Consider the following 51,561-nt stretch of genomic DNA (forward strand, 5'->3'; position numbering starts at 1 on the left):
AGAAGCGGAACATGGGGGCAAGGTTGATCCACCACTGAGACTCCTCCGAGCCAGTAAGAGAGGTAGTAACTGAGGCTAAATGATCCCACCAAGAGTGTGCTTGCATCAAGCCAACATTACAGGAATTGACACTCTAATCAACGGGGCTGTCATCACTCAGCTTATTCTGCATGTATGTAAGAACACAGAGATGCAGGGCTGATCCGCCTCTGTTTGGTATGTGTGAATTACGAGGATAAACAACAGCAGGTTAACGAGGATGCCTTCTGGCCTGAGAAGTTTCACAGTGGTCTGGTTATTGAGAGTGGTTTAAAATGATAAGATAAACTACTCTTTGTCAAACAAAGAAAGAAAGGGGGGAATAAATCAAGTAAGCTTGCTACATTTTACCACAGTATTTATTGAGGTCTACAGAACATTTCTGCAAATGATTTGAAGAGAAAACCTGAAAACAAAATGTCAAAATCATTTTATTAATGAACATCTGTGTGTGCTGTTTATCTATCCATTATCACTGACTTAATTTACATCTAAATATAGAATCTATTATGATTTTATAAATGTTCTGCATATGTTATCTTATTATCTGTATGTAAATGAACTTGTAGGTAAGATACAGCACAGAACAAACTATACTGTTTTAAAGTTGAATATTTCCACCTCAGATGTTCTCAGGAGTGAAAAGGTTGTGCACTCATTATCTTCTACTCAGAGCCGACTTGGTTTATCTCACATTGTAAATAATCTATTTTTGAGACAGCTCCTGGCAAGTCAAATTAGGTGTGCCATTGACACCTCATATGCTATCTTTTTATATCTTGGAAAAAAAGTCAAACTGGTCTCTGATCTGAAGCCCCAAAATGGGACTTTTTACAGCAGGTAGCATGGAGAGAAGATTTGCTCTTTTCCTGTCAGACATATCTTTGCCCTGTGCTGCCCTGCAGGTCGCTGCACACACTCCTTTGACTATTTATGGCAGCAGTTAACTCCCAGTGCTCTGGTAAAGAGCTTCAGCAGCAGGTGAACTCAGAGATATAGCAGAGAGTCATACCCAAGACCTGACACAACATTACAACACTTAAACGTACAGAGATGAAAAATTGCTCAGACTCTGTCTCACCAGGGTTAGAGATCAAAATATGTGTGTTTGTCAATGTTTTAGAGCCAGTACTGTGATACCAGATTGATTCCAGACTGGTGTTTCCGTGGTTTTCAGAAAGGGAATACGTTCTGCCCTCTTTTTGCTGCAGCGCTGCCTCTATCCATTCACCTGATGAGTGTCACCCAAGAGACCCTCAAACACACAGCAACCTGCAACATCAGGTGGGAAGAGGGGACAAAAAAAGAGGGGAAGGGGAAAAAAGAAGACAATGGAAAAACAGAAAAGAGATTTCAACTCAACATAACAGAAAGTCGCTGAGACTGTACAGCCACCCACTTCTGTACTGCTTTATTCTCTTTGTGACATGCAACTTAGTGTCCTTTTTACCTTCCTCATTCCAATAGAAGGATCCATCCCTCAGGCCATAGACGTTTCCCAACAGACTTTATTGTTGCAACCTGTTTCTTTTGATTACAGGAAGTCCTCACTTTACCCCAACTTTCCAAGCTGTGCTTCTCCTATTGTCTACTGTTTTGTGCCTGAGTTTATCCATATACAAATATGCATTTTTCGATGTGTATGCAGGTACGTAACTACAAATACTATATGTATTTCAGATTAAGATCTCATCTTACGTGCATCCAGCTGCAGGAGTCTTTATCGTGCACTGTTGCAACTGTTTGTCTGTCTTGAGTGAAACATTGCTACTTTCATAGAAATTAGTTCCAGAAAAGTTTTAATTTATTTTTTTAAGATACAACAAAAACATCTACAATCGGCAGATGAATTGGTGAAGGATAAGGGTGTCTGGATTGGGTATAAAAGAAACATGCAGAAATGATTCATTTCCTTGCAAGGATGGATTGTGGCCCATCATTTCATGCCAAACTCATCATCAATCATCACTATGTTGACAGAAAATATTTCTCAATGCAAGGTTGCAAAGAACTTTTCAACACCTACAGTGCATAATGTTGTGAAAAAGATTCGGGGAGTCTGTGGAAGTCTGAGTGTGTAAAGGCCAACAAATGACCTTCAGGCTCTGCACACTGCACGAGTAACTGTCATACCACCATGATCAATATAACCATGTGGGCTCAGGAATACCTTGGAAAACCATTTTCACTACACACAGCTGCTTCCAGAAATGTAACCTGAAACTATATTATTCATGGAAGAAGCCATTTATTAACTCTGTGCAGAAATTATGCAGAGTTCTCTGGAAACAAGCTCATCTTAAATGGACAGAAAGACAGTGGAGACATGCCAAAGAAGAGAAACAAAGCCTAAACTGTGACAAACAAAGCCAGTGTCTGTGATGGAATGGGGATGCATCGGTGGGTGACTTGCATATGTGTGAGGGTAAAATCTGATGCAAAGGCATGTAAAGGAAATTTCATGACAACATTTTTTCCTGGGAGGTCCAAGATTGTTTTAGCAGAACAATGCCAGATCACATTGTGCACAACTTACAGCAGTGTGCCGTTATAGACACAGAGTATGTGTGCTTGACCGACCTGCCAGCAGTTCAGCTCTATCTACTATTGAAAATGAATAGTGAATTATGATGAGGAGAATCAGACAACAACCACAGACTGTTGAGCAGCTGAAACCTTGTATTCAACCAGAATGGTAACAGATTCCTCTTGCAAAACTCCAACAACTTGTGTTCTCAGTTCCCAAACTATTAAAAGGTATAATTGAATGGAAGGTTAATGCAACACACCGGTAAACATGCCTCTATCCCAACTTTTTAAAATAGTGTTGTTGGTATTAAATTTTGAATTTGATTGACTTTTTAAAATTCATGAATACAATGAAGTTGGTTAGTGAACACACTGAGGATAATTTATTTGGACTTGTATCTATAAAAGGTTCAAACAACATAAGTTCACACAGGTTTATTATTATTGTAGTTATTTTTGTTACTATAGAAAATTGGAAGATGTGTACATATAAATCGTTCAGGATAATTATTACTTTCCTGCCGCATACAAGCTTTATTATAGGCTTAAAAGATTGCAGATACTTTTTTCTTTTTTACATAACCATCTATGTTATACATTATCAAACTACCATCTAATAATGTTAAGAATTAAACAGCATGTATCCAAAGTAAGAGACCATCAGTGGTCACAGAAAAGGCTGACATACCTTTCATAACCATTTCCAAATGCAACTCCCAACCACATTTGGAAAGACTAAGTAGAAAGCTACGAATAAAGTTGCATAGTGTTCAATAAATTGAATCTGACTGGCCAATGAAAACCTGCCGTCTGCTCCGGTGGGGTCATTCAAGGGTCATGAGCCTTGCTCCTGGTCCATACGTACATCCTTGATTCGGTGTTTTCTGCAAAAGTATGAACGGGTGAAATTCATACTTCAGCAATGTCAACTTCCCTCTGCAGCGCTGTCACTTACAAACAGGCCTCAGAGAGTACAGCGAGGGAGAGAAGGAGAGGATATATCCTGTATCATTTCCTGTTCTGCCAAGCGATGTCTTTCTGACCTTGTTCATGATATGCCTCCATGCTTCTCACTATCCTCCTCCCTGGCGCTTTTATACATGATTCTGTCTCTCTGTCTGCCTGTCTTTCCTTCTCAGTCCTATCTGTTTTCCTCTATCTTTGTCTCTCTCTTCTTCTATTATACACCCACAGCCTGCAGCTGGCAGTAGATGGGGCAAACTGTGGGCTGAGGTGGGTATATTTTTTTCCCCCTTCATACAAGGCATCATGCCAGATACGGCCTCTCCTTCCATACCCATTTTTGACCACATGGTCAATGGGGAGCGTTTTCTGTTGCTCTTGGACTGCAGTTTCAAAAAGCCTTTCCTTCACCCCGTCTGTCTGACGAAAACTCAGACTTCTTTATTCCAACCAGAAGTGCTAGTTCTGGCATCTGGAACAACCCTCTGCAACACCATCCCCAAAAGCGCACACACAAACTAACCACACCTTAAGCCTTCACTAAAACACCAAATATTCATTTTCCAAGCCGGGACAAGAAGATGAGAGTAGAAAAAGAAACAAAATACAGAGATACAACTTATTTATGAAAACAGAGTGGGCCGATGCTTTAACAAATGCAGTTTAGATTGTGGGTATATACCAACAGGAAAGGTGAGAGGCAGGTAAATGTAAATGTTCATTACATTACCATCGACTGCTGTGCCTCTGATGTACGTTCCCTGGTTTCTTAAAAGCTCTCCTCTGACCAAAGTCTAGCTTCTTCTAATTCCACACTGAGCCTTGGGAATTTATTAAATTACCTAAAATGATCACATAAGAAAAAGAGCTTTAGAATTTGCTGATGTGCACAGGATAAGCTTTCAGAGCTATCTACAGAATCTCTTTAATTCACCAAAAGTGTGTGTGTTTTAAAATGTCAAAAGTGCCTCAGAGCAGCTTTTTTGCTGAGTCTTGTGAAATCTCCCACATCCTTTTTGTAAACAGGAAAATTATCTGATGCGCAGAGTGAACTAGTGCACAAACACAGAAGGAATTCTTAAATTATATTTTGATGTGTTTAGTCTCTCTTCTTGTTAGAACAGTTAGCATCGGTTTTATTCTATCTATATATCAATTAGATAACATGGATCAATTATATACGGTAGTTATTTCTTTTAAATTCTGATAAGTCAAATGAAATTCTTGTTGTCAATACATTCTAAATTGCTACAAATGATTGCTACAGACAGTTCTGCTTGAGTTCAATTAGTCCAACACTGTGAAATAAATCTATTTTTCATTTTCAAAAGTTGTTTTGTATAACAAGAACTCGAAAATCGAATGACAATTTTTGGCCTGGGGAATATCTGACATTTTAGCTTGAAAGCTGACTTGTTTTCAGCAACTTATAAGTGAATTAGTCATGTCATGCAAGTTAAGTATTTTTACTACATAATTATTTCCCATTTCGACTTTTTTTGCACATTTGTTTTTAAACAATTCTTCATTGTCCTAGTAAAACAAAGAAGGCATCATCTGTAAGTTAATATGCAGTATAAAACACATTGTCTCTCCTTTTTTCATGTATACTGATGAGTGTCTGTCTCTTTTCGCCATTACAAGGCTTAGCTAGAGCACGGAAACACCACCCAGACAGTTACACACACACGTTAAACTCCGGGTGTACACATGAACACACAAACACACATCACTGTGTTAATGAGAGTGTACTCTCCCTCTGTTTTGCTCTTTCTCGCCCCATCAGGGAATATAAAGTTTAACAAGCGTTTTGCTGTCAGTGACCCTGAAGAGGAAGCATATTCACCATTGAGAAATACTACTAATTACCCCAAACTCTGTGGGTGTCTGCGCTGTCGTCTGTGTTTGTATGTGGTGCATGAAGGGATGCACGTATTTACTTGTAGGCAGATTTTTTGCATGTGTGTGTAAGTAGATAGCATGACTTTCACTGCCATAAAGTTGCAGCAGTGTTGTGGGGGCAGGTTTGGGTGCAGCAGCTGTGTATAGGTCCATGTGTGTATGTTTAAGAAAAAGGTTGAAGAGGTAGTTTGGTTTTAGATGGGTAGATGGATTGGGTGAGCAGGCTAATTTATGTCAGCACTATAGTGAGTTCCTAGATTTATTGAAGGTAAAGCAATACGGAGCAATCTGTTTCTGCAAAAATGTCTCACAACCCCCTTCTCCTGCTCCACACTCACAACCTAATGCCCTCCACCTTCTACCTCCCACCCTCTATTATACAACATGTCTGTCTTTCACACTGAACTGACTGTAACTGTAGAGGCCATACTGCTGCTGTGCTGACGCAAAGGACATATGGTCCCTAAAGAAACCATTAGAAGTATTGGAGTGGTTGGATTCTGTCTCATTCAGTCACTCACACTTGCAGTGTGCAATACCCAGTCGATTCCACTGTTAAGCCATCCCTATAAAGTGACTGAATTTTTTAGATTTGTAGGGGGATTATAGCTGAATTTTTCCTTTAGATGGAAAGAGGATTTATCAGCCAAGACAGGACAATGATTTGCAAATTGGTGTAGTGGGAGTATTAAGACAAGGAAGGAAATGCCCTGTAAATTTTTGGGAGTGATGTCTGTGTCTCAACATCAAAAGCCTGTAACTGTACTTTGAATTACTTCTGTTTAATAATTATACATCTGTCTGTCTTCAAAGATCTTGAGAACTTCAGTGGTTTGTTGGGATTATCACTGACAGTTTTGATTCAGTGGTGATTTCTTTACAGGTTTCAATCTTTTTCATGTATAGAAATGGAACTTAGTTAAGAGTATGTTCTTAAATACTGTCTCATATGTATGAACAAATGACCCTTACTGTCCCTTCAGTTGAAAATGGCACTTCAAGCAGAAAAACTTCAAAGTCTTGCTCCAGAATGCTCAGTATTTTTATATGCAGGCCTGGGTTTTCTCCCAGCCGATGCCGTTTCAAAAGAACTGAAGGCTTATAAAAGCCATGTTAGGCTTATTATGTACATCCTATCTGCTTCAGCCTTCATTGACCCCCAGACTCTGTGTGTGTGTGTGTGTGTGTGTGTGTGGTCATTAGTTAGAGCTACAGTGGAATCCGTTTACTCTCAATAATTTTGCTGTTCAGTTTTTGTGAGCCTGAGAGGAGGAATGAACATCCTGAGTTTATTGGCCATTAGAGAGCTCAAGACTTGTGAGTGTAGTGTGTGTGTATGTACGTCAGGAGAGCCAGTTTGTTTGGCTAAGTGAGGCAATTTTGGTCTTTAAGTATCTCATGTCACTTCCCCTCAAATGGGGGCAAGTGATACTAGTGCTCCATTCTTAGCACACACACTCATACAAGAACACATACACACCTCAGGCTCACTATTTATCTTTACTGAAACATTTCTTCAGAAACTCGTTTCAAATTGAAGATTTTTAGAAATATTTGCTATACAAAATAATTAAAAGATGAAAATAAAAAGTGCGGATAATCTGTGACGTTGCACAGTTAAGCACTTTACGTATTAGCCTTATATCGTCTAACAGCTGTCTCCCTCGTCATAGTTTTGCTTGCATCCCCATGTCTTTTAAAGCCCTAGTTAAGAAAATTTAAATAACCAGTGACTGATGTAATTTGAACTTGGGCACTGGCTTTCCTTAAATATGTACACCACCACAGGAAGCGCACATAGTTGCTTGTCAAAAGCAGCATAATTCCTTTAAGTATAATTAGATGTTACCTGATTGGTTCTTCAGGGTGGTCCTCTGATTAACCTGACCGACCAGAAACCAGAGGACTTTGATCTGTGATTGGTGAGGTCAGCCTGCATCTTCAGTGAAACTTAGAAGGCCAATGATGAAGTATTTGGAGAGCATCGTTCCAAAATGAGACGTGACACCTAATTTCAAAAACAGGGAGACAAAAAAAAATTTGATGTTGGAATGTATGAGAGTGAGCTCATATTGATTCATACTGGCTTCATCAGCTCACTACTTGTTTCCAGGGGTTTGTTGACAAGCAATTCAATTGAATGAAAAGTTAATTAATCCTTATCATAGGATGTTGCTTTCTGAACAATATAATCAGTATGTCACATAATGCAAAATAGGTCAAATTTGATTTAACAGATGTAGAGTTATTTGATCTAAGCTCAATTTTCTTTTGTGTGACAGTTGTAGTCAACTTCAATTTTTTTGGGGAAACAGAATTTTATATAGACTAGTTCACAAAAAGCTGAATTATGAAGATAGAAACTGACAAAAATAACTACTCGAGTAGCAGAGAAGCTGATTAACAGAACGTAAAGTGAGTGATTTATTAAGCAAAAATCCCTCTCTAGATTGTTTCTCTATTACAACCACAATTTGAATTAAAATGTACTTGTAGTTATGTTTTGACAAAGCAAACATGCAGAATTTCCTTTTAACTTTCTTTATTTCATGACAAGATATTGTACAATAATGAAAATAATAATTAACATGTTCTTTTCTATCTGTTCTCTTTGTTTCTTTTTTCCTGTCCTACTGCTCCTTAGTCACTGATGTATGTATTCCTTTCATCTCCTCTGCTGCTTCAGAGGAACCTGAACTCTGAGCAGCTGTGCTGCTCCCTGCCTGTTGTGAGTTATGGTGAGCTGCTGTCCTCTTAGCTTTTATTGATAAGATTACACTGGATGATATAAATATGACTCTAGCAGCAACAAACCTGCTCGCCCCTTCTGTCAACCCAACACAAAACTGGGACCGGGATCTGAGAGTAAGTAAGTCAGGCAAAGATGCACTATGAATATATGTGTGCGTGTCATATTCACTTCCCGACCCCAGAGCACACCTTCCCAAGGCAGCAGCACAGCTTCAGGCTACATGCAGTTTGCATGAAATGGCAAGCTGAGTTACACCTGATGAACAGCACTGAGCTTTAAGTTAGGAAAAAGAAGATCCTGCCACATGTCCCACATTTTTGTCTTTCTATGCTCTGCTGTGACTTCCTGCTGTGCTGTAAATACCATTATATGTCTTTTCACGGGTTGATATCTCCATTCTCTCCACAGAGACACAGATGCACGCACAAAGAGGACATGGCTGGATTTTACTGCCACATCTGATTTTAGGGGCATCATTTCTCATTATGGTCCTTTTAAGCTGTAAACTACCATGTTGTGTTAAACATTGATTTTCTTTACTTAATCAAAATAAAGAAAGAGGAGTAAGAGAAAACTCGTGCTCAAAAGTTCTGTGTGGGTTTAGTAATGGTAAGACAGCACACATACCATTTTCAGCTTCCAGCTACATTGTAAGTGCTGATTAGGTTTTTGTTGACCTGACCTGAAGGTGTAAATTCTGCATTAATGCCTTGTCTATTAGCTCCACTGAACTCTGATTCTTTTACCAGTTAAAGACACAGCACACACGCTCATCCATCACGTACACACATACCAGTACACGTAAGCATGCACGCACAGGCATACTCAGAGAAGTGCTATGGCGAGCAAGGCAGCTGCTGTCCACCCACACACTCCAACCATGTCACCCCCTCATTCACACACAAGCCCACCATACCACAGTCAATGCATTCTGCCATTCCCCTAACACACACAGACAGGAAACAAATGTGTCATTTATTAGGGCCTGTTTCCAATCTGCGCTCATGATGAATATCTCCGATCTCCCCCATGCCGCTCCTGAATATTTGAGACAAAGGCCTCTTATGAAATTATACTGTCATTAGAATGACTGCTCTGATTAGATAGCGGGACTGGATTAGCCATCTGCTTAGCTCTTTGGTAGAGGAATGATACGATCTGAACTAATTACTGTGTATCCTCATATGAGAGCACATTGAGGGTTTAGTTTCTAAATATGATATGCTGTATTCATTTTGAATTGATAAACAATTTTTCTTTGCTGAGGAATTCTTAAATGCGTTATCAGTCGGTGTGTTAGGGTGCTGGGTTGTTGAATAAATTTAATATTTTTACATGTTTAAGCCTACAGTTATAAGATGAATGTAAAAGGAAAAAACATGACAATAGTTTGAAGATCAGATTAGATTTAAGTTCAATTTCAGCTTGGTTTTATTGGGAAAAATTTGTATTCAGAGATAGATGCTTGCAAAAAATATTTACATATCAAGCTCATTCCTGAATCAACCCTTTTTTAAACCTCCATACCCCTGCTAGGATTTTAGATTTTCAATGTCTCCTAAAGGCTCATAAAGGTTGCTCAACTGCATATTATTGGGGGCTGTGTGCTGATATCAGGAGTTGCCACTGTGGAATGGACATGTGTAGCAATTTATCACTTGTCTCTCAGCACATGTGTGGGTGGCCCTGCATCGGGTATTATTGCAATTTGGGAGCAATTGACAGTAATCCCCTCTTGCCTGTGTGAAAGCTCATCATCCCTCTGCTAGCCAGACATGTCTTCACTGGAGATGACCTCCAGATCTGGAACAAGGAGCTTTGGGTCTGTTGTAGCTCATGTGGTGCATCATTATCAACTAATCTCAGGCTTTATTTTTGGTGGTCTGGAGAGATCTTCCAGAGTGAAATGCCACATTCAAGGAAAAAAAGTACAAGCACATTGATGGTAGTTCTATGCAGGGCTGTTTAACTTACATTATGTTAGGGGAAATACTGATGCATATGCTCTAGCCATAAGATTCACCATATCGTAAAAGTTGGTCAAAAGTGCAGGCAGACGATCTGACCCTAAACTAGCTAGCAGTAATCAATAGACGAATGGGCACTTATTAACTGAAGTGTTTCCAGTATCCAAAACACGAGTGCAGTAATGGTCCTCCTCTCACACTGAGGTCATTTGACTGGGAATCTACACTGACATAGGTCCATGCAGTAAGTGTAATTTGTCTGCAGGCATGCTGAATTGCTCTTTACCTCCCATTATCTTGATTATCCTCTGGTCTATATTGTAAGGGCCAGATGATTATGTACCATTTTATTTTGTTAGTTCGTTTATATAGCATATTTAGAAGAGAAATTGAAAAATAAACCCGAAGAAAGTACAACAGATAGCTTAGCAGCACCATTTTCATAACATCAGAGCCAGCAAAGAAGTAAAAGTTTAGGGTAATTCAGTGCTATAAGTCATCCTAATCTCAGGTTGTATGTATTAATCATTATAGACATACATAAAACACAGCACTTTATGAAAATAACAGTGTTTGTACCCCTTACTGAAACGGCAGAACATAATAACACAGCAGCTATGAATTATGGTCATAATTTAGGCTATTTTTTCTAAATTATTTTAATTTAGCTTTCTTTTAAGTTGGTACTTTATAGTATAGTTTTTACTTTGAAGCCAAACTTTCTGGCTATTTGCTTTCCTTACACAATTGTCTAAGTTTGTTAACAGAGCAAGTCAACACTTGCTGCATTGCAACATACACCTTCATTTGGTGCAACAATAGCTTGTTAATACTGTTTCTGCAGCATTTGTTTTTGAAGGACAAGATCACAACATGCAAACATACACCTGTATTAACACAAGTAGGCATCTAAAATAAGACAACACCCATGAAATGGATGTTTTTCTTTACATAATGTGAGCAGTGTCATAGGAATTATACTCATACACAGTATTGAGCCTATCCACAGAATAAAAGGTCTTCTTTTCAGTCTAGGAAGCATAACATTTTCTATCTACTTTTTTTTTTTAACAACGGACTTTGACAGCAGAAACTGAAGTTTATGTCTCACATGTTGTTTGGTCGAGAATATAGTTTTTGGCTCATTCTCTAACCCCTCACTGTGTGGAAGTATCCCAAGGGCAAGATGCTGAAAGCAGAACTTGGTGACCTTAAGAAGTAGGTGGACTTGGCTCTGACATTTGAACTGATTCAATTTGAAGGGCCATCCCTCTCTGCTGTGCTTCAGCTTTGCCTCCAAAACCCCTCCTTGAGAGCAGGCTGCACACTAGTCACTATAGCGGTTGTAGAAGCGGCATTAATTGATACTATTTAGGCACTTGTTGTGGTTGGGACAGGTTGTTATCAATTATGATTGGTGGATTCTCACAAGTTGCATAAGAAGTACGAGGAGGAAGTCAAATAACTTATCATTTAAAAAATGTCATTCAAATAGGGTTAGGATTTTTTCATTCTGACCCAACCTGAATGACTGAATAAACAAGCAAGCATAAGAAAAAAAACAGCTTTTTTTCATGACATCTCATTGGATAATCAGCCAACAATGCCATATTTCACAACATTAATCTTTGGGTACCTTTAAGGGTTATAAGATATTTTGATGAAGACTAATTAAAAAATGTTACATTTCCTAGAATGCTGAATCTTTTCATGTTACATATGAACACTTCTGAATGTATCTAACCGCAGTAAAATTTATGTAAGTCTGTTTTGAAGCTGTCTCAAACAAGTCTTTATTATAAACATTATAAAGAACATTATAAAGAAATATTAGACTGAGGGTTTCTAAAAGTTGCTAAATAATCACAGACTATAAGAGCTTTAGCCATACCATGGTAAAAGAGAAGAAAAAAGATTTGATCAGGGACCAAACATATGTGTAAATCATTAAGAAAATAAAAGTGATGTAATTTTGTACAATTAAAAAAAATGCATGCTGTAAATGGAAAGTTTTACTTTGGCTTGAAGAGGCTGGTAAAAAAAAGTTTAGTTTTTTTTAGTTGAATCTCTGGCATAAAGAGCAACACTATATGGAGAAACTAAATCTTTGTAAAGTGTAATGGTGCATGAGGTAGTTCCTCAGCCAAAGCCCCATCTTTTCTCTCAAACAGCTGTGGCTGCCATATGCTCAGATTGACTATAATTGTTAGTTTCCTGGACAAAGTGTTTGGGGGTTTGTAGGCATTTAATAAACCCTGCAGGCAGAATTAAAAAGCAATCATGAAATCCAATGCTTCCATATAAAAACAGATGAGTGATACACTGTGCCACACGTCAATTTACAAAGCAAACACTTTCCTTCATCTTCACAGTATCTCATATTATACTCAATAGTGAGTTAAATACAACTAAATGTTTGATGGATGGTTTGGTTCAATGTGAGAGAAGCCATTAAGATGATGAAAGTCAACACATTAATAATGGGGTTTCTTGATGGCTTGAGGGTAGAAATAGCATTTGTACATCTTGAATATCTAAAATGTAAGATGTTAGAAGTCAAAACTGAACTATGAAGACAGTGCAATGGTGCCATGGTGTCAACAAGTGATCTAAAGGTAGATTTTTGTTTAGGTGATCTGAGCTGTGATGACAGCATGATTTAGTTCCCAAACAACTTCATTATCTTGTCTGTCTTTTCACAGAGTTTTACAGAGTCTTTTAATCTCCATGATTTTATTTTTCAGCATAAGCAAATAATTGTGTGCAGATACTTGAGATTTCCAGAGGGTAAATCATACTAAGTTCAAAGGATTGCAATTTCACTGATGTGCATTCATTGTGGAGACTCTGTCTCCCAAACAGAACCCCGCGGGGCATTTGTTCATGCTGGCCACCTAAAGAATATATGATCTTAAGAAAATCAAGAGAGCAACTAGATGTAATTAGTAATGATGGCATCTATAAAGGTTACAATCAAATACACATATATATTTTCTATATTTACATATTATTATTTTATTCTTTACGGAAAGTCACACGTTTTAAGTTAGTTTAACATAAATAAGGAAGCTCTCATCATGTTTTGTTCTGGAACGCTTATTTCATGCGGTTGTTTGATGCTAATTATTTGATTTTCCTGTTTATGGAAAATGCTGCATCATACACACCACCTCCTTCCTCACAGTGAGGGATTTTGTGGCTTGTTAAAGGAAACATACGAGACTGATGCCTGTTCAGATATGGAAACACTCATAGGAGTCGTATTTCCTCACTACTGTTTGTAAGGGTGGTACTTCACAGAACACCGTTATCAGTCGTATTTAAGGGTATGAACAAATGACCCATGTGGTCATTTTGAGGACTTGCTGACATTGTGCCAAGACAATATATCCCAGTTACTTTTGGTTAATCTTTTTTATTTATTTGCAGCTCTAATTAATAACATTCTTCACATTTAGCTGGTTGCAGGTTCATAATATTTTTAAGGAGAAATTTGTAGGGCTTAAAAATGAATACCAATATAGACGTGTCAAAATATGCAGTTCCTTGAATGGCCATTGGAGGCTGGCTTAAAACCAAGCCACTGTCCATCAACTCCAATGGTAAAATGTCCACCTTTACATTGAAAATGAATAAGTTTACAAAGTTGGTACAGAGTTACGGTATGTACACCTGATATCTCTGTTCATGACAACATTTTTTATTTTTCTTTTCGATTTATTTTATTGTAACTTAACTATATAGACTAATTCGGCATTAGGTGCACGATCACTCTGAGCGACGGGTGAATGCCGTGGTGGTAACCCAATGGATGTGTGCTGTGCTCTCTAAAGTCAGATGCATTCCTTGCACATTATTTCTGGCTACAAAAACGCAGGGTGGGAATCACAAAGTGACAAATTAGAGGCAGAAAACACTACACAGTCTCTGCTTCATTGCCATGACTAACTTGAGCACTGACTACAACAGAGTCATTGTTGACCAATTATTATCATTATCGTTATTATCATTAACCTATTTTTTTTTCTCAAACTGTACATCAAATTACCTTGAAAATTATCTCTGAATTGGGACTGAATTCATAGAGACACTTAAGGTTTCTAGATCATCTATCCAACCTGCTCCTGGCATCACATACTGCTGTTTTGTCAAAACTCTTTAACATCACAATACAGAGCCTTTAGAGTCAATATAAATCTGGCCTTTGCCATTGAGAATGTTGCTATACTAGCTTTGGAATTTCTTTAAATTCTTACAGAACTACTATCAAATTTTGTCTTTAGACAATCGATCAATATGGCAAAAACTAAAATTCTTCAAACCAATGCATCAGGACAGAATAAGACAAAAAATCTGTCGCATTAGCAAAGACTAATTGTCAGTCATCTTCTTGCCAATAAAACATCATAAAGTGTGATGTATCATAAGACTTTGTCTTTTACAGTATCAGTACAACCACTGACTCTATCAGAGAAGTATTTACTGCCCATATGGCCAGTGACATGGGGTCAAGCCTTGTGTTTCAAGTGAAACCACAAAGTGTTGTAAAAATCCTGCATACAGGAATGGATACAAATTCAAGCATTAGCACATTGCTAATTACTGCGGTCGCTTTTGATAAATTCTTTCCTGACATACGAGTTCCAGCACTGTAAAAAAGGAAGAATGTTGCATGAGGAAAAAACATCAAGGAATGCTACAGACCCTTACTGTGAGTAGACAGATTTGTGTGTACTGTATGTAAAGAAACACTATACTGTAAGATCTATACGATACACACAGGAAAACAGAGTCTGCTGATTTCACTTAAAGAAAATAGGTTAAGAATTCAGACATCTTCTGAAACAAATGTAGAAACCAGCTATCCCAGCATTTTGTTTTTTTGAGTAAGTTAACAAGACATGCTATAAAACCTTCCATTTTACTGTAGAGCCCTCTGTGGTAATTTCTCGTGTTTGTGCTTCCTTTCTCTTCTTTTTTTTTCTCTCTTTTCATTCGACCAGTTTCCAAAATAAGTTCTGGTCCCAGGCCTTGCCCTTATTCACACTGAAATAACTTGGAGGATTGCTGTGTCATAGTCAAGTCCTCTTTTTTTATTCTTTTTAGGGGTGGGGCGAACTCTTCCCTTGGGTTTCTGGCCAAAAGAGGCATTTGTTTGCTGTTTGAAATGTTACATGATCAGAAGCAACTGGTTATCATGATCCAATTGTGTCCCAGCCTTCCAAATACTTTGATGCAGAACAGGCTGAGGTTTATCTGATCCTACATATTGGTCCCATGGTGGTTTCTTAATTGCATGCTGTTACAAAATACTACACTACCCAGGTTAGCTATTTACTGGGAATATACAGTGTCATGAACTGAAGTGACTGTGCTTAGAAATCCATAAAAGCTAGATTTACTCAGGAAATTAATCTATCAAATTAAACAAACAAATTAACACAAAATAGTTTGCACAAATAACTTCAGTGTAAATCACAATGCAGCTTAAAGCTTAGAAGCATAAATAAAATAGAAAATCCATATAGAGGCTATATGTTTTGGCCTGTGCTCTATGTGTCTGCAGTCATTTAAAGATTTAAAGCAAGTCCACAGAGTTGATATAAATCAGTGTATGTGTAAAGCTCGTATACCTGCACGTCTGCACATTGCCAGTTTGACAAGAGACAGGTCTGAGGGGATTTCACCATAAAGGTTAGGAACCGTGAAAATCTGAGAAGTGCTGGAACCACTCTTCTCTACAAATTATGGCCAAATGCATGCTACACAGTCTTAGAGGTTGAGGGGAAACGCCTTGGCAGAGCATAAAGGGCTCAGTGTGCAGCTGAAATGACCATGTGACTCCTGAAAATAAACAAGAATCAAATGGAGTGATTGATCGAATAGATTAACCCCAGCAGCAAGCAGCACGCACTCGGTCTCTTTCGCTCACTCACCACTTACCCCTCTCTCCCTCCAACACACACACAAACACAGAGACACATACACAGCTACTCATCAGCTCCAATGACCAGCCTAGTAGAAAAACAGACACTTGTTGCTGTTTGCTCCTGTGCTCGAGCCAGCTGCAATTTGGGTGTAAGTTTGTTCCACAGCAGTGTGGTGGTGGGTGGGCAGTCTGTGTGCAGTGACGTGTTGGTTGGTGAAGGAATTTTGGCCAGTGAATAGCTGTATGAGGGCATGGGCTGATTTTAATTACCTTAAACGCTTGAGAAAATGTTTTAACTGAAATTATGTGAAATTTGCATAAAACTTTCGCACTAATTTTGTTGTTCAAAAAGTACTGTTGAAAGCGTTGAAGAGCCCATATCAAGCTAATTAACAGGTTCATATTTTTTTCAGGGTGTAAATCATTTCAAATGTTTCAGGAATCAAAAAAGCAGAATATATTTCTGATTCTCTGTAATGCTGTTGCCCCTCTTGTTCTCTGTTGTAGCTGCTGTCTCTTTAAGATCCCCCTCCCAAAAGACCTAGTGTGCTCTGACTGGTCAGCTGATTAGTCAAATAGGCCAGAGTAAAAGGCAGGTGCTCATTCTGTGTTTTAGGCTTGCCAAACTTGCAAATAATAAAGCAAGAATGTGTTAAATAGTGATGTATATCAGTTAAGAAAGAAAAGCCTGAATTGCCAATGAGGTGTTACAGGCAGTTTGAGTTGTCATCGTCTTCCTGCGGAAGGGAACAAGTCTCTTTGGTCTTTCTAACTTTGCAAACTTTTTGCATGCACAAAAAAAAATGGTCCAAATATACATATACAGGGGTTGACCTATAACCTTGCTGACCAAAATGATTAACAAACAATTTAACTTGTAATATCAGAAACATGTCAAACAGTGAATTGGGCTGCTTTACAGGTCTATAAATTTCAAACATTCTGTATGCTTTATTTTCTTTTTTCAGCAATGAGATAGACTGTATCACTGATGGTTACAGTATTCTCTGTTGCTGCAGTCTTCTTCTTCTTCTTCTTCTATCTACTGGTTTCTTCTGTTACTTCTGGTTCAAAGCCTGCAACAGGCGCTGTGAAGCAAACACCTAAGCCAGTCCTAGCCCCTTTTGAATGTGTCCATGCTGGACTGATTCAGCTTTCAGTCGAATGGGTGTGTTAGTCTGACTTTCAAAGTTCTGATTTAGTTAAATATCAGTTTAACTAATGCTTTTTTTTTATTTTTCTTATATAAGAAAAATGCATTTCAAAATACCAGTTTTGGTTTGACTAACATAATGATTCTGTTTTTTTTTCTAACATCTAGTAAATATACAAGTTTTTGTTGACTCACAAATGAATTTACCCTGATTTCAGAAAATAATTTACCCTTCAGTCAATGTTGTTTCACAAAAGAAGATAAAGTAAAGTTGATTTATTCATTTTCAATACCCACTGCACTCTATCCCAGGAGGGGTACACTTTGGACAGGTCGCCAGTCCATCACAGAGCCACCACAGACACAAACAACCACGCACACTCACTCCACAGGGTCCATTTAGAATCACCAGTTAAGCTAACATGCATGTTTTTGGACTGTACCCGAACAGAACCCATGCATGTACGGAAAGAACATGCAAACTCCACACGGAGAGGCCCCAGCTGAGATTTGAAACAATAATCCTCTCGCGGTAAGACAACTGTACTAACCAGCACATCATCATACAACGCCTAAATTAAAGTTATTCATTGTCATTTTTGCGGGGTTTTTTTCTTGCAGTTTATTATCTATTATTTAAATTATAGTCAAATATCATGGTGAATAAGATCAATTCAAAATGCAGTATGTATTTTTTTTAATTCACTTTCAGGAACTTAAATATATCAGAAATGAATTTAGTTATTGCACAAATTCACCCCCCCCCCCCCCCCCCCCCCCTTGGCTGTTGATGTTTTCTCTGTGATGTTCATTGGCTGAAGGTGATGCCTGTCTCACCTTTTAACTGTCTTTTCAAGGCAAGGCTATACAGTTTAGATTGGGCCTGAAATCTAAACCTCTCAATCTGCTGCTTGGCTGTGTGGTTTAGTGAAATGTCCTCCTTGCGCTATAGGATAGCCCTGGCCTCTGGGGTAACAAGATAGATGTAAACAACCAATTATTGGAAAGGCCCTCATTCATATCTGCTTAACCAGTATCGACACAAAGATTCTGGCTTTGATAATTTCTTTCTCTGTGTCCCAAAAAAAGAATAAGACACTAATCAACCCGATGTTGCGCCTGTCTCAGTTCTGTGTGTGTCTCAGTCTCGCAGAACAAAAGTCCAATCTCAATCCTGCAGGCCTAACCGAACACATAGTTTATTTGCAACGCATACAGCAACACACACATCTTGCAATAATCAGCTGAATTAGTAGAGGTCGTGGTGGAGAGTGGCTGAGGTGAGCAGTGGGAGGTTGTGAAAATAGGAGGCTGGCTATTAGGAGAAACGTGATCTCCATTCATCAGTGGCCGTAATAATTACCGTTTCAGAGACAGAGCTCTCTGATCAAGCTGATCCATGGAAACAAGGGGTTTACAAACACTGTCAAACGAAAGACATTGGAGCCCTGTCACTGCTTGTTGCGGACACCCAGCTCTGATTATCCCAAACCCAATACAATGAAGATACTTTGTATAAATATTCATGTCATAATGGCTTGCTCTCCTCCTGTACAAGCTTTGTACATATTATCTTCTGCAGTGACAACCCAGTTTCCTCATCATCAGCATCTTTAAACTCTCAGATGCATGTTTGCTGAATTCACATTTACATTTAACAGGCTCATGGGTCAAAAAGCACTGTTAAGGAAGGCTATGGTAATAATAATAACAATTTAAACCTATATAATAAGTAAAAGTAGCTATTGTCCAAAGATTCTTGTTCACAATGAGTATCAGCATCATGTATTAAGTGGCTGGGATGATCCTCAGCAGGTGCTCTTCTACTGGGCCTGGGCCCTGTTTTCATTACATCAGCCATGGTGTCATCACCCCAAGAAATGATTAATGTGACAAAAAAAAATCATTTAGAGATATATGTGCCACTGCTGACAGCAAATTTGCACTTTATACATCTGCAGAGAGATAAAAACTTCATTTGGCGTGGTAAAACTTAACCAAGAAATATCAACAAATACGACTTTAAAGAAATAAAATACAGTAACTCATCTGTATGATTTCTCAACAAGAGCACATTGGGAGTATTTTGAGTGTGTAAGGTCGAGCAGATAAAATATTATGCTTTACAACATGTATCTCAATGGCCTTTTGATACACTTTGAAACATAAAATTGATAGGAACCATAACTCCACTGGAGAATACTGTGGCCACTGTCAGTGTAATTGCAGCACCTCTTTCACCAGTGGGAGAGCCTCCCAGTTTGTTTTGGACTCCACTGCGACAGCCAATTGGGTGTTTGTGTTAGATGGGAGATGATACATTTTATCTGAAATCAGTTGAAAATTTCACGTCTGTCAAATGGTGTTTAGAAGCGCTTTTACTTTCTCACATCAGTGTCGCGCGCTGCTCTCGAGCTAACTCCGGTGGTTTTTAGGAGCAATCTGAAATAAAGCTGTCCTTTTTTCACAGTATATAACATTATTATAAGTATCATCTTTATTATTATCATTGTCATTGCCAAATAATTGTTATGTGGTGGAATCAAACGTATTGGTAACAGGACTATCTCGTTTAAGCTCGATATGTATAAGGTTAAATCACCTCCGTGATTTTTCTCACTATCCATTTCAGGCGACCCCGCTCCCCTGACGATTGCCATCAGTCAGCCTAATTCCGTAATACTCTGAGAACTGCGCTTCAGGCGAAACCAAAGTCAATTTATTAAACGGAGGGAGAACACAACGCGGAAACAGGGATCAAGCTCCCCTCACAGCGCTCTTCATCACTGATGATAAACTCATTTCGTGATTACAGTAATAATTTATTTTAAACAGCTGCGCCTTGAATGAAAAAGCCCATCGCGATAAGCCTCAACACATCGAAAAATACTGACGCTTGATCCAGAGCAAAGTTGACCCGTGCCACAAGTGAAACTAAATGTTTTGGTATGAGCCGAATATTGTTATTTAGTTTAGTTCATTTTTTTATTGATTTTTTATGCAAGAGAAATCAACGTAGTTTTTGCAGAGAATATACACATGCTGTTGGTACATATCCGCAAATTGAGGTCTGAAATTAAATACTTAATTAAATGAAATAATTATAAGTGTAATTATGCTTATCAAATACTAAACGCGAGTATATTTTTTACAAAAATCTTCAATCGTCAAATAATTTAACAAGCAGCAGCAGCTCATCGTCTCTTTGAGTTGCAATCTTTCTTTTCTTCTGCACAGGTAATATTTTAAAATATGAGACGCTGCTGCAGCAGGTTTGCCGGAGTGTGTGTGCATGTGTGTGTGTGTGTGTGTGTGTGTGTGAGAGAGAGAGAGAGCAGCTTTTGAGCAGCTGTGTCGAGTGATGTGATACTCTGCGTGGGTCTAGCTGACAATCCTATCTCTAATGAAGAGGTCCCACGGTGAGACGATAGAAATCTACCAACTGGTCAATCTCTTGGCCCAACAGTCAATAACACGCATGTCTGTCCGCGTGACACACGTGTCTATACCCTACCTGAGCCCAACTCCACAGCAAGCCAGGCTGACCGTGTTTTTGTGCTCCTCTTAACAAGCAGGCCTGCTTTTCTCCACTTTCTCCTGAATTTGTTTTAAAACCTACATTCTGTTCACTCACTTTTTCCTAAGCGATTCTTTTTGTTTCAGCCTATTTGTATTTTCATATCAAATAATTACTTGGGGCTTAGTCTTCTGACCCTGCTTCTGACTTCATGTCTCACTCCCATCCTCCCATGCTGCAGTAAACCGTGCCGTTCAGATATACAAACAGAAGATTTTTGTCTCACCAGTGTTCTGGTTGATGCATGCCGTGTTTCCTCTCAGCTGTTACCCGACGGAGTCTCCTGCTACTTTCTCTGCTCTGCCCTGCAGAGTTTGCTGCACACGCGGGCTGCTCTCTCCTTTAGACCTAAGCTAAAGCTTGTTCACGCAGCGTGCGCTCCTTCACGCACTGACTCACCCCTCGTTTAGATATTCACCATTTGTGTTATCACGTGCATGAGATGATGAACACCATTATGACTGCACTTTGATGTGACTAAACCTTAATACACAATTATGTGACTTCTAAGGATAATGAATATAGAAATGTATTATTTGGATTCCCTATGTTAGTTTTACAACATTTAAACCTCTAAGATAAATCTCAAGCTTCTTTAAGAATGTTACTCTAATTTATGTAAATATTTTTAATCAGCTGATTTCTGTATCTTTTGCATTCTTTGTCTTTTTAAAAGTCCAATGTTAATTTTGCTTCAATTAGTTAATATTCGGCATTAGTTATACACTCCACCAGCATCAAAGGAACTTGGACTGACTGGAGATTAGAAAAGTCTCTATTTTTCTCAAATCCAGTCTGATTTGTTTTTGTTTATTGTCTTTTTTTTCTATCATTTCTGCGTCTCAGCAATCGTTTACCTTTCTGCGTCGCAGTGTGTTGACAATTATTGTTCTTTTCTGGAATAATGGGTGACCTAACTTTAAAGTTCCAAACATCGCGGAAATCTTGATTGATTTGTAAGAGCTGCCAGAGGCGTGAAGGCGCACCGCAGCGGTCTTTATGCGCTCTGGCGCCATCCTTCCCCCGGCTGCGGGATCAGCGCAGCTCTCCTTCTCCACACTTCCCACAGCTCTGCGCTCTTTGGCTGCCTCTGGTGTCCGTCAAAGTGAAGAGAAAGAAAAAAAATGTTTTAGGGGGAAAATCTGTGCTATATTTCTATTAGTAGGCGGGCTGGTCATGAAGGGAACAATCGGGTTGACTCTGCCAGGGAGCCACCTCAAAGCGTATCAGGTTACTTTGAGTGACAGCGTAACCATGGCAAATAATTTGACTAAGGCTATTGTCTTATCCTCACCATCCCCGGGTCAGATAACCGACCAATCAGAGTTCATATAATCGCTTGTCTTGCCAACTTAGAATAATATTATTAAAACGAGCCAGTGAGCCTGGTCTCAGTGAGTAGTTTATGTTGAAACGGTATAGAAAAGGTGGAGGAGGACGGTGGAAGGAGTAGCAACTTTCTCTCTTTCTCAACAACTTTATGAGGATTTGTCGCCTGGGGTTTGCATGGCTGAATAGGTTCGAGCTTATTCTGCAGTGCGCAGCTGGATATTGACAAACCTTTAGCAGTTATAAGTTTCAGGCTGTTCTTTTGGGGACCTTTTGACACTTATGGACTTAATGCGTCTTGATTTAACGAGAGACTGAGAGGACAAACGTGGAAGCAGGGCACAATATAATCTGTCTTGGTTTACGTTGTCGCCATGTCCATGCTTCCGACGTTTGGTTTTACGCAGGAGCAAGTGGCGTGTGTCTGCGAAGTCCTCCAACAAGGGGGGAACATTGAGCGACTGGGGCGCTTCCTCTGGTCCCTCCCGGCGTGCGAGCACCTCCACAAAAACGAGAGCGTCCTTAAAGCGAAAGCCGTGGTTGCCTTCCACCGGGGCAACTTCAGAGAGCTCTACAAGATCCTGGAGAGCCACCAGTTTTCGCCGCACAACCACCCTAAGTTGCAGCAGCTGTGGCTCAAAGCGCACTACATCGAGGCGGAGAAGCTGAGGGGCCGACCGCTCGGCGCTGTAGGGAAGTACCGCGTCCGGAGAAAGTTCCCCCTGCCCCGCTCCATCTGGGACGGAGAGGAGACAAGCTACTGCTTCAAAGAGAAGAGCAGGAGCGTTCTTCGGGAGTGGTATACCCACAACCCTTATCCATCCCCACGGGAGAAAAGAGAGCTGGCCGAGGCCACGGGACTCACGACCACACAGGTCAGCAACTGGTTCAAAAACCGACGGCAGCGAGATCGAGCAGCGGAGGCGAAGGAAAGGTAGGATCTCCTCCTAACACAGATACTTCAAACACATTAAAGACTATATAAGTTTCTTATTTTTGACCTTCCTATAAGAGGCAAGAGGGAAGAGTGTATATTTAAAACAAAATGGTGCTGAGTCACAACCACTTATGCGCGCTTGTGCAAAAATAATTTGCTGACCTATATCTCACAATTTATCTCCAGAATCTTAACATAGGCAATGTTCACTTCGTGTTTGTTATTCACAATTATCTCCACCGACTTCAGGTGGCAGATCACATAAGAATCCGGCTTTTATTCACCCTTCAGGTTTAGTCGTTTCCTGCTTGTTTGTGTGTTTGTGGAAACTGTGTAGGCCCCGTATAAAAGTTGAAAAGCTGGAAATTAAAGGCTTGTTGTCAGGTTGATAACATGGTTATAAAAGCTGCACTTACCCAACTTTTATGTTTAAGTAACCACGCTTATTATAATATGAAATCTGTCTTTCATATCATGATCAGAAAATAGCCAACTGTTAACCATCCAGATACTGAAGACAGCACAAAGTAAACATCTCAGAACACGTCTAAAATGTGTTTTGCGGTGGCACTGATGTGGCTGTCTGACGCTAACTCTGTCAGCTCCGTTGACATTTCATTAGGAATCTGTACATTTCAAAGTTTGGAAATCACACATGCTAGCGGGCAGAGAGGTTTTTAGAGAGGTGCTTCAGTCAGGTGTTCGCTCGGTCGGTGTCTTCTTTCACCCTCTGGCTACTAATTTGGGCTGAAAGCTTCACGTAAATCATGTCATCCTGCTGAGAAAAGGCTCATTGCACACATATGCCACATGTAACCGAAAATGCACACGTTTGGAAATCATTAGTCATGTTATTTACAGACGTCTGGACATTGTTCATTTCGAGGTTTCTAATGCTGAATTAAATTTGTTCTGAACAGAAATGCTTAATGAACATCCAGTAGCTGAGTAGATTTACTGTCTCCTGTCACCGTTCACCACCACCTCTGTGGACTGAGCGGCTTATTATTTCGGTGACCTTCTAATTGTTTGCATCTTGGCACAGGTGCGCATGAATGCATTACTGACTGGTGCATTAATAGATAATTAGACTAAGCATTTATACATTAACAAGCTCATTGTGGCTGCTGTAACTATGGTGCAACCCATTTGATACCGTAGCCAACTTAATGTCATTATGTGCACGCGTGTGTGCCTTTTTTAAAAAAAATGCCAATTATTATTTTCCCAAAAATTGAAGTTAATTTACAAATTAAAATCCATTTGCGTATTTGGTTTTCTAGCTTTTACTCCACACAGTTAGACAACTTGCAGTGTTTATTTTTCCTGCTACTTGTTTTAACCCTTCTTTACAAGCTACTTGTTGCATGAGTTTGTCCCCACCTGCATCAAGCTCGTTAGTGATTTTCTTTTCTTTTCACAGAGAAAACAATGAGAACTCCAACAGCAACAGTCACAACCCATTGACTTCTTCCATGAATGGAAATAAAACTCTATTGGGGAGCTCAGACGACGATAAAACACCCTCGGGGACACCAGACCACACGTCTCAGAGCCCGGCTCTGCTCCTCGGCTCTAACACCGGTTTACCGTCCCTGCACGGCCTTGCGCCCCCGCCGGGACCCAGCGCAATCCCGGTGCCCGGCGGTGCAGAGTCGGTGCACCATCACCACTCACTGCACCACGACACCATACTGAACCCTATGTCTTCTAATCTAGTGGACCTTGGCTCCTAAAAAGGGCACGAAAGAGGGACAAAGAGCTACTTTTTTTCTTTCTTTTTTTTTTTTTTTGTCCGGGAGAGTAATTTACGAGGTGGCGTGAGCAAACTTTCAAGCACTTGTGGCAAGGTGCAAAGCAGACAGACTGGAACACTGCGAAAACAGCCACCGTAACAAATCATTTAGTCTCACATTCAACTTTGAAAAAAAAATGTATTTTTTTTCGACAAGTGAGTGCATTGCCTCCTTTTACCCCCAAACTCAACGTCCGCTTGTTTGATTATTTTATTTTTTTGTAGAAACAGGTGTCCACAGCAGAGCACTTAAGAACTTTCCATAGATGAGATCAACAGGTACCATGTTCTCGCGCCACTGGTATACTTTTGCTTTAATTCGCTTGAAGAAAATATAATTGGAAAAATGAATATAATTGAGATTATTTGACTTGTTAACACGGATCAGTTTGCAGTGGTGAAAGAAAGAAAGACGGAAAGAAAATCAATTATTTTACTGGAATGTAATAACGTAACATGTTATATTGTTGAAAACAATAACAATAAAGTGTCTTAATTCTTGTTAATATCACCGCTGTTTTTACACTTTTAGGTGTGTAGGCTGTCACCAGACTCTGTAGGCACTGAGTTAAAGGTACCCCCTGCCTTCATGTTTACATTTGGGGTTTTCCAAGAGAGCCACGAGCAGTCTTTTTTTGCTGTTGTTGTTTTGCTCTTGTTTGTTATTTCGTTTGCTCGTTTGGAGGATGAGGGGGGTCTGATGGGTTATGGTCATTTCTAAGTGTCTTACGAGAGCCGTGATAGGATGGCGTATCTTAATCTCTTGATATTATTAGTATTTACTTCCTCATTTGGAAAGAGACTGCATGTAAACTTTGCGATAAACGATGAACCATAAAGCGACTCACCTATAGTTTCATATACCCTTTACAATAAAAGAAAAAAAAACGTATAATAATTCAAACCGAGGATTTCTTTGATTGTTAATGACTGCTGGCTTTTTTTTTTTGTTTGTTTGGAGAAAGAAAAGCCACCTGTTTTACATGTGTCTCTTGTTATTCAGCACGGGTGAAATCTCGGAGAGAACTATAAATAGACGCTCCACATTTAACAGGTTTCAGGGCAGCCGCAGCAGAAACCTTCAGTTGAAAAGTTTGCTCTCCTGAATGTTGTATGTGCATTTTCAATGATTATATGCGCCCTTTTTATCTGTTTTAAATGTTTGGGACGTTTGGAATTTTGGGACAAAATCGGTGTAGCTGTTTAGCTACATCGCTGCATGCTCAAATCCATCTTTACCTTTATTCTCGGGCCTTTTGAAAGTGCGTTGAGCCAACAGTCCACAAACAACGTTGGAAAGATGTATAATAGGATAGAATGACCTAAGAATCAAAAGCTTGTCCCCTTTGACACATTTGCCTGCAGAAATAGATCATTCATGCGTGAGCACTCTGCACTGCTCGGTGTCGATCTGGTGTAATCGTAAAAGCTGTAATTTATTTATTTTTTAAGGAAAAATACTTTCCCTGCAACTTCCTTTAATGCAGTGTGTGTTACAGCGTTTGTAGCTCAAATGACAATTCAAGAACTGGGTCAAAATCAGCTGAGCAAACTGAAAATGTGTCCAACAAAAATTTGCTGTGCTATGTGCTCTATACGTTTTTTTTTTGTTTGTTTTTAAATTTAAAGGCTATAATTTAGCAAAGTGGTCCATTGAAATACGGCTCTTAATTTGTCACGGCTCTGAAAACTATACTTTAAGGTTTGTTGGTGGCTTATAAAACGACGACTTGAAGTCAAAGTTCACACAAGTAATCTCTGCAAATTTTAAAATCAGAAGAAAAAAAAGAAAAACGAGAGAGGTGGGAAGAAGAAAATCCGACACTCGATCCAGTACTTTGTAAAAACAACACAAGTCAAGAGGCTGAAACATGTGGCATGTGGCCATTATAGGCAGAGCTGGATTTACCCGCGCGAGGAGCCTTGATGTTCGAGTGATGACACGTTATCTATCCGCGCTCGGCTGAGGGGAACAAAAGTGCCGTAGAGGGGAAAAAGAACTGGAAACTGGTGTTGAAAGAAGCCACTTTGTTTGAACAGCCTCGGACGCCTGACGCCTGAGCTGTTCGTGGAGAGCTGCGCTACAGCTTTTCTGCTTCTTAGATTTTCATTTACAGCTTCTGCACTTGAGCTCTTACAGGTTCTGTTCTCATCGGAATGATAGCAGTAGTCCACGATGAGATATTCTCTTAAATGTTTTTTGTTTGTTTTTGGAATTCATTGCCTGGTTTAGTCACATCACATTGGCTCTGGCAGCTGACAAATATGTATAATGATAACCCTGAATCCACTCTGGGACTGCAAAGTTTCGTGTCGCTCACAGTTCGGTGCTTGTTGGTAGATCATTTTCTTTTACTGCTTGAAACGGCAGCAAAGCATCCTCCCCATTAATGAAATATCCTGTAGGCACAGCCGACTCTCATTACGAGTGCAAATATGAAAAGTGCACGCAAAGTGTGTGAACCGTCTCCTTTCTGTAAATGCAAAGGATCATTCGCACCTTTTCTTCTGGCGCACGGAGGTCAACAGATCCAGAACAAAGCACCACACTTTACAATTAACAAGGATTTATGTACATGTGGGTCTATTCCAAACAAGCCCATAACAGCGGCTTGTGAGGAGACATAACACGGAATATTTGGCCTCTCACCAAACCAACTCTGTAACCCCGCAAAGAGCTGTGATTTTCGTCTCCTCGTACTTTCGCTCCCTCTTGTTCCCCATTAGGCTGAAATGTGAACTGGCATCATGACTGCGCCATGTGTGCAAGTGGAGGCTGTTAAACGGTTTTTGGGCAGGGAATGTTAGGAAAATCCACCAGCACAGAAGAAAAGGCCAAACAAGGCGCGGTGGTTATAAACTCTGATTTGTTTCCGCAAAATATGCTTATGGGAATAATGAGCCTCCAAAAGCAGCAGGATAAACAGTTGAACAGGTGTGAACTAGTCCTGGTTTATTCGGCCTGTTTGATCGCCTGTCAGACACCACAAAGTGAGGATGTTTCGGATGTTACACGTCATGTGTTCAACAACTTTGGTCAAAAAGTCTAAAGACACTTCGCCTCGGGACGATAATCATTCAAAACTAAAGTTGGAAAATAACTGTCAAGAGTAATTAGCCGGCATCTGAGATCAGTATTTGCAGGTAGCGCAGGTGAGGTAGGGAATAACTGTCTTTAAACAAGTGTCGTCTTGAAAATAATTTGAGTAAAACGCCCTTTGACGTGTTTTACTCTGCTTTCTTTCAAAAATTATTTTCTCAATTAAAAAAACAGCAGATTATATAGTTCAAATATAACTATAAGTTAAAAAAAAGTCTTAAAAGCAGTTTTCAGTCCTCCTCTGTTCCTCCTGGACAATGTTTGTTGCATTTGAAGCGGTCAGGTCTGCATTTTGCTGTTCGTTCGAAAATACGAGGGTGAAAAAATTCAGTTAATGCGTTAGTGTTAGTGACTGATTACTATGCAACCCCTTTGACTAAAATTAGCATATACACTGTGAACTGCCATAAAGTTGGTTTTCGAAGAGACAGAAGATTCGAGCAGCTTGATTTCAAAGAGCAGAATAGGATACTTTTTACTATGAACAACAAAAGGAGAAACAAAGAGGGGAAGATGTCACCATTCATGACCAATCAATTATTTGTTCTGACAATCAATCTGAGTTAAGATTGACAAACAGTTTAAAATGGAAAGAATTTGTAGCTCCAACATATATTTTAATGGCAGCGTTAAATAAAAATTGGGTGGAACACACAAGATTTCCTGATATTATGAAATAAATTGCTTTAAACTTAGAAAAAATTGAACGTTTCTCTTGAACTGAAAAGAATCACCAAACATTGCTCTACAAAAGTTCTCATTCAACAGCTTCACACTCTCTTTCAACCAGAGACGTTTTGTTAAGTGATGTTAACGCACTCCATAGAAATGTCAAGTACGGTGATGCTGGTTATAACGTGACACATTATTGGCCCCAGTGGGGAAATTCTCCTTTCACTTAGATCGCCTTCAGGGAGGTCAGAGGTCAAACCTTTATAGCAGCAGCCTCAGAGCTGGAAAGGACTCTCTTTAGCTGAACAGGGAAGCTTCAACACGGGCTCTGTGGGTCATGGATAGTTTGTCAAACTGCAGCCCTTATTTAAAGATAGAACACTTTGGTCTTAAGACGACTTGAATAAATCCAAAGGCCAAATGCACAGCTAGTGATCGAGCTCGAATCCCAGACTTTGTCCTTGTTAACTGTGATTAATTGAAGGTTGAGCAACTGAAATGATGGTGCACCACATTAAGGATATTTTCGAGGGACATCATACCATGAGTGTGAATAGTTGGCAATTCATGCCACTTGTTGCCTAGAGGTCAGTGGTTGTGCTAACAAGTGAGTAAGGCAGCTGGGATTTGCATTACCGAAACACTGCAAGTGCAAAACGAAGTCCGAGTCAGATGACAGAGAGGAATGTTATCTGGTTGCTTCAGGCATGCACAGCAACACTCAAAGGCGTGCACCACTTTATTTACATAAATATATGATATAAACTGGCTGATATTAAACCATTAACATTTTATCATGCAGTCAGGTCTGAATTCCCGCACCGCTCCCTTTGATCCAGTGTGCTTATCATTTTCACCTTAGCTGGATCTGAACTGAACTGCGAGTCAGATTCAGTCAGCAGTTAGTGAGAAAGCAAACTACCTCAACTCCACCGGTTGTGGTTTATAGCAGGCTGTTTATTAACACAGATGAAACTGTCATATGGAATGGGAATAACATGTTTCATGTTGAAATCCCTTTTTTCCACAATCTGAAAACCTTTGACTGGGCAGTGCAAACGGTTGATTGGACTGAAGCAAAAGAAGATGCACTGTAAACAAATTCATTATTATATTATACCTGAATGATGATAATACCTAAATAAATTAAATGGAATTTTTAAGAGCGCTTTAGTTTATGGTAAGAAACAATTATTTCAATGTTTCTGACTTTTTATATTTTCTGTTTCACAAGAATTGATATGTGCCTGTTCCCATCAAGAAAGTTTTAGCAGAGTTATGTTTTAAGAGTTTGATTTTTATTCCAGGATGTTCACATTGTAAGCCTGTTTTTTTTCTTTCTTTTTGCCCAGGAACAATGTGAATTTGAGAATTACTGTACATAGTAATGTCCTCACTGAGAAAAAAGTAAAGGAAAATTATTTCTTAACATTTATTTTATTTAATTGGACCAATAGTAGGAACAATTTATGTTTAAGGTTAAGAAAAAGTAAGTAACTGAAAAGTAAGTATGTGTTGCTACCACTCCTAAAATGACTAGTAGAAATAACTCAGGCAGGTTTACTTTCATAATTTATTTTAATAACATATGGTATAAAGACTAAAAATAGATTAAAAATAGACTAAAAACTATGAAGAATACCCATATTGATAAAGGATAAAAAGTTCATCCATGCTTTTGATGGATGTTTCTCTAACAGAAGTCCCCAACAATCAACAGACACAATATTTCCCATTTTTATCAGCTGTCTCAAAATCTTGTTATTCATATAGTTCAGACACGTATAATTGGCTTTTATTCTATTTGATTAGCTTTTGATCTATATATACATTCATATGTATCAGTACTGCAAATCAATAAACAGTCATTAATAGAATGATATTATTGGACTCACTCTTAAAACATCTTTTTGTTGTTGTTGTTATTGCTGTTTTGCTGTTTTTGTCTCAAACAGGGATCCCCCTCCTCATTATTGATGAGCACGCTAATTTCAGCTTCTCCTCATCCTTTGTGCATTTCTGGTGGATCAGGTGCGTTCCATAAAACAGGATGAAACTGTAGGGGGTCTGGGGAGAGCGGACAGGGTGGGGGGAGGAGGAGGTGGGTGGGGGTACACGGTGTAGGGTTACGGTCAAAAAAGAGAGACAGAGATGGCCAGGGGAGTATGAGCATTAATGCACTCCCTGTGTGCTGGACGCGTACTGTTACTAAACACACACACTCTCACACACACATACAAGTGCACGGCGGGTGCCCTTTCCTTGAGTGAAAGGTCACCTGGCAGACCACGTCCTGACTTCCATCCTGAGACCTGAGACAAGGACACACATATCAAGAAATAAAGTTCAGTAAAACATCTGCCTTCCTCCGTAACATGGATTTCAATTAAAGCAGTGAAACTTCAAACGGGCAAACTTTTCAACCTCAAGCCCTCTCTTTTGCCTTCACACACTCTTAATAGATTATTCATAATGCATCATAAAGTTGTAATTTTATCAAGTTTTTCTGATTTCCTTATAATGTCCAAACAATTCTAAAATCTCCTTTGAGCACTCCTTATATTGCACTCAAAATGTGCTGTACTATGTACCACCAATGAATGACTAATGATTAAGTTGCAATTACATGTATTTGCTCACAACATCACTGTATGTTATGAAATAATTATTAGATAGTCATAAACTGCTTATGAATGGTAAAAAGGGAACTTTATATCTTCGTAAGTCTAGGACCTTAAAGTGTTTTAAGCATATGCTGATGTAAAGTAACAAAGAAGGGCTTTAGTATTAATGCATGTGGGCTTGTACAGTACAAGTATGTTTGTGTGTGCACCAGGGGTTAAGGAAGGCTCACCTGGGCTTTTCCCTCTACTGTAAATTCCAAGATGAGAGACAGACACGGGCTATTCTGATCGCATTAGGTTCACTTGAATGGCTTTTCCAGCTATTGTCACCTGACACCGTTCCATTAAATCTGTCCAGCTAAAAGATTAACTACTTCATTCTTTATGCTTTCACTGGGCGTTCACTCTGAGCGCCAAAGGGCAGGTTAAATCATGCACAGGATTTTCATAGCATGCTGTATTTTACCTAAAGCCTGTCCAGTGCTTTACTTGATGCTGCATCAGCTAGCACAGTGTCACTCAGATAAAGTATTGTAAAGCTAGACTACTCCATTCACCGCTTTAGTGCTTCTCCACTTTGTTGTCAGATGTAGCTGTCTGATACAATAGCTTTTTTAAAAAAAAATCAAAGTTTTCTTGCCACTTGTCTCTAATAAATAACCATCTTTTGGGATGAGATCTCCTCTGGGTGATGATGTCATCACCTGTTTGTGGTGAAGGAAACACTTGAGATCCTACAAAGAGTTTGCAATGTTAAATATCCACCATTAATCAGATGGATATGGTCACAAAAGCTTAAAAGTTCAAAGTTAGGATTCTATTGCTACTTAACTTAGTCTACTTTATGTTGTAGCGTCCTGAAACTTCAGACAGATGTGATGCTACTGTGGTAGGGAATCACTGACCTTTTATAAATGATGCTCTGCCTTCCATAACGGATAGATTAAGTTAAAGTTTAAATAGATCATTCCACAGTGCTCATCTTGTATGTGAAATGTGAGTGTTTCTTTGCAAAGACTACACATTTCATTAGTATGAATACTGCTTGCAAATATCACAGTAAAAGAGGTCAGTAAAAACTGAAGATATGTTACTCTTTTATATTATAAGAAATTGAATCTTTGTCCTTAGTGCGATGATTGCATTGCTTTCATTGGCCTTTGTAAATTGATTTTTGTAATGTTCTCTAAACAATCTGTTTGTAAAAGACAGGGTAGATAACACTGACATAAGAAAAAGAAAAGTGGAAAATGGAAATAACCCGTTTAAAAACTATTTCTTGCTTTAAGGGCTTAAATGTCAAGCAACTCACTGACATCATGCTTTGGGATTGTCTGTTGCCAGGAGGGAGCAGGAACTTCCTATTCATTCTGATCAATCTATATTAGTGTTGATTGTACACACCACGCCTGGAAAAAGAGTACACTGTCAACGTTTCCAGCTAAACGCAGTAACAGGTTCAACCTGCCAAACCGTTGAATCCGTGTGTGTGTACGTGCTTTGATGTTGGAACTGTAGTGAAAGATAAGTAGACTTAAATGTTGTGAAAAACTGCAACTTACAGTGTACGGTGCATTCCTGAATGTGCACTATACACTGTGTTGAGTACAGTTTTAATCATTTAAATGGCTAAATACAATGTGGACAGTCAGAGATACGATGCACTTAATCTCTTTAAATAAACTATGTTTTCAACTTCATTGCCCTTATCATTTTAATAGTAAACATCAAAGTAAGTCAGGGTAAGAAGAAAACAAGCTGAAACAAGACAGAAAATAATTTGCCCCTAACTAACCTGAGATGGGAACCATCGCAGCTTATCTCAAAAACAAGAGAAATGATAAAGATACAAATCATTACCAATACAAATAAACACAAAGGTTTCATACAACTCTTTGACAATAAGCAAAAATGAAATGAAAACACACACACACACACACCTCACCAGTGACTCACACTCTGTAAACCTCATCATTCTAGTAACCTACTTTAACAACACACATTGTCACACTGTATTCACTCAACTTATAAGTGCGTAGATTTGTTTATAAAGTAATAAAACCTCAAATCAGAAGTGATGCTGGGTAACTGTTTGGTTTTCTTCATAATTTATGGGAAGACAGGAGCAAAAGTACTGAAAAGCCTGAACACTGCTTCCACCTAGTGATCAGAAAGTGTAACTGCATGCAGATAAAGAACTGAACGAGACCCTGGTGACAGTGAGACTCAAAAGTTAGTTCAGCTTGGTTCTGATACTCCAGCAGGTGCACTGAGGTGAAATAGACAGATGTGTTGATGAATTAAATCTTTATTTATACAGGATGAATCAGTGAGTTTTCTCAACACTTTGTTATTACAGCAAGATACACACAGTTAATACTGTATAAACATAAGTGCTGCAAAACCACTGTTAAGACTAAAATAACATCAATAAGTTGGCAATAAAATACAGCAGTGTGGGACTGACCAACATCATTGTGAACAATAAAGATCTACAACCACAATTCTAAAACAAATAAAAATAATTTAAAAAAACTTGGGCACTGTATAACATCTGAAAAGCTACGATTTGCAAATATCATTAACCAATATTTTATTTACAATAGAACACAGAAAACATATCAAATATTGAAAGTGAGGCATTTTTCTATTTCATGAAAAATATTAGCTTGTCTTTAATTTTATGGCAGCATCTCAAACATTTGAACAGGGACAGTATAACACTGGAAAAGCAACCAGAACAAAAAGTAAACCGATGGAAGAACATTTTGCAACTAATTAAGTCAATTGGCAACAGGCTACTAACATGATGATTTATAATGTGGAAAAAAAACTACATACACAAATTGTGGATTAATTTCAGAATAGTATGTCTAAACATAATTTTGCCAAGACTTTTGATATTCCATCATCCACAGTACACAATGTTATAAAAAGATTCAGAGATTCTGGAGAGACCTACGCAAGGGACACAGCTGAGCATCAATACAGCATGCCCATGATCATCAGGCCATCAGACAACACTATATTAAAAACACACTTCACTGTGCCACCCACAAAAGTAGGTTGAAGCTCTATCAAGAAAGGAAGAAGCCATGCGTGAACATGATCCAGAAACACTGCCATCTTCTCCTGACCAAAGCTAATTAAGAATGGACTGAGGCAAGCAGGAAAGCTGTAGTCAGACAAATCCAAATGTGAAATTCTTTTTGGAAATGGTGGCTGCAGCGTCCTCCAGGCTAAAGATGAGAGGTAGCATTCAGCTTGTCATCAGCGCTCAGGAGATGTGTCCAGTTACTGGACTGGCCTGCCTGCAGTCCAGATTTTTCACCAACTGAAAACATTTTTCACATCATGAAACACAAAATACAGAAGAAAAAGTCCAGTGAAACAATGTGAATTGATCCAGTGTATGGGCTCCTCAGTTCCCAGATGTTGTTAAAAGAAGAGGGGATGCTGCACAGTGGTAAACAAGACCCTGTCCCAACTTTTTTGAGACATGACATCAAATTTGAGGTAAGCTAATATTTTTTATAAAATAATAACATGTCAAACTTTCAACATATGATCTATGTTCTACTGTGAATTGAACAGATTCAAATCTTTGTGTTTTTGCTTTTACTTTTTTTAAACAACGTACCAACCTTTTGGAACAGGGATTGTGGTTATGTTTAGTTATAGAGTTCTGTCATTTTTGTTCTCTGTACTACACTTTAGGACAGTCCATATTATTAGCCTTTTGGAGGCCAGTGTAAGAGTGAAACAAGTTGAAATGATACCGTTTATGTAAGTATAATAAACAAGGTGTTGTTGATAGATGCCGTCATGCTGTTATCTAACCAAAATCAGTTTTTACAGGTCAGTGTTCCCAGTAAAGTCAACAATAATGTTTTAAATCCACATGCTTGTTCAGGTTGTGTTTGTACATTTAAGTCATTATGGAAAATGAGAATTAGGAATACTCACTGTCTTTCCCACGGTTTCCCATTCCTGCTATTCCCCCATCTGTCTGATTCTTCCTAATAACGTACACAAGACTGCTTCCCAAGCTGTGGACTCCTCTTGTTGTTTTTTTGTCTTTCACCCACAGCAGTGGCAGCTGCTTGAAGTCTCTTTTGCTTTGTTGCCGTTAACTTACTGCTTGATTAGCTTCTCCGCTGCACTTCAAACGCTCCTGGGTTTCGGCCAAAGCAATTTTGAAGTGAGAAGTGCAGTAAACATGCCACGGGTATAATTTCACTACACAATAAGAGGTAGGCATAGAGGGGCGTGTGTGTGTGTGTGTGTCAGTGACCTTAAAGCTTCTGTATACACCATTTGTAATTTTTTATACACTTGACTTGACACATACACGTGTAACTACTGCAATGGATCTGGAAGCCATGATTGCCATACATTGTTTGAATAGACAACAGGAAATGCTAAGTGTTTCCTAGCATTTTTCATTCCTCTTTTCCTTAAACTTACATGTTATCATTTCATGCATAAAAGGAATGAGCTCATGATGACCCCTTGTGGTTAAGGTTGGGCATGTGTTTTAATGAAACAATGTTTTCATTATATAAAAATATATATATGGCACAGTGAAAACAGTCTGTGATCTGATTTAGAGCAGCAGATAATTATTGACTAGTGAAAACTAGTTGTTTTGTCTTCATGTTGGGGGTTGCCATGTGCATAGAGGCAGTGGTGGTGAAGAGGAGAAGACTTTTATGATGACTGCACAGCTAGCCAACGTTGTCATGACGACACTGGTGTTAAATTAAGTCTGATGCTGTCTATCTCCCTCCCACAGGTCCATTAGGGGCCTATCAGGAACAGGATAAACTACTTATGCAGGATAAAGATACCAACTAACAATTGCCATGGTAGTCAGCCTGTGGGTGTAAGCGGTCACAGACCAGAAGTTCTATATTGCTTTTGGCAAGGTGTGTAGTTCTCTGATATTGTAAAATATTCATAATAAAAGCATAATGTCATGTTCTCAGGGAGACTTTCCCTTTTTTTAAAAAACAGATCAAATTGCACTTTCCGAACATATCATAAACATCTGACAGAGGTGTGACTTTCTTGAATATAAAGTCTGACATCTTACAAAATTATTCTTATGTGTAGTCAAACAATATATCTTCAGTGGTGTCATAATTAAGTTCCAAGTTATGTAAGAGTGAGCGGTGTTTATTGAATTTGCATTCTCGTTAAAAGTGTGTCTTCAGGTGGATGGATCACTAGATGGCGGTGTAACATAATGACACAGATAAATACTCTATTAGTAAATACTACACACAAGTGTTTAAGTAGTGTAAACAGTGGGGGAAGACATCGTGTGTGTGTGTGTGTGTGTGTGTGTATGTGTGTGAGAAGATGTTCCTATGCGCATTCATACACATAAATAAAGTCTTTTCACTTGTACCCTGCATGCATGTGACATTTGAAAGAATGAATGTGAGGAAGTGCTATCTTAATCCCAGAACAAACACTATCCAGTGTCTCACTCATCTCTCCTCCCTGAGGCTTTATAGGCTACCAGTATGCTGGAGAGGATTACATCAGGGAAATCAAAAGAGTGCACATTTGCACATTGCCCACTGACATTGTCACACCAAGAACAGACACCACTGAGTTAAGCCAATTGACCATTTACACAGCTCTCAACCTCTCCCTTTGCCCTCTCTCAATTCTCTCCAACTGTTCACATTCAATTTTGATCTTGTGTGTGCGTGTGTGTGCATACATTTTTGTGTGTAAAGCGGGCAGAGATGAGATACTGACAGAAAGCCCAAGATTTGTTGGATTAAAACCACTGCATTGCTGAAACAAAACATATTTATTACTCCAGTGCTATGTTATTTATAGAGTTTGTCAGAAATGCGGATTAAGGGACATCATGAAAATTGCTTTGACTTGTTTTCTGTCTGTTCAAATACGTGAGGAGTGTAAAAGCCTGAGAGCATGTTTTGACTTTATTTACCTCAAAAGAGTGACTCTTGAACTAAACAAAAACATCTGAAGTTCAGAGACAATGTGAACTTGGGAGGGATATTTGCTGTTCTGACCTGCGACTGCTCCCCTCTCATCCACCTGCCGCCACACACACACATACGTGTGCGATCTCTGAGCCCTGAACACTTGGCTGTGTTTGCTCTCCCCTTGTGGGAGCTGTGCTCTGCTGCTGCTTGCTGAACTGGACTGAGTGGAGGGGATGTGAGGGGGTAGGGAGGATGGGGGTAAGGCCGGTGTATTCCTAAATAATGCATGTGATTTGGAGGCTACCTCGGGACACAGGCCGTTTTTAAATAGGGCGCTTCAAAGATGCTCCACGACTGACTCATGTACAGGAACCTATTAAAAATAGAAAAAGTGGTCGGACAAAACAGCCTGCTTCAGCTGAGGACCTCTAGAGCCCTGAGCCAGTTATTAACCAGCAAAGGGACATACTACATGAAGATGCTCTCACAGACAATGAACTGTGAAGGGTGAATTTGTAAAATGAATTTCATTTAATTTTCTTCCTGTTCCCGTTCCAGATGGTTAATCTCCATACGAGAGAAGCTAGGACAAGCAAAACCTTTCAGAAGGCCAAACATGTGTGTAAGGAGGAATACATGGGGAAGATCTAAATGAGGAGACCAAAACTGTACTTTTTATGTAGTGACATTTAGATACAAAATATCGTGTTTTTTCACCTGCATTTATGTATAAGCAATTTATCTGATCGGATTGAAACTAATATGTGCTACATCTACAGTTTAATTTAGAAAATGTATGTGTTTTAAAAATCTAAAACTGCATTTTTTCCCCTCCAGGTTCCTATCAGTGATGTGTCCACTGTGTGAATGTTGGATGTATCTCCATCCAAATGGTTGAACTATAAATCGACTCTAGTGACCCCAGATAAGGATTGCTTATACATTCATGTGATCCTGAAATCAGGTTAAAACCACTTTAGGACATATGAGTGAGTACAAAATAGGGAAGCAAAAAAGTTATTACTTATGGCACTAACATGGTAGTATACCCTTCTCCTCCTGCAATGATTTAATGGCAGATTCAGACCAAACTGCCTTAAGCATTTTACTGTCCATTTACAGTGAAACCGTCTCTGTTGCCTGTTCTCAGTCCTCTTCTTCCCCCTGCCCCTGCTCTCCACAATAGGGGAGTTAAACTCTAAAAGGCTGCGCTCCAGCGGACACCATTATGGCCCCTAGCTCACTGCCATCACCAGTCCTACTATCTCTCGCACACCAGTCAGTCACTTGGCTCCTTGGCGGCCTCAGTAAAACTCCGGGTATCAGTTTTGAAAAATTAACCAGGGATCGGGGGTTCCATTACACTCTCTGGCGTCTGAATCCTTGAGCTAGCACTAAATGGAGAAGCTGTCTCACTATTCCAACATCATTTGACTTTCATGCAATGAAACTTTAATGAATGCATTCACTGTATAAAGTATATGTATGTGTGCAGCCAGGATGACTTCACGGGCCTGCACTTGTCCCTGTCGTCTAACCATGTCTATGTATATTCGTGCCTATACTGACGTTAACTAGAGCACAAAGAAGATGTAACAGAGAAGTAAGAAGTCCCATGCTGCTCAAACACTGCTTCAGTTGGAGCACTGGTCTGATGTTTGCCATTTCTGGTGGGAAGTCATGTTGAACAGTGAAATATTGTCTTTTTTTTCTGAAGACAGCAAACATATCTGGTTAAAACTGGGGAAAGTGAATGTTTAGATATGACATATCACTTCAACAACTAAAAAAATAACTTTCTGTTTATAGGAAGAATGAACAACCTTTAATTTTCTTCCTCTTTAGATGCGCTTTACATGGAACTGTAATTTGAAGTCTTTTTTATTCCACTTATGCCCTCTAGATGGCAGTCAAAGAACATGTTTGGCCCTCTGCGGCGTTTTCCTGCTGCCTTGCCCGCTGTTGTCCTCTCCCAGTCTGGACTTTCATCTGCTCGGAGCTGTTTGTGAGGGGGGTTGGCTGGCATTCAGCGTAAGCCATCTCATCGGTCTGTAAATGGAGGTTAAAATGATAAGGACACCCAGGCCTCGTTCTATCCCTGACCTTTTGTTCAGCGCATCAGACTCAAAAAAGAGGCGTGTCACCGGAAAGCTTTACAAAGGCTGTCGGGTGTGTTACACAGACCCTGTGACATATGCAAAATCTTTATTTTGAGATTGTTTTAATATATATGCCTGCAGTGCGCAGGAGCCTCTGTGAGATGATTTTTATGTCTCAAAAGCTAAAACTGAGTTTTGGTCAGCTGTGATGTTACGCACATATTTTTCTTGAGGTATTTCCCCGCGCACACATTTTAAATTGGTCTACTCAGAGTCATAATCTATAACTTCATTATCAACTTTAATGTATTCACTATCTTTTTATTTAAAATGTATAGTTTTTTGGTAGTATGAGACCTGTTCCCAGTGTTGATTTTGAGACTGTAATTTATTGCTGTTCTTTAATGGAGCCAATCTATGTCACAGAACGTATTGGACGAGGCCAATTTATATTGTTGAACTGGAACCTCGTTTCTGGCAAACGTGGGCAGATGTTTCATGTACTGTTGCGCCAAATCTCTGTAGTTAAAGAAGAGATGGGGCAGAGTGATTATGATGTGTCTGCACGGGCTCAGCGGGGCCGGGTGTCCGTGTCCACGTTCATTCAATGCTTTCAGTACCAGAGCAGGCAGGAGCTCCAGCTGACAGACAATAGCCTTCAGCATCAGACCAGGGAGCAATCACCAATTCATGGAGGGAAAAGGGGGGAGTATTGAGGGACATGTCACCAAAATGCATCAAGTGCGTGAGTTGCACGGAGGCTGTTTTCGTGTTTTACTGCTTATCATAAGCAAAATTTCAGTGATGCGTTTGTGGAAAAAAGTGTATCTTTTTTTAACATCAATACAAGTGGAGGCTAGTGGGTGTATTATTTATTCTTTTTTAAGACTACATTTTTGCAGCAGAGATTTTAAATTCACTCCACTTAGATACTTTGTCGTAATATTTTCAACTTATGACTGGGGAAAAATACATGTAAATCCAGCAAATAGGCATATAAATCCATGATGTGACGGACTTTAATCTCATCTCCCTCTTTTACTTGTGCCACGTGGTGTGTACAATATCTACGTGTTGGAAGTGCGTTTTTAAATACGTGCATCCGCGCTGTACAGCGCCGTGCCGCGCTAAGAAGGCCTGAGAACGGACGTAGATATCACAGGTGCTGGGGCTCTATTTAAGCTGCTCAGCCCTCTGTCCAGTCGGTGTGCACAAGGCGAGAGATCACAGCCTGCACCCCACGCCCCCACCCAACACACACTCACCCGTTCCATATGTGCTGTGCGTGCAAGGCCATACGCGTGCACGTATGCGCGCGAGAGAGCTGTGTGTGTAGGGAGGGGTTAAATTCGCTTGAGTAAGCTAGATTTGGGTTGCTTTCATGTTATGCTTGTTTTAAAAAGATGAAGCTTGTGCATTGGCAGTCCACACTAATAAGCATTAGGTTGGAGTTTGTCTTGACACCCCGCCTCCCCACCACCACCATCACCACACACATACACACACCACCCGACCTGACTATGAAAGAGAGAGTATGATCCCAGCTGCCCGTATGTAGTCGCATTATCCACGCCGTCCCTGTACATCACTGCCCCCTGCCCTATGTGACCTCCAAATCACGATTTAATTTGCTAACTCTTTTAAACGCAAACGTCTTCTGTGAGGGAGTATGAGCTTGTGATAAATGGTGTGCGTGTGTGCGATAGAGCCTGGGGGTCGATCAGCTGTCATCAAGCAGCAGGTGCACAGCGGCTGGCATTGGTAAATTTGTGCACAATTCACGCAACACGGAGAATGAAAATATGGTGGCACACATGTGTAATTGATGCACACTCGCTTCTTCTGGCCTTTTGCTACAAATATTTTACACCACAACCCGGGAAGGAAAATGTAGTTTCTATCTGATACAGAATGCCAGGTCATAGGCATATAACTATAAATTACCACTCAGTCAAGAGGAAAGCTGCAGCCCTGCGTCTTACCTATGGAAGAGAGCAGAAAGTTTAGTCCAAAGAGCCCGGTCATTCTTGCACTGACAGCCGAGCTGGTGGAACTATAGGAAAACCGGTGTTCTTTGGCTGCTGCATGAATACACACCAATAGAAAAGTTGTGTTCAGTTAACCGGTGAAATACGAGAAAGAAAAAAAACAGGGCAGGGCAAGTTTCACCGCCAAACCCCGGAATTAATACCCCCCCTCCTCGTGTTCCCTATAGTTGAACTGACATTGCCTGCATTAACGTTGGTATGCAAGATGTTGTAGTTAGGAATGAATAGAAAGGAAAGCTTCGACCTCTAAGCGGATCATCACGACGCAAACAACCATCAATCCAAACACAAATCAAATATATTTTTCAGAGAGGCATTCGCTTGAGCTTTTCTCTTCTTAAAGAAATCACTTAAACTCTGAAAGCCCTAAAAACCTAATCATCTTTATGGTTGTTGACGTTCAGCTCGTCCTTGATACACCACAAATCAGAAAAACAACCTCAGGGAGCGAAAAGAGGAAAACATGCAAGTCTCCATTGTTGCCGCACTTGTCTCACATTCTCGTTTACTCTCATGTAAGTATCACACACAGAGATTACTCTTCGCTAAGTTCCTTTGTCTTGTGATCCATATTTGAGTTGACAGATCACGAACAAGAGCTCCCCCACTGTTAATGACCCCAGCCAGCAACAGATAGACTCACACTTGCAGGGCTTTTTACTTCTGCTGCTCTGGCCTATATATGTTTCCAGCAAGAACAATCACATTAACTGTTTACATGCTTCTAATCTACTTTGCACACTGTCGAATGGAAAAATCCTTATAATCTTGACTTAATATAGACTTACGATGTGTCAGGGTTACAACCATAGTCTTTTAATACCATCCAAACACCTTTATAACGCATAACTTCTTTACGTGTTGAATGCGACTAAGAAGTTTCCATCTTTTGCTGTCTTTTTTTGCAACACATTATCTCAAACAAACACCTTGCTTGTATAAGTTTTCTTAAAGTGAGTTAATTTGTGTGCATATTTAAATAGCGTTTTCCAGAATTGTGGGTTTAATGGACCTAATGTTGCGAAAATGAAGCCCATTCATGGCTTGTTTTGAATTCACGAGCTTCTATCTGTGGCTCCATCTTTCAGATATAGCTCTAATCGTCGTGTCCTCTTTTGCCGATAAAAAAAATGCTCTTCAGTTTACAATTAATTGAGTTTCCATCTTAGCCGGGACTTGTCGCCAATAAAACTTGTGGAAGCATAAATGGAGAGATGGGGTTGGTGTGATAAGGGACTGGTGGTGTGGTGGTGCCACAGCCCTCGGTGCTCATGATAGGGGCTATCTTTCGTTTGCAGGCCGATTTAAGAACCGGAATGGGTTTAAAATATGATACAGATTTACTTCATCTGTGATCGACTGCTGATGAGTGCGTCAGGAGGTGGTTTGTTTCAGTCAAGCAGGGAGCTGTGCGCTGCGTTTGACGACTTTATGTCCTCATTTACTCCAGAATCACAGACCTAAGGGGTCATTTGGCAGAAGCGTTTCACCCACTTGTTTAGTGTTTTGATTGCTATCTGTCTGGGAGAGACTTATACAAGAAGGGACATTTCCTTCAGTGCACTGATAACATTTACGCAGGAAAAACTGAATCCATTGTCAGATCTAACCTATCTACAAACCAAGTTCACAATTCATCACTATACTAACTTCCGTCAAACTATCTTTCAGATTTTGCAGTTTCGCTACGAAAAAAGAATTTAAACTATTTTGATTATGTTTTGTTTTTAACAAATGCCCACAGCCTATTTCTAAAAGCCATTATAACACATTAAAGCAGTCTAATTGTGTGGATTTTTTTGTTAGAGGATTGGTTTCCTATCTCAATTCCAAATGGTGAATACCTCCTTTCAGCCTATAATGTCTGCACATTTACGCGCACACATCGCTCAGGGTAATTTTTCTTTGAAACTTTCACACTGTTGTTGAAAAATAAGATAAATTCTTGAGAACTTCTTGTTCCTCTCACCACAGTCGCCCTAAATATCCCGTTTATACAAACCACAGCAAAGCCTCAGCATTCAAAGTAAAATCAGCGACAGCTTAAATAACTGAAGGTTTACACTGCTGGTGTCCCTGCCTGAGCCAAACAGTAGCCTCTGTCCTACTTTCTGTCGCTAAAGACATGACTGCAGCACCCACAAAGTTGACGCGTATCACATGGTATATTTACATGGCGAGATCCTGAGCGAAGCAAATCTTTTAGAAAGTGTTTCCACCAAAACTGTGGTTGTTCGTGCAACAGTGTCCTATAGCAAATCTGCTCCAGTCTGCAGCATAATTGGTTGGTTGGTTGGTTGGGGATTTGGATGGAAAGGGACTGCAGGAGAGAAAGCCTTTCTCTCTCTATCACTCTCTTTTTGGAGGGGGGAAATGGTTCTCGTCCGAGGAAGAAAAGCTCTTTTCAGGGGCCACAATGGGAGATTGGGACAGGGGAGGAGTCCCATCGTGATTAGCCCATTTAATGGCGCGTTTACTTAATTTCTGTATTCACTAGCAACGGTAAACAAAAGGGGAAATAGCACTCAAATTTTTAAGTGCTGCATGACGTTGACGTTTGCCAAAATGTGTATACAGTGGCAGTCATAAATAGCGATTCCACTTATATGTCAGCACAAGTTTGAACCAGGGATGTAACGATGATATAAGAAATGAGTAAAGTAAGTTTTCTGAGACAATGAATATATAACTTAAAAGAAAATCAACTGTGTTCTGGAAATACAGTCGAACCAACGTTGAACTAAGTGACTTCAGTCCTCTGACTGTATAACCTGCTCCGGGAACGCATAAGCCATGATGAAAGTTAATGCTTCCACAATCCAATAATGACCCAATATGAACATGTGTTTAGCCACTTATCACTGTCCTTATCCGTAATCGGATGGAAATACAGACAACATACAACGAGGTATAGCAAACTGAAGAATGCATTTGATTTAGAAACGTTTGTACTTAATAACCACGCAAGAAGAAAACACTGGATAAGCTTTGAGCGACCCTGAGGCTGCAGAGAGAAGAGCGGAAGAGGCACTGTTGACGTGAATGCACAAGTTATTCCACTTTTCATGAAAAAATATATTTTATGGGTAAATATGACTAATTACGTACGCCATTCGTGAGCCACCAAAAACAAAAAGCAACAAAAACGCCTGCAGCACTTCAGTTGTAAGTTTTGACAAATATTTTATGTAGGAACACCAAGTCAAGAAAAGTGAGGAAGGGATAGAAAAGAGGATGACACGGGAGGGAGAGCAATAATTATGTACAAGCATATTTCTACACGTATATTACAGACCGGGTGAATGATCGCATTATTTGAGATATACATAATTCAATATAAAATTTTGAAAATAAAAATAAAAATCTGATACAGTCATAAACGGTTCCGTTCGACATTTTTTTTTGACCATGTACCCCACACAGGCAGTGACAGAAGTGTATTAAAAAAGGTGCTTACGACTTAAAATGATTGTCTGATGAACACAAAGTAAAAACAGGATTGCATCTTGTCTGCACGGCGAGTTCCTCGCCGTCACCATCACCATCATCATTATCATCACTTGGACTAAAACCGGAGATGGAGAAAAAAGAAAGTGCGATGAAGACACCAAGACGATCTGTTTTTATTCCCCCTGGTTGATGTTCCTGATGGAAAATCTTGCATTCAGGTTTTTTATGTCCCTGATTACGAAATGAAAAATAAAAAAACATCATGCAAGTAGTCTAGTAGTTGTGGTGGTTGTGTTGTGGGGGAATGAGGAGGAGGGGTAGGCGTGGGTCCTTTGAAAGCGCTTTTAATAAAAATAAAAAAAACGACGTGCTTTTATCTCTTTTTATTTTAATATTTATATCAATCGGTCCTTTTTTCATCCACCATATTTAATAAGTCTTTTTTTCCTTCCTCTCAGGTCCATTTTCCCTGTAAATATTTCTCTTTTTGTTTGTTTTTGTGTTTTTTCCTCCGTATCATACATCGCACTCCGAGTCACTCGATGTGACGGACAGGATGGACGTCCCAGTATCAACTCTCTCTGTCATACTGGAAACGCTGGTGGTGGGACTGGCCGCGGTTGAAGGCGACTCCGCCGAGCTGTGAGGGGTGAGACCGGCCTCTGAGAGGGACCTCATACCGGTCGGTCCTATTGCTTGGTGCTGGAGCCTGGAGAAGAAAAGAAGCGAGTGGAGAAAAAGAGAAGAAAAAAAATTTAGAGAAATGGCAATTAGACCTGAGAATGTCCCCCGTCCCCTCCTCCTCCTGCAAAATAAGGGTTCAACCTCGCCTTTCTTTCCCCCTGCCGGCCCCAGCCATGCATGCATGCTTTTATCAGCCAGCATTCAGGGGACAAAACGCAGCACTAGTTAGACTACCAAATGTTGGAGGACATTTAATGGAGTTTTTCCTCTTGCAAAAGTATGCCTGATCATGGCGCAGGTCAACAATCTGGAATTAAACATGCTCTATCATATCAGTACAAAGAAAAAGCTGCAATTCCAACATAGCGTATTATAAACGGTTTGTTTATGTCCTGCATCTGCAGCTATTTTAGCTACAATGTGCATTACTTTTATACTTTCTCTATTCAGCCCAATTTTACTTAACCGTGACTGCACCCCCAGAACCACATTATCAATTGCTTTCAAAAATAAAACACATGCCTTTGTGCAACTGTAATGAGGCTTTAACACAGATGTAGTTTAGTCTGATGGAAGTGTATGAATGAGTGACGTCGAGATCCAGGTTACTGCAATCATCCTAAATGTTGATCTCCTCTCCACTCACGATAATAGCTCCATCACAACAGGATAATGTCAGTGCGGAAATATATCTCTTCATTTATCAAAAAGATTAGAATAGTGTTCATATGGCTTAATACTCTCTAAGATATTTTCTAATCAATTACAGCATTTCAGTGAAATGATACCACACATAATGATATGAACCCAGCCTCTGTCTTATGCGTATTAGTCAAGTAATGAAGATAACATTTCTGTTGTCCTTTCAGATCATTTTCATTTCCAACAATACTGCCTTATATGACGCTAAAACGATACACACAGCATAGCATATAAACAAAATACAGATCCGTACACAGAGTAACTTAAGTTAAATCAATCAGAACAGCCATAACCTTTGGTCAGAAAAACAATAACATTCATAAAAGCAACTGCAAAGCAGAAAAATTCCAAAAGTGTTTAAATGTGTGTAATTTATCATTTCTCCAGCTCAAACGTACAGTCTTAACCCAGTGCTGTTTATAATATATGCAACCCATTAAAAAATAATTCCTAGGGTTCTTTACCTCGTCCTAATGAGAGTAGTTTTTAAATATAATTCACTAAAAAAAAACAGCCATTATTGTCAGAATACACGTTCAGCGTTCTGCACCTACATTACTTTAACGCATAGGGAAAATATACTGTGTTTCTGCGTCAAAAGAAACTGCGCAATAATCGCTTTTTCGGATAACAGTAAGTCTAGTTCGTGCTTATGTAACGTCATTTTGTTATTCGAACTTGCTTTAATATCAAACTTGAAATTTAACATCGTGTTTTTATTTGGTTCCAAATGTATCCAAATTGTTAATCTGCCAAAATATTATTTTCTTATTGTATGACGATGTGTTATATTACACATATTTTGCAAATAAAAAAATAACTAATCTGTACTTTTTTAGGAAAGTTCTGGTGTATTTACAACCGCTAAGAAAGGGCTTTCGATGTTTATCCGGATTCACTTCATAACAAAAATGTCGGCGCAGCATACTTTCTCTGCCTGACTGACAGCAGCCGGGCTGTCCGGAAGCCAAACTAAATTTTCAACGAATCCTCCTTTTTCTTTAGAAGAAAAATAAACATATCTAACAGATTAAAGTGCATTCTGTTTCGACAGCACAGTGAGAGATCACCAACCTGTTTTTGGCTGCCGCAGCTCTGTCTCGTTGCCTCCGGTTTTTAAACCAGTTTCCGACCTGTGTAGGAGTGAGTCCAGTGGCTTGAGCCAGTTCCCTTTTCTTGCTGGGATTTGGATATGGGTCCTGAAGGTACCACTCCCTCAGCAGGCTCCGTGTCCGCTCTTTGAAACAGTGAGTCTTCTGCTCCCCGTCCCAGATCGTCCGAGGCAGCGGAAACTTCTTCCGCACCCGGTACTTATCGACAGGTCCGAGGGGACGACCGCGGAGCTTCTCGGCCTCCTGGTAGTGAGCTTCCAGCCACATGGCCTGCAGTTTGCCGTGCGAGTCCTTGGTGAACTTGTGGTTCTCCAGGATGTGGTAGAGGTCTCTGAAATTCCCCGTGTGGAAAGCCACAACAGCCCGGGCGCGCAGGATGGACTCGTGCTTGTTGATCGCTTCGCACGCTCCCGGAGCTACAGGCAAGGACCAGAGGAAACGGCCCAGCCGTTCGATGTCCCCGGTCTCCTCCAGCGTCTCGCAGACGCTTGCCACCTGCTCCGGGGAGAAGTTGAGGGTCGGTAGCTGAAACATGGACAAGTCTTCTGGAGACCTGGTGGTGGGAGCGCTGTTCGCCAGGAGCAGTGGGCGATCAGCGAAGTTAGGCAGGAAGAAATGGGAGGGATAAAGCTCTAAAGGGGATCTGAAAACCATGGAAATGACCTGAGAGAGAAAGAAAATTATCGAGAAAAAGGAAAAAACCAAAAATACGGCAAGTAAAAAAGACTGAATGATTCAATGGCTATCGCCTAATGACACCAGCCTCATAATATCTCCCCCCTAAATCCGCCGTTGAGTGTAGCATTGAAACATTTTGTTTCCCTTTTCTATTGGTCTTCTTGGTGTCGTTGTAGCGTTGTCATGGCAGCCCTGCCAATCACTGTCAAGCGTGCCAATCATTAGCCAGTACGTAGCGCGAGGCTTTCACCACTTGTGCAGCACGCACGGGGGGTTATCAGAGTCTCCGATCTCCACAGCAACCCTCCCACCGCACCGCGCATCAGGCACAAGCCAATGCTCGCCTATCTGCTGAATGGAATGAGCAATTAGAGGGTGGAATATTATTGCGATCTTAACGAGGCTCGTTAAAGCTAAAGAAGATATGTAGACTGAAGATGCTTAGCAGAGACGGGGAGGGAGGGAGGGAGGCAGAGGGAGCTTTAAATGGGTGACAAATGGACAACCAATGACTGCAACTCCGGAATACACGTTTTGTATAGAAGCGAGTCAATTTGCACATTATTTTCATTTAGTTTTTCCTGTATTAGCTACTTTTGATATTTTTCATCAGCCCTTTCATTTTTCTTCTGTGCAAGGCGTTTGCTCCACATTATTCTTTACATGTCTTTTTTGTTTTCAAGATTTTAGACTAACGCATAGTTATAAAAAAAATCGTTTGGCATTCGCCCTGGATCTGTTGATTATCTATTTGTGACTTGCTCTGATCATGACTTTATCGGTTCTCGCTGGTGTGTGTGGTCACATTTGTTGGGTGTGTGCTGGTCCGGGTGTATGCTGCAGTATGATGCCGCTCCCCCTCCTGCTGTCCCCGGCCCTGCCTCTGGGATGTTGGGTGCAGCTCTGGCCCCCTGCCCGCTGCTTTTCTCTCTAACCAACTAAATGCATTGTTTCGAGTGAATATCGATGCTCAGTGTTGAGTTGATCAAACAAAGATAATTTGTATTTGGTAAACTAAATCGCAAGTGGCATGGCCCTTTTAATAGTTTATCCAAAAAATAGTCCAGCCCTCTAATTAAAACCATTAGGCTCGTATTGGAATTACAATCAAATGGCAACATGAAAGCTTCTTGGGGACATAAAAGCAGTTTTCATGTATTTGATCTAGTGGTAAGGACATGATCAATGTCCACATCCAGTCATAGGATTCGGCTTACAGCGGTAGCCAAGGCGGTGTGATTTTCATGTTTATGGCTAAATCGGCTTCATATTTAGACAGGGCTTATAGGGTGTTAAAATATTGTGAGTTCACTCTAAAACGAACAGTGCTCACATTGTGAAAGAGCCATGTACAAGGCGTAGCATCTAGACTCCGCTTAATCCGCCCTCAATAAAGCTGACATAATGATCCTAAGCTGCCTTTCTACAAATTCATTCAGGAATTCAAAACTTTTCCTTCCCTCTGCCCGATTTGTACTTTCTCCGGAGCTGGACAGATAGACCACCGACTTCAAGCTTGGAGGGACAGTAAGTAAACCAGCTCCACATGCATGTACAGGCACCTGTTTACCATTTAACCCCGACTGACACACTTTAACGTGTGAGTTTCACCGTGCAATTATCCTGCGAATAGTCCTGCGATAATAAAACTTTTGCGCACGGGCGTTTTCAGCAAAGGACTCTTTAAAGCGTGCATACGAGTGCGTGCACGCCTTATGTGCAAGTGTCCATTTCTGGAGGTGTGTGATGCAGAATAGGGGTCGTGGCGATCTTGTAGAGGGATCTGGCGTTTGGTTTGTGCCTTACACCATTAGGGTTGTGAGTGCGTGTTCGTATTGGGGGCTGGGCAGTGGACGGGATCAAACCTGTCCTCTGCGCAGCTACACGAAACTCAGGAGGACTAATTCCAAGTGGCACTTGAATTGGTCCCATTGGAAAACTCCGTGGACTGGAAGTAAAGCCTGGTATTTTCATGCCGGTGTTAAAACTAACCCCCTAGCCTATAACCCTCTTCCCTCTCTTTCACACACACACATGCATGCACGCACGACCCCAACACTAAGTTGAGAGTGCAGGCTTAGCAGGACTACTTCGAATATGCAAAGCCTCCTACCTGACTGGGTGCTCTAATTTAGGTGATCACAATTAAAGCCGAGGCAGCAGGTATTATCCAGCATTATGTTTTTGGGGAGCCTTGTTTGGGAGTTGCCCTCGCAGGCAATTCGGAAATCACTCCTAGAAGAGACTAGAGGTGAAATGTAAAACCTGAATGGGGGATTGAGGGAGGAAAGCCACTAGTAATTCACATTCTTTTACATGGCTTTTGTTTACGTTAAGCATGTAATTAACACCCCCCAAACAAGTTTATTCACCTGCCGTAATTGTGTGTTTATCCGAGAGCTTGTTGAATGTTCTAAACAGCGGGGGACGGGAGCTCTGAATGCACATGGAGCATTTAGCGTCTTCTCCGTTTACTTACAGCTTAAACCTCCAGACACGACAACGCAAACAGTGTTTTGCACACTACAACACTGGAAATGTGTTGGTCAAGCACAAAGGCAACTGTGCTCTGCTTTGCAGCCACATCTCTCTTCCTGTGTGACCTTCTGAATGAATCAGTCTGAAATACAGTGTAAAACTTTGTTTTTTGAGGATTTCTTTGTAAGAAAAGTTAAAGTAATTTTGTTGTTAAAGAAATTGGCGGCTACTATTCTTTGATTCAATTAGTTATTGTGTCACGCACTGTCTAAAACACCCGTTTCCATGCTGACAATTACCATTTAATAAGTTATTATCATTATCAATCTGTTCCAATAAGGGGAGCAAATAAACAAAGCTGATGTTACGTCATTTACGGGAGTGAGAGAGAGAGAGAAGGGGACCGGGTGAGAGAAAGAAAGAAAAAGGTGCTGACTGTAAAAGGTAAGAGGGAAAGAGAAAGAAAGCACGAAAGAAATTATCTTGTTTTATTATTTTTTTTGCTCCCTCGTTGACCTCGGTTTGTTAGAGGCTGGCCAGAAAAGGTAGCACACCCCTCCCTGGCAAACACAGGAGAGGCTCATGTGCTGCTGCTCCATCCTGGATTCATCGCAACTACACACAGGACAAGACTGGGACTGATAACGGGTAAGTACCAACATTTTTTACATTTGCTATTTCTTTAAAGAATATATTCTTTAAAGAAAGTTGCCTTTTTATTTTAGATTATTTAGCTTCCATTGTCCTGTAAACGGATTAGGAGTATCAACTGAAAGGAAACTTATCGCTGGTATTTGTTTCCTCAGATGTAGCCTGTGTAATGACCCTTTTTTGTTTGTTTTTTGTTTTTTCCTCTTTGCCTCCTTCGTTCCCCTGCAGAGGTATGTGCAGGATGCAGTCCACACACGGTCTCTGTCCCTATTTGAGCTTGGAACATGAGGTGCATCGGCTCAGCTGCTATTTCACTGTTCACTTTCTCCGAGAGCCTGATGAAAATTCATCCGCGACTCCTGTAAGTTCTGTTCCTGTAAACTGACTTCTTTCCGTTTACGACGGTGCCAAGTATGTCATTA

At 40.0% G+C, this 51,561-nt stretch overlaps 2 protein-coding genes across 2 annotated transcripts; one reads left to right on the forward strand and one right to left on the reverse strand.

Moving 5' to 3' along the window:
- The first annotated feature begins 22,036 nt into the window (after nucleotides 1–22,036).
- On the forward strand, nucleotides 22,037–25,383 carry six2a (SIX homeobox 2a). Its single transcript, XM_072390690.1, has 2 exons — nucleotides 22,037–23,074; nucleotides 24,501–25,383. The coding sequence occupies exons 1-2, from the start codon at nucleotides 22,515–22,517 to the stop codon at nucleotides 24,811–24,813; spliced, it is 873 nt and encodes a 290-aa protein (XP_072246791.1). The 5' UTR covers nucleotides 22,037–22,514; the 3' UTR covers nucleotides 24,814–25,383.
- A 19,155-nt stretch (nucleotides 25,384–44,538) lies between these two features.
- On the reverse strand, nucleotides 44,539–48,110 carry six3a (SIX homeobox 3a). Its single transcript, XM_072390339.1, has 2 exons — nucleotides 47,295–48,110; nucleotides 44,539–45,543 (listed from the first exon to the last, which is right to left on the reverse strand). The coding sequence occupies exons 1-2, from the start codon at nucleotides 47,984–47,986 to the stop codon at nucleotides 45,351–45,353; spliced, it is 885 nt and encodes a 294-aa protein (XP_072246440.1). The 5' UTR covers nucleotides 47,987–48,110; the 3' UTR covers nucleotides 44,539–45,350.
- Nucleotides 48,111–51,561: the final 3,451 nt, after the last annotated feature.

This window comes from Leuresthes tenuis, unplaced genomic scaffold (assembly GCF_036924035.1).
Source record: "Leuresthes tenuis unplaced genomic scaffold, fLeuTen1.0.hap1 SCAF_8, whole genome shotgun sequence".
In the NCBI taxonomy this organism is placed as follows: domain Eukaryota; kingdom Metazoa; phylum Chordata; class Actinopteri; order Atheriniformes; family Atherinopsidae; genus Leuresthes; species Leuresthes tenuis.

What these genes read in the sequence shown, in the direction of transcription:
- six2a (XM_072390690.1), top strand. Translation starts at nt 22,515, where the DNA reads ATGTCCATGCTTCCGACGTTTGGTTTTACGCAGGAGCAAGTGGCGTGT. An exon ending in GCAGCGGAGGCGAAGGAAAG is followed by an intron (nt 23,075 to 24,500) that starts GTAGGATCTCCT and finishes TTCTTTTCACAG; the next exon opens with AGAAAACAATGAGAACTCCA.
- six3a (XM_072390339.1), bottom strand. Translation starts at nt 47,986, where the DNA reads ATGGTTTTCAGATCCCCTTTAGAGCTTTATCCCTCCCATTTCTTCCTG. An exon ending in GCTGCGGCAGCCAAAAACAG is followed by an intron (nt 45,544 to 47,294) that starts GTTGGTGATCTC and finishes TTTCTTCTCCAG; the next exon opens with GCTCCAGCACCAAGCAATAG.